This window comes from Coregonus clupeaformis, unplaced genomic scaffold (assembly GCF_020615455.1).
Source record: "Coregonus clupeaformis isolate EN_2021a unplaced genomic scaffold, ASM2061545v1 scaf1450, whole genome shotgun sequence".
Classification (NCBI taxonomy): domain Eukaryota; kingdom Metazoa; phylum Chordata; class Actinopteri; order Salmoniformes; family Salmonidae; genus Coregonus; species Coregonus clupeaformis.
Window position 1 is genome coordinate 31,467 of NW_025534904.1, and position 72,089 is coordinate 103,555.

Sequence of the window (72,089 nt, forward strand, 5' to 3'; positions counted from 1 at the left end):
AGATATAGTAGTTTATATAACATAATAACAGTTTATGATACATTCGTTTCTTAGTTATGCTAGGAAGATAGTTATGCTAGGAACTAGCTAGCTGGTGTGCTAGTAGTAGCCATTGTGCAATAACTTCACATCCCCTGAGACCTGAAGTGGTGTTGCCTCCAGTCTACCACAACCATGGGTTTGGAAGGCTAGTGCAATATACTGTACACTGACTGTACAAAACATTAGGAACACCTTCCTAATATTGAGTTGCACCCCCCTTTTCCCTCAGAACAGCCTCAATTCATCGGGGCATGGACTACAAGGTGTCAAAAGCATTCCACAGTGATGCTGGCCCATGTTGACTCCAATGCTTCCCACTGTTGTGTCAAGTTGGCTGGATGTCCTTTGGATGATGGACCATTCTTGATACAAACGGGAAACTGATAGGCGTGAAAAACCCAGCAGCGTTGCAGTTCTTGATACACTCAAACCGGTGCGCCTTGTACCTACTACCATAATCTGTTCAAAGGCACTTAAATATTTTGTCTTGCCCATTCACCCTCTGAATGGCACACAAACAATCTACAGTGGCTTGCGAAAGTATTCACCCCACTTGGCATTTTCCCTATTTTGTTGCCTTACAACCTGGAATTAAAATTAATTTTTTTGGATGTTTGTATCATTTGATTTACGCAACATGCCTACCACTTTGAAGATACAAAATATTTTTTCTTGTGAAACAAACAAGAAATAAGACAAAAAAACTTTAAACTTGAGCGTGCATAACTATTCACCCCCCCAAAGTCAATACTTTGTAGAGCCACCTTTTGCAGCAATCACAGCTGCAAGAGTCTTGGGGTATGTCTCTATAAGCGTGGCACATCTAGCCACTGGGATTTTTGCCCATTCTTCAAGGCAAAACTACTCCAGCTCCTTGAAGTTGGATGGGTTCAGCTGGTGTACAGCAATCTTTAAGTCATACCACAGATTCTCAATTGGATTGAGGTCTGGGCTTTGACTAGGCCATTCCAAGACATTTAAATGTTTTTTCTTAAACCACTCAAGTGTTGCTTTAGTAGTATGCTTAGGGTCATTGTCCTGCTGGAAGGTGAACCTCCGTCCCAGTCTCAAATCTCCGGAAGACTGAAACAGGTTTCCCTCAAGAATGTCCCTGTATTTAGCGCCATCCATCATTCCTTCAATTCTGACCAGTTTCCCAGTCCCTGCCAATGAAAAACATCCCCACAACATGATGCTGCCACCACCATGCTTCACTGTGGGGATGGTGTTCTCGGGGTGATGAGATGTGTTGGGTTTGCGCCAGACATTGCGTTTTCCTTGATGACCAAAAAACTCAATTTTAGTCTCATCTGACCAGAGTACCTTCTTCCATATGTTTGGGGAGTCTCCCACATGCCTTTTGGTGACCACCAAACGTGTTTGCTTATTTTTTTCTTTAAGCAATGGCTTTTTCCTGGCCACTCTTCCGTAAAGCCCAGCTCTGAGGAGTGTACGGCTTAAAGTTGTCCTATGGACAGATACTCCAATCTCCACTGTGGAGCTTTGCAGCTCCTTTAGGGTTATCTTTGGTCTCTTTGTTGCCTCTCTGATTAATTCCCTCCTTGCCTGGTCCATGAGATTTGGTGGGCGGCCCTCTCTTGGCAGGTTTGTTGTGGTGCCATATTCTTTAAATGTTTTAATAATGGATTTAATGGTGCTCTGTGGGATGTTCAAAGTTTCTGATATTTTTTTATAACCCAACCCTGATCTGTACTTCTCCACAACTTTGTCCCTGACCTGTTTGGAGAGCTCCTTGGTCTTCATGGTGCCGTTTGCTTGGTGGTGCCCCTTGCTTAGTGATGTTGCAGACTCTGGGGCCTTTCAGAATAGGTGTCTATATACTGAGATCATGTGACACTTAGATTGCACACAGGTGGACTTTATTTAACTAATTATGTGACTTCTGAAGGTAATTGGTTGCACCAGATCTTATTTAGGGGCTTCATAGCAAAGGGGGTGAATACATACAGTGGGGGAAAAAAGTATTTAGTCAGCCACCAATTGTGCAAGTTCTCCCACTTAAAAAGATGAGAGAGGCCTGTAATTTTCATCATAGGTACACGTCAACTATGACAGACAAAATGAGGGAAAAAAATCCAGAAAATCACATTGTAGGATTTTTTATGAATTTATTTGCAAATTATGGTGGAAAATAAGTATTTGGTCAATAACAAAAGTTTCTCAATACTTTGTTATATACCCTTTGTTGGCAATGAAACAGGTCAAACGTTTTCTGTAAGTCTTCACAAGGTTTTCACACACTGTTGCTGGTATTTTGGCCCATTCCTCCATGCAGATCTCCTCTAGAGCAGTGATGTTTTGGGGCTGTCGCTGGGCAACACGGACTTTCAACTCCCCTCCAAAGATTTTCTATGGGGTTGAGATCTGGAGACTGGCTAGGCCATTCCAGGACCTTGAAATGCTTCTTACGAAGCCACTCCTTCGTTGCCCGGGCAGTGTGTTTGGGATCATTGTCATGCTGAAAGACCCAGCCACGTTTCATCTTCAATGCCCTTGCTGATGGAAGGAGGTTTTCACTCAAAATCACATGATACATGGCCCCATTCATTCTTTCCTTTACACGGATCAGTCGTCCTGGTCCCTTTGCAGAAAAACAGCCCCAAAGCATGATGTTTCCACCCCCATGCTTCACAGTAGGTATGGTGTTCTTTGGATGCAACTCAGCATTCTTTGTCCTCCAAACACGACAAGTTCTATTTTGGTTTCATCTGACCATATGACATATGACATTCTCCCAATCCTCTTCTGGATCATCCAAATGCACTCTAGCAAACTTCAGACGGGCCTGGACATGTACTGGCTTAAGCAGGGGGGACACGTCTGCACTGCAGGATTTGAGTCCCTGGCGGCGTAGTGTGTTACTGATGGTAGGCTTTGTTACTTTGGTCCCAGCTCTCTGCAGGTCATTCACTAGGTCCCCCCGTGTGGTTCTGGGATTTTTGCTCACCGTTCTTGGGATCATTTTGACCCCACGGGGTGAGATCTTGCGTGGAGCCCCAGATCGAGGGAGATTATAAGTGGTCTTGTATGTCTTCCATTTCCTAATAATTGCTCCCACAGTTGATTTCTTCAAACCAAGCTGCTTACCTATTGCAGATTCAGTCTTCCCAGCCTGGTGCAGGTCTACAATTTTGTTTCTGGTGCCCTTTGACAGCTCTTTGGTCTTGGCCATAGTGGAGTTTGGAGTGTGACTGTTTGAGGTTGTGGACAGGTGTCTTTTATACTGATAACAAGTTCAAACAGATGCCATTAATACAGGTAACGAGTGGAGGACAGAGAAAACTCTTAAAGAAGAAGTTACAGGTCTGTGAGAGCCAGAAATCTTGCTTGTTTGTAGGTGACCAAATACTTATTTTCCACCATAATTTGCAAATAAATTCATTAAAAATCCTACAATGTGATTTTCTGGATTTTTTTTCCTCATTTTGTCTGTCATAGTTGACGTGTATCTATGATGAAAATGACAGGCCTCTCTCATCTTTTTAAGTGGGAGAACTTGCACAATTGGTGGCTGACTAAATACATTTTTTCCCCACTGTATGCACGCACCACTATTCCTTTTTTGATTTTTTTGATTTGTTTTTCATTTCACTTCACCAATTTGGACTATTTTGTGTATGTCCATTACATGAAATCCAAATAAAAATCAATTTACATTACAGGTTGTAATGCAACAAAATAGGAAAAACGGCAAGGGGGATGAATACTTTTGCAAGGCACTGTATGTCTCAATTGTCTCCAAGCTTAAAAATCCTTCTTTAACCTGTCTCCTCCCCTTCGTCTACACTGACGGAAGTGGATTTAACAGGTGACATCAATAAGGGATCATAGCTTTCACCTGGAGACACCTGCTCTGTCTATGTCATGGAAAGTGGTGGTGTTCCTAATGTTTTGTACACTAAGTGTAGATTTGAGAGTACAAAGTGTAATGTGAGTTTGCATACCAGGTCGGCCAAATAGAAACAAACTCCAAAACTGTTTCCTGAATATATATAGTCTTGTTTCATGTAGAACACATCATTTGTATCAACAAAACAGAAAAATGTCTATCAGACAGTTTATTCACAGTGAGAGTACAGTCGTGGTCAAAAGTTTTGAGAATGACACAAATATTAATTTTCACAAAGTCTGCTGCCTCAGTTTTTATGATGGCAATTTGCATATACTCCCGAATGTTATGAAGAGTGATCAGATGAATTGCAATTATTTGCAAAGTCCCTCTTTGCCATGAAAATGAACTTAATCCCCCCAAAAAATGTACACTGCATTTCAGCCCTGCCACAAAAGGACCAGCTGACATCATGTCAGTGATTCTCTCGTTAACACAGGTGAGAGTGTTGACGAGGACAAGGCTGGAGATCACTCTGTCATGCTGATTGAGTTAGAATAACAGACTGGAAGCTTTAAAAGGAGGGTGATGCTTGAAATCATTGTTCTTCCTATGTTAACCATGGTTACCTGCAAGGAAACACGTGCACAAAAAGGGCTTCACAGGCAAGGATATTACTGCTAGTGAGATTGCAAATCTAAATCAACCATTTATCGGATCATCAAGAACTTCAAGGAGAGAGGTTCAATTGTTGTGAAGAAGGCTTCAGGGCGCCCAAGAAAGTCCAGCAAGCGCCAGGACCGTCTCCTAAAGTTGATTCAGCTGCGGGATCGGGGCACCACCAGTGCAGAGCTTGCTCAGGAATGGCAGCAGGCAGTTGTGAGTGCATCTGCACGCATAGTGAGGCGAATACTTTTGGAGGATGGCCTTGTGTCAAGAAGGGCAGCGAGGAAGCCACTTCTCTCCAGGAAAAACATCAGGGACAGACTGATATCCTGCAAAAGGTACAGGGATTGGACTGCTGAGGACTGGGGTAAAGTAATTTTCTCTGATGAATCCCCTTTCTGATTGTTTGGGGCATCTGGAAAAAAGCTTGTCCGGAGAAGACAAGGTGAGCGCTACCATCAGTCCTGTGTCATGCCAACAGTAAAGCATCCTGAGACCATTCATGTGTGGGGTTGCTTCTCAGCCAAGGGAGTGGGCTCACTCACAATTTTGCCTAAGAACACAGCCATTTAAGGCCTTCTGTAGCTCAGTTGGTAGAGCATGGCGCTTGCAATGCCAGGGTTGTGGGTTTCGATTCCCACGGGGGGCCAGTATGAAAAATGTATGCACTCACTAACTGTAAGTCACTCTGGATAAGAGCGTCTGCTAAATGACTAAAATGTAAAAATGTAACACATCCTCCAAGAGCAACTTCTCCCAACTATCCAAGAACAGTTTGGTGACGAACAATGCCTTTTCCAGCATGATGGAGCACCTTGCCATAAGGCAAAAGTGATAACTAAGTGGCTCGGGGAACAAAACATCGACATTTTGGGTCCATGGCCAGGAAACTACCCAGACCTTAATCCCATTGAGAACTTGTGGTCAATCCTCAAGAGGCGGGTGGACAAACAAAAACCCACAAATTCTGACAAACTCCAAGCATTGATTATGCAAGAATGGGCTGCCATCAGTCAGGATGTGGCCCAGAAGATAATTGACAGCATGCAGGGCGGATTGCAGAGGTCTTGAAAAAGAAGGGTCAACACTGCAAATATTTACTCTTTGCATAATAAAAGCCTTTGACACTTATGGAATGCTTGTAATTATACTTCAGTATACCATAGTAACATCTGACAAAAATACCTAAAAACACTGAAGCAGCAAACTTTGTGAAGTCCAATACTTGTGTCATTCTCAAAACTTTTGACCATGACTGTATTTTTGACCCTGCTCAAAGAGGGGATATTAAAGTTATGTGCCTAAGATAGTAAAGCCACATGGCCACAAAATTACAGAGCATGCTGGGTGTTTTCAAACTATAATGCCATAGCCACAGCTTATGTCCCTCAGATAGCCCTACCCTGTGACTCCGATTGTTTTGTTATGATGTCTTTGAATATACAGTTGAAGTCAGAAGTTTACATACACCTTAGCCAAATACATTTAAACTCAGTTTTTCACAATTCCTGACATTTAATCCTAGTAAAAATTCCCTGTCTTAGGTCAGTTAGGATCACCACTTTATTTTAAGAATGTGAAATATCAGAATAATAGTAGAGAGAATGATTTATTTCAGCTTTTATTTATTTCATCACATTCCCAGTGGGTCAGAATTTTACATACACTCAATTAGTATTTGGTAGCATTGCCTTTAAATTGTTTAACTTGGGTTAAACGTTTCGGGTAGCCTTCCACAAGCTTCACACAATAAGTTGGGTGAATTTTGGCCCATTCCTCCTGACAGAGCTGGTGTAACTGAGTCAGGTTTGTAGGCCTCCTTGCTCGCACACGCTTTTTCAGTTCTGCCCACAAATCTTCTATAGGATTGAGGTCAGGGATTTGTGATGGCCACTCCAATACCTTGACTTTGTTGTCCTTAAGCCATTTTGCCACAACTTTGAAAGTATGCTTGGGGTCATTGTCCATTTGGAAGACCCATTTGCGACCAAGCTTTAACTTCCTGACTGATGTCTTGAGATGTTGCTTCAATATATCCACATAATTTTCCTTCCTCATGATGCCATCTATTTTGTGAAGTGCATCAGTCCCTCCTCCAGCAAAGCACCCCCACAGCATGATGCTGCCACCCCCGTGTTTCACGGTTGGGATGGTTTTCTTCGGCTTGCAAGCAGCCCCCTTTTTCCTCCATTATGGCCAAACAGTTCTATTTTTGTTTCATCAAACCAGAGGACATTTCTTCAAAAAGTACGATCTTTGTCCCCATGTGCAGTTGCAAACCGTAGTCTGGCTTTTCTATGGCGGCTTTGGAGCAGTGGCTTCTTCACCTCATCCACCACCAATGTGAAGCACCCACTTCAGTTCATGTTTTGTAACAGAAAATATATAAAAGTGTAGTTAAATTCCTCAGAAAATAAATTTACAAAATAGAGTGAATGCATGGAAAGTGTAATGGGTTAAACATTATGATACTAAATGTAAGCACTTCATAGGGTTGTGGGAGTTGTGGAACTATGAACCTTTATAGACTGAGTCGAGATAACCTGTGATACCACCATTTCTGTTGCACAACACAATAGGTAAAAATGTGACGAGCATATCTTCCTCGACCTTCACAGCAATAATATGTCTTAGCATGCCTGTGTAGTGGGTTGGTTGATCAAATCACATGGAATGAGAGCAGGTTCAGTGAAGCAGTGCGTGCCAAAATAACAGAGACAGGAATGACAAAACACAATCTTAGTTGAGTTGTCATATCACAGGAGGTTGGTTGACCCTTAATTGGGGAGGACAGGCTCATAGTAATGGCTGGAGTGGAATGAGTAGAATAGTGTCAAATACATCAAACACATAGTTTGATGCCATTCCATTCGCTCCGTTCCAGCCCTTATTATCAGCCGTCCTCCCCTCAGCAGCCTCCACTGTGTCATATGAATGTAAATTGCAGCAGCTGAAATTTGAGTCTGCAAGTGAAAGTTCACTCTAAGATGATTGTTTATATATAAAAAGACGGAAAACGCAATTCTAGTTATGCAAAATGTTGAGGGATTTCTTACAGACAATACAAACATTAGGCTTTTATATTTACACACTTCATAAAAAATCTATGATTTGGTCAATATAGAATATGTATCAAGACCCAAAGTTTAATTTCTATTCTCAGAGGCATAGATCATGACAATCACAGTTATTATGTGTGGTTTATCTGAAAATGTACAGTATTTCTGCAGAAAATTAATTTTATTTATACTATTGTAGTGGGGGGGGGGGATACATAAAAAATAACATTACAAAGAATAGATTAACAGGTAAAACAGTCTTTGGTAAGTATCATGCTTTATAATAAGTGTTAGCTTATGTTCCTCCTCATTACTATATCTGGGAATCAGAGCTCAACTGAGAAAGAGAGAAAGTACTTGGCAATGTCAGTCTTATTGCAGAGACCAAATTGGACTGAATATAACCTTGGGAGCTATGGCTAATTATTAATTCATTTTAAAGTGAGAAAACATCAATTATAGTGAACGCAAACATAGAAGTTCTTGTGCTCCTCCCAGTAGTGTAGCTCTTCGGCAAAGCTCCAGGCACAGGCCAGGTCTTTGCAAGTCTTGACCGTGTGGACTGCACATGGACCTGGCAACTGCTCAAACAGGAGCTCAGCTGTACCCACTACGGTGAGTTTCTTCTGACCCTGGATCAGCTGCTGGATGTGGGCCTTGTTCAGAGGCTCGGGCGAGGCACTGTAGGACACCACGACATTCAGCTTCTCATCTGTCGCTGGCACCTGAAAGCGATTTTTCCCTGTGGGGCACTGGATGTCTTTTTTGTTGGAGAACAGGCCCGAAGGGGAGCTGAATATACGGACAGACCAGCACACCCAGTCATACTTTCTTTTCAGCTTCTCCAAAATGGCATCAGCCAGCTGCTGGTTGCTCAGGTCAGAGTGGTCCCTAACCAACCTCCGGGAATCCAGTTCAGCCTGCTTGGGGAAGCTGGTGATGCAGTCCTCAATGACAGCATTCATTTTCACCTGTACCTCCTTCATCTTTTCGCCCCAGTCTTGAAGAAGCTTCTCTTCGTCATCGTAGTCCTTTAGAGCAGTGTAGCCCATCAGAGCGATGAGGCCAATGCAAAAGAGTTTCTTCAACCTGGCACAGAAGTCCTCCATTGCGCGTCGACTTTTCTCCTCATAGTTAAGAGTGATCTCCAACACTGACTCTCCAGAGAAGTTGTCTCCCGTCACGGCACTGTAGAGGGTATGTAGGTTTTTGTCGCCACCTGTTTTGACAAAATGCTCCATAAAAAGCTTCTTCTTGACCTCACGAAACTTGGGTTTGGCATTGAGGATGTCCATGTACTTGCGGAACTGGTTGGAGATGTTCTCCTCCACAGAAAAGTAGGCAGCGTCCGCTCCGCTCTTCTTGATCTCCTCGTTAATCCGCTGCATCTCCTCTGAAACCACCTCCAGTCGTTCACGAACTTTCTGGAACTGCTCCTTCATGAACGCAGCTTCCTTGCTCTCCACATTGTCCAGGGCCAATTTCACGATGGGAGCAGCAATGGCGAAAACAGGGAAGAGGTCACCTGCGATACTGGCCACCACCTCAGCTCCCTGTTCAAACACTTCCATTACAGTCTCTACCACGTTCTTCTTCTCTGCTACGATCTTCTGTAGCTGGCCGGCCATCTTTGCTGGTATTGTTATTATTCAGTGCACAACAAATACCAGTATAACATCTGAAAAAAGAGCACAAGGACATGGTCAAGAGGATGTTTGGATCTGTTTTATTTACATTAGACATGATAAAAGTCTATGGTCTATAGAATGACTCTTGACAAAACGGACACTTAATAATAGCAGGATTTACCAAAGTTAGTCCTGGGGCAGCACTACACAGCTGATTGAAATAATCAAAGCTTGATGATGAGTTGGTTATCTGAATCAGCGGTGTAGTGCTTGGGCAAAAACCAAAACGTGCACCCAGGGGGGGCCCCAGGACCGAGTTTGGGAAACCCTGGTCTATAGAATGACTCTTGACTAAACTGACACTTGATAAAAATGGAAACCTTTCTACTGACACTTAACTAAAGTATTATTGAAGATCCGTTTAAAACATTTATAGACAACCAATCATCCCCCAGTTCAAGCCCTTAGTTAAAATGGAGGAAAAGTTCAACAGCAATACCAAAGTCTTAAAAGTTAGGCCCATATACAGTGGGGAGAACAAGTATTTGATACACTGCCGATTTTGCAGGTTTTCCTACTTACAAAGCATGTAGAGGTCTGTAATTTTTATCATAGGTACACTTCAACTGTGAGAGACGGAATCTAAAACAAAAATCCAGAAAATCACATTGTATGATTTTTAAGTAATTAATTTGCATTTTATTGCATGACATAAGTATTTGATCACCTACCAACCAGTAAGAATTCCGGCTCTCACAGACCTGTTAGTTTTTCTTTAAGAAGCCCTCCTGTTCTCCACTCATTACCTGTATTAACTGCACCTGTTTGAACTCGTTACCTGTATAAAAGACACCTGTCCACACACTCAATCAAACAGACTCCAACCTCTCCACAATGGCCAAGACCAGAGAGCTGTGTAAGGACATCAGGGATAAAATTGTAGACCTGCACAAGGCTGGGATGGGCTACAGGACAATAGGCAAGCAGCTTGGTGAGAAGGCAACAACTGTTGGCGCAATTATTAGAAAATAGAAGAAGTTCAAGATGATGGTCAATCATCCTCGGTCTGGGGCTCCATGCAAGATCTCACCTCGTGGGGCATCAATGATCATGAGGAAGGTGAGGGATCAGCCCAGAACTACACGGCAGGACCTGGTCAATGACCTGAAGAGAGCTGGGACCACAGTCTCAAAGAAAACCATTAGTAACACACTACGCCGTCATGAATTAAAATCCTGCAGCGCACGCAAGGTCCCCCCTGCTCAAGCCAGCGCATGTCCAGGCCCGTCTGAAGTTTGCCAATGACCATCTGGATGATCCAGAGGAGGAATGGGAGAAGGTCATGTGGTCTGATGAGACAAAAATAGAGCTTTTTGGTCTAAACTCCACTCGCCGTGTTTGGAGGAAGAAGAAGGATGAGTACAACCCCAAGAACACCATCCCAACCGTGAAGCATGGAGGTGGAAACATCATTCTTTGGGGATGCTTTTCTGCAAAGGTGACAGGACGACTGCACCGTATTGAGGGGAGGATGGATGGGGCCATGTATCGCGAGATCTTGGCCAACAACCTCCTTCCCTCAGTAAGAGCATTGAAGATGGGTTGTAGCTGGGTCTTCCAGCATGACAACGACCTGAAACACACAGCCAGGGCAACTAAGGAGTGGCTCCGTAAGAAGCATCTCAAGGTCCTGGAGTGGCCTAGCCAGTCTCCAGACCTGAACCCAATAGAAAATATTTGGAGGGAGCTGATAGTCCGTATTGCCCAGCGACAGCCACGAAATCTGGAGAAGGTCTGTATGGAGGAGTGGGCCAAAATCCCTGCTGCAGTGTGTGCAAACCTGGTCAAGACCTACAGGAATAGTATGATCTCTGTAATTGCAAACAAAGGTTTCTGTACCAAATATTAAGTTCTGCTTTTCTGATGTATCAAATACTTATGTCATGCAATAAAATGCAAATTAATTACTTAAAAATCATACAATGTGATTTTCTGGATTTTTGTTTTAGATTCCGTCTCTCACAGTTGAAGTGTACCTATGATAAAAATTACAGACCTCTACATGCTTTGTAAGTAGGAAAACCTGCAAAATCGGCAGTGTATCAAATACTTGTTCTCCCCACTGTAGTTGATTACCTCCCTCCCTATAGTATAAAAGTTTCTGAACTTACGTAGAGCTGTTCCGGTATTATTGGACTGTGGCCTGCTTCCTTGCTCAAACTCTCAACTAGAGTGAATCCCTGCTGGCCTCACAGTGAGAACTGATAAAGAAAGTGAGAGAGGGATGAGTGTAAATTTCAGTAACCATGCAAAGCCTGCTGGGATTACAGCTGGACACACCCAGTGAGCAATGAGGCAACAATGCAAAGAGAATTCACCAGTCAGGGAAGACACGTAGGGGTAGATACTCTATGGAGTTTCAAATGTGTATTTCAAGGCAGTGTTTTAATGGTTTTATGTTATAGAAATGTTTTAAGTATTTACAATTTATTGACTGCATTATACACTCAATTCAAGTGTGTTGTATATCACATCAACAAAGTGCCAAATGAGGTAAAAACTACCAACCAATGAAGATCTGAAATACAGTATGAAGTATGCACAGCAAGCAGGAAGCCAACTAATAACTTCAAACACTATGATGTACTAGAGTAGACTGTGACTGAAGGGGTGGTGCTAAGTGCATTGTAACAGTGTCAATTTGAGGAAATCACATACAGTCTCAACCACTGGATTAACATAATACAAACAGGAATTAAGACAAATTTCAGCCTGTAGGCCATTTTAGATTTAATACTATCATTATAGGTTACAGAGGAAGTTGCAGAACATTTATTATACAGTATTTTATTTATTTATTATAAAGTATAACGTATACACCTCTGCTGCAATAAATCATGGCAAATTGTGTTGACTAATCATCAAGCTCATTGAAATAATTTAAAAGCACCAATTTGACAACTGGCATGAACTTACTTCCAGGTCAAAGTACAATGTTATGAGCTCACAGTTTATTAATAAAAACCTAATCCATTCTCCTTTGGGCCTTCAACTACCACCACCATCCCCACCACGGCTGCTCACTCAGCCAGTCCAGTCAATGCCATGGAGGGTGTGGGAGTGATAAACTGTCTGTAGGAGATTAAACTTGCTGAGCAGGAGTGCATTTTCCACAGAAACGCCAGTAACCATAGCAACAAGACAATGGAAACTATTCTGTCAGCGTCTCAGTCTGCCCTTCTCTGCTGCTGAGCTCTGTCCCAAGGGGGTTTACACTGCAGAAGATCAGGGAAGATGTCACCCTCATTTCCCAACCTGATCTATCACCTACATCTACAGCTGTCAAGGGAGGCACAGTCTTTATGGCCATATGAAAACAGCGACTACTGAGAGAGAATTATCTAGGAAAACCCAAGAACTCTAGAACAATCTGAATACAGCCATCATAAAAGATTTTAACTTTGGATTAAATCATCATCCATGATTCAGAGCTGCCAACTCTCACGCATTGGCCGTGAGACACACGCATTTGACCCTCTTCTCACGCCACACCTCATATCTCACGCATTGAAAAGTACTGATTTTATTTTTCTAATAATTAGTTTTTTATTTATTATTTTTTTCACCTTTATTTAACCAGGTAAGCCAGTTGAGAACAAGTTCTCATTTACAACTGCGACCTGGCCAAGATAAAGCAAAGCAGTGCGATAAAAACAACACAGAGTTACATATGGGGTAAACAAAACATAAAGTCAAAAATACAAACAGAAAGTATATATACAGTGTGTGTGAATGTAGTAAGTTATGGAGGTAAGGCAATAAATAGGCCATAGTGCAAAATAGTTACAATTTCATATTATCACTGGAATGATAGATGTGCAAAAGATGATGTGCAAATAGAGATACTGGGGTGCAAATTAGCAATATAAATAACAATATGGGGATGAGGTAGTTGGGTGGGCTAATTTCAGAATGGCTGTGTACAGGTGCAGTGATCGGTAAGCTGCTCTGACAACTGACGCTTAAAGTTAGTGAGGGAGATAAGAGTCTCCAGCTTCAGAGATTTTTGCAGTTCGTTCCAGTCATTGGCAGCAGAGAACTGGAAGGAATGGTGGCCAAAGGAGGTATTGGCTTTGGGGATGACCAGTGAGATATACCTGCTGGAGCGCAGACTACGGGTGGGTGTTGCTATGGTGACCAGTGAGCTAAGGTAAGACAGGGATTTGCCTAGCAGTGATTTATAGATGACCTGGAGCCAGTGGGTTTGGCGACGAATATGTAGTGAGGGCCAGCCAACAAGAGCATACAGGTCACAATGGTGGGTAGTATATGGGGCTTTGGTGACAAAACGGATGGCACTGTGATAGACTACATCCAATTTGCTGAGTAGAGTGTTGGAGGCTATTTTGTAAATGACATCGCCGAAGTCAAGGATCGGTAGGATAGTCAGTTTTACGAGGGCATGTTTGGCAGCATGAGTGAAGGAGGCTTTGTTGCGAAATAGGAAGCCGATTCTAGATCTAACTTTTGATTGGAGATGCTTAATGTGAGTCTGGAAGGAGAGTTTACAGTCTAACCAGACACCTAGGTATTTGTAGTTGTCCACATACTCTAGGTCAGACCCGCCAAGAGTAGTGATTCTAGTCGGGTGGGCGGGTGCAAGCAGCGTTCAGTTGAAGAGTATGCATTTAGTTTTACTAGTGTTTAAGAGCAGTTGGAGGCTACGGAAGGAGTGTTGTATGGCATTGAAGCTAGTTTGAAGGTTTGTTAACACAGTGTCCAATGAAGGGCCAGATGTATACAAAATGGTGTCGTCCGCATAGAGGTGGATCCGAGCTTCACCAGCAGCAAGAGCAACATCATTGATATACACAGAGAATAGAGTCGGCCCGAGAATTGAACCCTGTGGCACCCCCATAGAGACGGCCAGAGGTCCAGACAACAGGCCCTCCGATTTGACACATTGAACTCTATCTGAGAAGTAGTTGGTGAACCAGGTGAGGCAGTCATTAGAGAAACCAAGGCTATTTAGTCTGCCAATAAGAATGTGGTGGTTGACAGAGTCGAAAGCCTTGGCCAGGTCGATGAAGACGGCTGCGCAGTACTGTCTTTTATCGATCGCGGTTATAATATCGTTTAGGACCTTGAGCGTGGCTGAGGTGCACCCATGACCAGCTCGGAAACCGGATTTCATAGGGGAGAAGGTACGGTGGGATTCGAAATGGTCGGTGATCTGTTTGTTAACTTGGCTTTCAAATACTTTCGAAAGGCAGGGCAGGATGGATATAGGTCTGTAACAGTTTGAATCTAGTGTCACTACCTTTGAAGAGGGGGATGACCGCGACAGCTTTCCAATCTCTGGGGATCTCAGACGTTACGAAAGAGAGGTTGAACAGGCTAGAAATAGGGGTTGCTACAATTTCGGCGGCTAATTTTAGAAAGAAAGGGTCCAGATTGTCTAGCCCAGCTGATTTGTAGGGGTCCAGATTTTTCAGCTCTTTCAGAACATCAGCTGTCTGAATTTGTGTGAAGGAGAAGCAGGGGGGAGGGGCATGGGCAAGTTGCAGCAGAGGGTGCAGAGCTGGTGGCCAGGGTAGTGGTAGCCAGGTGGAAATCATGGCCAGCCGTAGCAAAATGCTTGTTGAAATTCTCGATTATCGTAGATTTATCGGTGGTGACAGTGTTTCCTAGCCTCAGTGCAGTGGGTAGTTGGGAGGAGGTGCTCTTATTTTCCATGGACTTTACAGTGTCCCAAAACTTTTTGGAGTTAGTGCTACAGGATGCAAGTTTCTGTTTGAAAAAGCTAGCCATTGCTTTCCTAACTGATTGTGTATATTGGTTCCTGACTTCCCTGAAAAGTTGCATATCACGGGGGCTGTTCGATGCTAATGCAGTACGCCACAGGATGTTTTTGTGCTGGTCAAGGGCAGTCAAGTCTGAGGAGAACCAGGGGCTATATCTGTTCTTAGTTCTGAATTTTTTGAATGGGGCATGCTTATTTAAGATTGAGAGGAAAGCACTTTTAAAGAACAACCAGGCATCCTCTACTGACGGAATGAGGTCAATACCCATCCAGGATACCCGGGCCAGGTCAATTAGAAAGGCCTGCTCGCTAAAGTGTTTTAGGGAGCGTTTGACAGTGATGAGGGGTGGTCGTTTGACCGCGGACCCATTACGGACGCAGGCAATAAGGCAGTGATCGCTGAGATCCTGGTTGAAGACAGCGGAGGTGTATTTAGAGGGTACATTTGTCAGGATGATATCTATGAGGGTGCCCATGTTTACAGATTTAGGGTTGTACCTGGTAGGTTCATTGATAATTTGTGAGATTGAGGGCATCTAGTTTAGATTGTAGGTTGGCCGGGGTGTTAAGCATATCCCAGTTTAGGTCACCAAGCAGTACGAACTCTGAGGATAGATGGGGGGCAATCAGTTCACATATGGTGTCCAGGGCACAGCTCGGGGCTGAGAGGGGGTCTGTAGCAAGCGGCAACAGTGAGAGACTTATTTCTGGAAAGGTGGATTTTTTGAAGTAGAAGCTCAAACTGTTTGGGCACAGACCTGGATAGTACAATAGAGCTCTGCAGGCTATCTCTACAGTAGATTGCAACCCCACCCCCTTTGGCAGTTCTATTGAGATGGAAAATGTTGTAGTTGGGGATGGACATTTCTGAATTTTTGGTGGCCTTCCTAAGCCAGGATTCAGACACTGCTAGGACATCAGGGTTGGCAGAGTGTGCTAACGCAGTGAATAACAAACTTAGGGAGGAGGCTTCGGATGTTAACGTGCAAGAAACCAATGCTTTTACGGTTACAGAAGTCAACAAATGATAACACCTGGGGAGTAGGAGTGATACTGGGGGCTACAGGGCCTGGGTTAACCTCTACATCACCAGAGGAACAGAGGAGGAGTAGAATAAGGATACGGCTAAAGGCTTTAGGTACTGGTCTTCTAGTGCGTTGGGTACAGAGAAAAAAAGGGGCAGGTTTCTGGGCGTTGTAGAATAGATTCAGGGCATTATGTACAGAAAAGGATATGGAAGGATATGAGTACAGTGGAGGTAAACCTAAGCGTTGGGTAACAATGAAAGAGATAGCATCACTGGAGGCACCGATTGAGTCGGTCTCCGCATGTATGGGGGGTGGGACAAAGGAGCTATCTATGGCAGGTTGAGCTGGGCTGGGGGATCTACAGTGAAATAGTACAATAAGAAATAACCGAAACAGCAATAAGCAAGGCATATTGAAATGGAAGAGAGGCTTAAAGCAATCACAGGTGTTACTCGAGAGCTAAGACAACAGCTGGTAATGGCGACAAAGTTTGGGCTGAGGCTAAACATAAACAGGATGCGGTACCGTATAAAGGAACAGTCCAGCAGGCATCAGCTGTATAGATGAGTTATCATAAGGTCCGGTGAACAGCAATAGGAGAGTTTGGAGGTAGTTCGGGGGCTGCTATAGCACTAGCGAGCAAGAGGCCACGGCTAGCATGTGCTAGCGGGCCAGGGCTAGCAGATGGATCTTCGTGGTCGACGTTGTAACGGGAAACCTGTTGTAATCACATCAGACGATTTCGTCGGCAGACCAGTCGTGTTGGATCGGCGGGGCTCCGTGTCAACACTAGGAGGTCCCGTCCAGTTGACAGAGAGGTAGATAGCCGGGAGAAGGGCCTGGCTCGCGGCTAGCTTGAGGCTGATTAGCCAACAACAACGTCCATTTGATTGCAGCTATCTAGCTACGATGATCCGGTGTTAAAGGTCCAGTGAATCAGTGATTCCGGCAGAATAAACGATATGTTCTGGGTCGATAACGCGCTGTGCAGACAGTGCAGACTGGCCAATAATAGTCCAGGCTAGAGCTGGCTGGTAGGTAGTGCAGGCCACGGACAATGGTGAGAAACCGCTAGCGGTGGCTAATGGCAAGTAGCTAGTTAGCTGGCTACTCCCGTCCGGTAGACAGAGAGGTAGATAGCCGGGATATGGGCCTGGCTCAAGGCTAACTGGTGCTTGCTTCAGGGGCAGTGGTGATTAGCCAAACAGCAACATCCAATTCGGTTGCGGCTAGCTAGTTGCGATCCGGTGTTAATGTCCAGTGATTCAGTTATTCCGGCAGAAAATCCGATGTTCTGGGTGAAAACCGCTAACAGTGGCTAATAGCAAGTAGCTAGTTAGCTGGCTAGCTGGTATCAACTGGAGATTCTAGATAAAAGGTAAGTCAATAATAGAATCCGTTCCACATTGAGTGCGGCGGGTTGCAGGAAAGTATATTTTGTAGAAGGATGAAATGTGTGATAGGGAAATATGTACGACAAATACAAAAAACTGGCTATTTACACAGACACACAACAAAGAACACGACCGCACTGCTATGCCATCTTGGATAGTTAGTGCGTTAACATTTCAACTGTGCTCCAAATCGTTTTGAAATTGGAGCATCTGCGCCACTGAGGTATAAAAAAAACTGGAGAATGCGTCCAAGATGTCTGACCGTTGTTTAAGGTAATCTACTCAAGTTCGCATAAATCGATTCACGGACCGTTTATATCTGGGTTGCATCCGGGTTATACGGACCAACATCACATGCGCACAGGGAGCAGTGCGAGCAGCGACGACGTCATACAAACCCATGGCAGACATTGGATGAATATAAAATGTTAATATCGTCGGCAAAAAATAAAAAATACAAACAACATTCGGCCTCAGCAACAATTATTTGAATAATTCAATGGATGTTTTGTGCACAAAGGTGATGACTGAAGTGTCTTATTAGGAATATTCTAATCTGACTTCACTATGTGGCTGTCTATGGAAATTGTCTTTCTGGGCCGGGCGTCAGCTAAACTGCAGTACCGAATCAAAATTGTAAGAGCAGTAGAATCCGTGCTTCTAGACCTGAACCCTGGCCCCTTGATCTGCGCCTGCAATTTAACATCACAAAAGGAACCTCTATCATTGAGGGGGTTTGATTAATCTCGCCCAGGCAGGCATGTTGGCTGAAAGTTGATTGCAATCGATTTGGAACCGGCTGCCCCGTTTTAAAGCCCATGGTTAAGTCGGCTCAAAACAAAAGTGACATAATTAAGCACGTGTAGTAATTAGTAGGATTCTGTGTTTTCTCATGCAAAAGTGATTGCTTTTGATAAAAACACTATCTGCCTTCCCAATTAAATATAGTCAGAATTTTCTAACAGTTATTTTATGGAAAAGATATGCATGTTTCTGGATGATGCACCATGCTGACTTTTTATTTTTGTACTTTTTACCCCTTTTTCTCCCCAATTCGTAGTTACAGTCTTGTCCCATCGCTGAAACTCCCCTATGGACTTGGTTGAGAGCCATGCCCCATCCGAAACACGACCCTGCCAAGCCGCACTGCTTCTTGACACACTGCTCGACTAACCCGGAAGCCAGCCGCACCAATGTGTCGGAGGAAACACCTTCCAGCTGGCGACCGAGGTCAGCTTGCAGGTGCCCAGCCCGCCACAAGGAGTCGCTAGAGCGCGATGGGACAAGGAAAGCCCGGCCGGCCAAACCCTACCCTAACCCGGACGACGCTGGCCAATTGTGCGCCACCTCATGGGTCTCCCGGTCATGGCCGGCTGTGACACAGCCTGGGATCGACCCGGGTCTGTAGTGATGCCTCAAGCACTGCGATCCTTAGACTGTTGCGCCACTCTGGATGCCTCCCCACACCATGCTGCCTTGTTGACAAAATTACAGAGCGGCACAGATTACTGTTCGATTTGAGAATGGCGCTCCTCCCTCCCTGCTTTCGCCCGATGACGTGACGGGCCTTTGCCCGGTAGCTCAGCATAATCGAATCCGCCCATTGTCTTGCCACAGCACTGTGAACCGCAGCACATTGAAGCATATGATTGGTCTAGTTATGTAAGAGATCAAGGGGATTGGATTCTCGTTTTAATGAAACGCCCCTCAAGATTAGAGCGGTTGAGTAGAGAGAGAGAACGTTCTCCGCTGAGTTTATAAAACTGTAAAAAGAGCAACACAGTAGCGCTGTTTTATGTACAATGTTGTCAACAAAATGGGGTTGCTGTTATTCCCATCCCTATAGAGATAAATAGTAATGGTGTATTTTTGTAGGCACTAACTCCACCATGGTTAGTTGGACAAAGCCTATGGGAAAGACAAATGGCATTTTTGTAGGATTTTGGGATAAATGCAGAAAATAAGGTCTGTGGTAAACAAAGGCTTAGGAGATCTTATACGTTTTGTTCTATGAGATAATGTTCATCAGCTAACGTCACTTTTGATTTTTTTATTAATTAATAAAGGTCATGTTAACTGACTGCAATTATCTCATAGAACAAAATGTATAAGATCTCACAAGCCAGTGTTAACCTCAGACCTTATTTTGGGTGTTTATTCCAAAACTCTACTCTTTCCCCATTAATTTCTTCCCATAGGGATGGCTGAATGAACCAGAGGTAACTGGTTTTAGGACTACAAACTTCTGGGTTTTAGGACTACAAGCTAGTGAGCTCTATTGCAGAATGCTGCCTTTCGACAGCACATACTAAAGTCGATTTAATCCACACTTGCATTAGTCCCCTTGTTTTAGCAGGGAAGTTTGGTAGGGTGACCTGATTTGTAACTATATATATATATATTTTGTCAAACAGATTGTGAACTCAAAAGTGTAAGTTTGATTCTAAAGGGGGGGACGGGGGGGACAATAAATATACAAATGATTTGGTTAGGGATGGTGTAGGGGCAGATTTATGTAATCTTGTCTTCAGCAGATTTTATCTATTTACTTTATTTAGTCTGATCAGTGGAACAATTCTCATTAACAATGGGTAAAATATAAGGTAATTAGTGTGCTTGTCAGCAAGAACACTGTTATTCCCCACCCTTATTTTATTATTCCACTTCTTCCAATTTTGCCAGTGTAATCGCATATTTGAAATCTGATATGTCTATTTGTGCCTTTGAAAATGAATTATATGAGACTATGTATTTTTGCAGCCATTCATGTACAGTTTTGAATAAGTCACACAAACAAGCATTGGATATTAAATTCTCCAGGCCTCATATATAATTGTTCTCATATTAGTACTGTGCACATGCATATTTTGTCTATGTAGAGTAAGATGATGGCAAGGATATTCAACTAGTAGGCATAAACCACCTGAATATTGATATCCATTAGATTTTTCTTGAAGGTTGGTTGATTGAGAAATTAATTGTTATAACAAGAACATTTTCAAACACCCAGCACTTGGGAAACATAGATCAGGAGTGGCCAACCCTCCTGGAGTGCAAGCAGGATTTTCTTCCAGCCCTATTTTAAAGAGATTGTTCACCCAAATGACAAAATACAAATTGTTTGTGTCCTTAACTTGAAAGCAGTCTATGGACAAGTAGACTGCAATCTATGATTTGGTTACCCACTGCCATCAACCATTAATATAAGTATTTATTGTGCTGAGCCTTTGTGTAGTGGTAACACTCCCCAGCACGTGTCACATACAACTTTCCACCTGAGAACAGGGATCAATCCCTGCTTCCCACCTTCCCACGGTTTCTCCCATGTGTCTGTCTCCCCATCTAATTTCATTACGGTCTAAATAAAGTGTCAAACTACCCCAAAAATCTAAAAGTAACAAAGTCGTTGAATTTTGAGTGTTCATTTATTGTTCAAAGCATCCTGAATACACCTGACCTGTGGTTTTCATTTTTTACAATGTTCCACTCATAAGCCTAAGCCATTTCAAAATACATAGAATTGCAGGAAATTAGCTTTAAAACAGTACAATTTTCATGGAGGAGGACCCCCAGACCCCAGGTCTATGGGTTGTGCCAGGGGCAAATCTCATTCCAAGCTTTCTTCAAAAGTTGGCAGCCCTGTCAATGTAATTGATTAGAATTTATAATACAGCATACTAAATATAAGCAGATGATCTGATACTATTATATCAGCAGCTATCATACAAAAAATGGTGCAAATGGCTTTGAAAAAAACACAGCTCTCATTGATACAACATCTGCATTAGTAGCCAATTCAATGATGGAAGTGAAATGGCATGCATTAGGATAGAAGAACATCCATCTCATTTGATTTAGCCATCTCCACTGCCATGCTAAAAAATATGAGACATTTCAGCTCTCCACTAAAACCCTAACTCCTTGGGGTTGTCTCGTGGTCTGAGTGTATGTGAAGTACCTCTACAGCACTAAAGCAGACAAATTATCCAGGGTAAAGTGATGGTGATTGTACATTTTCAGATGTGCAAGAATTAGGCTTAGACACTAGCCAACACACAGGTTGAATCAAAGTTGTTTCGACATCATTTCAATGAAATTACGTTGAACCAACATGGAATATTTACGTCTGTGCCCAGTGGGTACAGACTCAAAAGTGCTATATCTGTAGCGCTACAAAGGAGGCATATCTCAGGCCCAACAATTCACCAAATAACAAGCAGACCAGTCAACCTTAAAATGTACATTAACTGATGTCCACTGAAGTGCAGTTAGGCCTACTGAAGTAATAATGTCAACATCATAACTGATCCATTTGTATATCAATATCGGGCCATCAAGATAACCATTTGATAGTGTCTTCTTTTCATGGTTTGAGTCCTAAATTCAATAAAAAGCATGTCAAGCTGCAAGAATAAATGGCAACATTTGAGTGGCCCAAACAATCAGTAAGCTACAGTATCTATGTCGATTGAGGACTAGTTGAGGGTGGTGGCCAAATCATCCTGTGAAGCTTGCCCACATAAACACTGACCGGCCATGACTGACTGAATTTAACAAATGGTCATAGCTCTTTGCAAGCCGAGAAGTGCAATCATATTACAGTTGTTGTTGTTAAAAGCGGTTCACGTGGCCTCTTAATGGGAAATGTATTGATTTGCTCGTCCAACAAGGGTTCTAATTGCTTTATTTCAGTATCTTGTTTAACTCCCTATAGTCAGCATCCCTCGTGGATTAATATGATAAGACCTTGCAACAATACGTCAATTGATTAAATTCAGCACTTTTGCCACTGCAGTGATACTTGGATCATGACAATATATAATTATGGCCACGAGAAACACTTCCTGGAAAAGGCCTGCACATTATGTCACCTATTCTAGCCTACCAATGCCCATCTACTGTATTGACAGAAGTTTACATTGTGTACTTAGTTACATTGTGTGTTCTGCGCAACTTACAGTAAAACATTGCCTACTATTTAAATGCGCACATGACATTATAAAGTCATGTATTCAATGATGTCGTAGGCTCTCAAAAAGTAATGACCAAGTTTACCAGACGACTCATTAAAGAACTGCGCAACTAATGAAAACAGCTGCGATAATATCCCAAGAACTGGAAAAAATACCAAGATCTGTATAAGCCCATTGAAGAAACATTTAAATGGTCATATGCAATTATTTTTGTCTAAAAACTCACCTTTTCATTCGCTTTAGTTTGAGGAAGAAAAGCAAATTATTCTTTCGATCTGTTTTTCTCTTCCTATTGGTCATATGGTTCTCATATTACAGTTAAAGTGACACACCCATCGAAAGAGAGCTAAACTTGGGTGGTGGTTAGACAAGTTCTTGAACAAATGATAGCATATTTACCTGGTCAACATGGAAACTACTAAATTACACTCCTTTGACAAATAACTGACAAAAGTATTTTACCAAGACTATTATACCATTTGCTGATGAATAATTGTATTTCGATTGCGTGAGCTGGTGATTGTTTAGGGAGCAATGTACATTAACTGTCACATATTATCAGTATCATGTTTATGACTACATGTACCACTGCTTAAACGTTTTAACATACAGTACCCTCTAAAATTATGTTATCATGACAATTAGACACATTTCCTCAGCTGCAGATAGAAATATAACATACAAGTCCTAATTTACTATTTCAGAATGATGACCAGTGATAACAATGTCCTTTTTATTGTGGTTTATTATGAATAAAGAAGACCATAAAAATGAGAAATTATAGCTGTATGAAGGATATAAAATTGTGAATATAGACAGAGATGTAATGTTGTAAGGCTCTTGTAACAGGCTATAGATTTGGACAGTGTGCTGCATCTATCAACTGCATTTTCAAAAGGAGCTTGAGTAAGTCCTCAGTACATTGATGAGGAGAAATAGTTTTTTGCAGTAAGCTTACATAACACATATTATTACACTAGCTGATGCGCTAATTTACAGTATGGTCATCATTAAATACTGGAATGCAGGTAAAATAAGGTATCTTACTTTTCTATTTGGTGAGAGGAAGTACTAAGTTCTCATACGTTGTCACTGTTGTTGAGTAGATACCCACAGCCTGACAGAAAATGTCTCATATATGTCCATTTATACACATATAAAAATCCTAATAGTTTAAACCAGGGGTGTCAAACAAATTTTGCCCAGGGGGCCGCATTTGGTCTACAACGAGGTCGAGGGGCCGTACTGAAAATTGGATATATTTCTTTGCTGTAAAAATTTTGCAAAAGACAGTCCACTATACATCGCTTTTTCCCCAAAAAAATCTGGCCCTCGTGGGCCGTGTGTTTGACACCCCTGGTTTAAATTATCACAAACTACACAAAAATCTACAAGGCCGATAAACAAATAAACATTTTGCAGTCTGTAACAAGAGATTACATTTCCCACAATCAATAGCTAAAGCATCAGCTAGGTTTGAGATATCAATAAAAACATATCTAAACTCAGATATAAACATTCATGAATTGTATTTGTAGTTTTCCCCATTATAACTACTCTATTTTCCATTGCACTGTGTAACAAAAGGCTACTGAGGATGAACGCATAGGTACGCTTTTTTGTGTTTTCCGTAGTAGTAACACTCCTCTTGGAAGTTGTTGGTCTCCACCACTTCCTTATAGTGGCTGACAGCATGCACCAAGCAGTTGGGGAGACTTCTGCTGAGGGCCTGAGCCACATCTATCATGTTCCCTTTCAGTTTCTGCCCCTCAATCTCTTGCTGGATCTGACCCTTGTTGATAGGCTTAGGCTGAACACTGAAAGAGATCACCACTTTGATGTTGTTCTTGGTCAACACATCAAAGTAATTAGCTCCTCCTCTACTTCCATGGTACTTCTTTCCAGCTAGCCAGTTGAAAAAGAAAATGCGCTCCTTGTCATTGAAGACCCTGATAGACCAGCTCACCCAGTCATATTTCTTAATAAGGGTGTCTAATAGGGATTTGGTGAAGTCAAGGTCAACACTTCCAGGTTTCTCCTGAAGCTGGTGTTCCATGTCCAGTTTGGCTTGATCAGCGAAGTTTTCAGTGCAATCGTCCACCGCTGCTTTCATGCGGTTCTCAACATCTTCCATACGCTCCTGCCACTTCTTCACCATCTCATCCCCCACAACCCCTTCCTTGAGGCTGGCGTAACCCATGACAGCAATAATGCCCACCACAAAGAGCTTCTTAAGCCTGGCACAGAATTCTTCTACCGCCCTTCTACTCCTTTGTTCTGTGGAAACCACTGTCTCCAGCATGGGGTCACCTGAGGTATTGTCCCCAGTAACAGCATTATAGAGGGCGTCCAGGTTCAAGTCTGCGTCCGTGTTCTCATAATGGCTGAGGAACTTCTCCATCTTCTTCTCTTTGAACTTGGGCTTGGCGTTGACAAAGTCCTGGAACTTTTCGTACTGGCTGAGCATTTGTGCCTCACGGTCAAAGTTCTGCTTATTCAAGGAGGTCCTCTGCAGCTCCAGGGCGATTTGGTCGATCTCAGCCTGGATGCCTTCCAGTTTCTGGTTGACCATGCTGAACTGCTCAGTCAGGTAGCGGGCGTCCTGCCCTTCCGGGTTGCTGAGGATCTCAGAGGAGGCTACGAACACGGCCTCCAGGACGGGATGGAGCTGGCCCACAGTGGCTGCCAGGACTGCGGAGGCCTGTCCCATGATCTCCACCCCCTTCTCGATCTTGCCCCTGTTCTGCACGAGCCATTCTGCCACACTGGTCATTTTGAGGGCTCTATCACAAACTAACAATGTCCAACTTGGTCTTCAAAGAATCTTTGACTATGTTGATGTCTGAAAGAGAAAGAGGAAAAAAACATAAAACTCTTGTAAAGGTTTGTTGAGGTGAAATAATGTTAAGGCAGCAACGTCAGACTTTGTGTATTTTTTTATTTCTAAGGATTAGCTAGCTATTAGTTTGAAGAAGTTTGTGTTGGAGATGACTCGATCATCATCGTATCCAGTGGTGTAAAGTACTTAAGTAAAAATACTTGAAAGTACTACTTAAGTCGTTTTTTGGGGTATCAAATCAAATCAAATGTTATTTGTCACATGCGCTGAATATAACAGGTGTAGACCTTACAGTGAAATGCAGATAGTCTGGGTAGCCATTTGATTAGATGTTCAGGAGTCTTATGGCTTGGGGGTAGAAGCTGTTTAGAAGGCTCTTGGACCTAGACTTGGCGCTCCGGTACCGCTTGCCGTGCGGTAGCAGAGAGAACAGTCTATGACTAGGGTGGCTGGAGTCTTTGACAATTTTTAGGGCCTTCCTCTGACACCGCCTGGTATAGAGGTCCTGGATGGCAGGAAGCTTGGCCCCAGTGATGTACTGGGCCGTACGCATTACCCTCTGTAGTGCCTTGTGGTCGGAGGCCGAGCAGTTGCCATACCAGGCAGCGATGCAACCAGTCAGGATGCTCTCGGACCCATGCCAAATCTTTTCAGTCTCGTTAGGGGGAATAGGTTTTGTCTTGGTGTGTTTGGACCATGTTAGTTTGTTGGTGATGTGGACACCAAGGAACTTGAAGCTCTCAACCTGCTCCACTACAGCCCCGTCGATTAGAATGGGGACGTGCTAGGTCCTCTTCTTTTTCCTGTAGTCCACAATCATCTCCTTTGTCTTGATCACGTTGAGGGAGAGGTTGTTGTCCTGGCACCACATGGCCAGGTCTCTGACCTCCTCCCTATAGGCTGTCTTGTCGTTGTCGGTGATCAGGCCTACCACTGTTGTGTCATCGGCAAACTTATCTGTACTTTACTTTACTATTTATATTTTTGACAACTTTTACTTTTATTTTACTACATTCCTAAAGAAAATAATGAACTTTTTACTCCATAATTTTCCCTGACACCCAAAAGTATTAGTTACATTTTGAATGCTTAACAGGACAGGAAAATTGTCAAATTCACGCCCTTATCAAGAGAACATCCCTGGTCACCCCTACTGCCTCTGATCTGGTGGACTCACTAAACACACATGCTTCATTTGTAAATGATGTCTGAGTGTTGGAGTGTGCCCCTGGCTATCTGTAAATTTTAAAAACAAGAAAATGGTGCCATCTGGCTTGCTTAATATAAGGAATTAGAAATGATTTATACTTTTATTTTGATACTTAAGTATATTTTAACAATTACATTTACTTTTGATACTTAAGTATATTTAAAACCAAACATTTTTAGACTTTTACTCAAGTAGTATTTTACTGGGTGACTCACTTTTGCTTGAGTCATTTTCTATTAAGGTATCTTTACTTTTACTCAAGTATGACAATTGGGTACTTTTTCCACCACTGATCGTATCTAACACAGAAAACACCAACAGCATCTAACACAGATTACATCAGAGAGTTGGAGTGAAATAGAACAAGCTACTCTCAGCAATGAAACAAATGGAGAACATGTTGGGACATGCAAGAGTCTAGTTTCATGCCACACCCAGAGTCTCAGGTTTATGACAGGTTTATGGCAGGACTCGATCACAGCTTCAGTGGCACTGACTCACTTCAAACCATGCATTAAAATAAACATACTGAATGTTTTTGGCGATTCAGAGCAAACATCAAAAGCTGTGTGTGTACTCTCGCTTTATGACGTGTAGAGTTGCGCAACACTGCAGTGCTGGCTTTTTGGAGTTGAATTCACAAGCCTAACAATAGCCAGGACCCAAAGCAAACACAGATGTCCACAACCTGGGAAAAAGGGGATTTACTTTGTGAACATATGATTTTCAATGTAAAATACACACGAGAGATGAACTCACACATATCTAATTCCCCTGAGACAATATCCACTACAGAAAAAAGGCACACCCAGATCTAAGGGGAAAAAAACACCATTGCACTTGTTCTGTAATTAAAAACACACTTTTCTCCCACACACTAAAATGTCAGTTAATTGAAATGCAATTGGGTCATTGAATTCACAGCAACTCCATGTACAATGTAGCATCAGTCATTTTAATTTGAATGAAAAACACAAAATACAGATTCATATCTACACCCATAGACCATGGGCTTACCAGTAATTGCTGCATGGCAAGATGAATGGTGTCATTTTACATGCTTTCCCAAGGACTACCACTGTACTAATTAGGTTAGTCCTATTAAATAAGCTAACACCACCAGTTATTGCTATCCCATTTTTAAGTTACACAATGTCAAAAAAATTGTGTTAAGAGTACATTACATAATTGGAATTTTGAAGTATTTTGTAGAATTCACTTGTGACTCATCACCACATTGAACTGAAGAATAGTGAATAGTGAAGGAAAATACTTACTGAGAAATTGTCCTAGTTTAGGATATGTCAAGGCTTCACTTGTAAAACAAAAATAGTTGACTGTGAGAATGGTAATCCAAGGGTACAATTAAGAGGAAGAAACCAGCCTATAGAGCTCTTATGGAGACCACATCCTTGAGTCATGAGACACCAACAAGACCACATCCGTTAACAATGCTATCCCAACATCTCAAATTGCACTTGAATTTCACCTGTTTGTCTTGTCAGTGCACAAAAAAAGTGGATATTTCAAAACCAGTTCCTCATTTTTTCATATACAGTAGGTCTCAGAGGTACCCTATACTTCTCAAACCAGATCAGTTTGTCAAAGAATAGAAAATCTGGGTAAACAAAACTTGACACCCTTTCTGGTAATTCAAACTGCCCAGAGAGATAGACAGAATGGAGCAAGATAAAGAAAAGAGGAAGAAACTCACCTCTAAAATATACAGGGGGGTGCAGTCCAGTTATCCAACAGTCCAGCTGTGCCTCTGAACACCAGCCTCCTAGTGTTGGGATGTATATGTATTCTCTCTCTCTCTCCTCTCTCTCTCCCTGTCTCTCTCTCGTCACTCCCCCTTTGGAACTCCTCCATCCCCTCTCTGCATTCCAACGGGAACCCACTCCGAGGGATGAGGGGCAGGCACTGAGACAGATAACATCCTGTAAACACTGCCTATGCAAGGACACTACACTGCCATTCACACAGGGTCTGAAGGATTGTGTGTGTGTGTGTGTGTGTGTCCAATCGTGCAAGAGAGCAGAAATAGGGAAAGCCAAGCAGCCCTTTGCCACAAACAAAAACCTGCTTGTTGTGTCTCCACTGAGGTTGCTATGGCCTCTTTCTATGGCCTCTATGCGTCTTGCCTCTTTTAACAGTGTGCCTGCTTGAAAAGACAATTCATATTTTTAAATGAGGCCACTGAGTTCTGTAAAGTAAGCAAGATTCTTTTTACAGATAAGCAATTGCAGTTCCCTAAACAGAGGCAGTTGTTGTGTATTATCAAAATAGCACACGTAAGGGACATCAGAGCTAAAATGTGTGACATTTTGAACTCTTTTAACCTTGTAAGTGTATTATCATTGAAGGCAAGCTATTGGACATTTGGATTGAGGCGTAGTAATGGAGTAGAAATACACCCTGGAGCTGCAGTGCTCTCAGAGTCACTCCATCACAGTGCTGAGCAGAGCAGTGAAAGGACCTCTGTGTATCTTTATCCACACCATGGGAGACAGAGCTCACCCACTGTCTTTGTGCTTCAGCTCTGACCGTGACACACACTGCCTGATATGACCAATCAGTCCAGTTAACACTGAAGAGAAGAAAGAGAAGGAGATAGAGGAAGAGGAGATAGAGGAAGAGGAGGAGGGGATATCCGTAGTGAAGTCAGGACGGTCAGTCATATTGAGGAGGAGTTGACGAGGCCGCCTGGTACCCCCCAGTGTTTTTTGGGTCTCCCTGTATCGTCCCGCTGTCAGATGTCGCACTATGCTAACTCATTACCATCGGAAAGGGGAGGATATGTTTTGCAGTGTGATGAAGCAAAGCTTACTTCCTGAATCCTACTTCCCAAATATTACATAATTTGAGATGTCCCCTATCCTGTCAAAAAAATACAGTTCACTATCCAGTGTGTGAAAATCCTAAATCATTCATCCATTACCCATTTACCAGCAGGTTTTGTGGTTCATTTTTGAAGAAAATAGAACTGAAAACTACAGATTGGAAACTTCAGAAAGATTCCATCTCTCGTAAAATGTTATGAATGGAAAATAAGGCCTCATTAAAAAAAATATGGCCTTTGTAGGGGATTTAAGCACACAAGGTAGAACAATGGTAAAGTCATTAAGATAATGACATCCAGGTGAACAAGGTGTGCCAGACAGATCAGTGTATTTTTAGCTGATGTTTTGTCTGGTTTTACTCAGCTCATAGCCATATCAACTAAACATTCCTGTTCAACAACTTTAATGTTAATAAACGGGTGGAATAAGCATTGTTTCTCTCATTACTTTATGTGCATAGTGAATCTCCAGACATTATGGCACACTTCAAACTTTGTCTTATCTTTGATGATCCTTGTACGCCGGTTTAGTCGATATAACTAAAAGCTCAACAGAATCTCATGATTGACGGTGAGGCACAGGTCCAAATGCTTTAGCTGCTATCCCTAATAATTCCAGACTTGATTGGGATGTACAGTATATTTCCTCAAATGAAAGGTTATCAAAAACGGTTGTGTCTTATCATGTTGAATGGCTGTTGAAATAGAAGATTACCTCAATGCTATTGACCACAATTTCTGACCTTGGCCTCTAGCTATAGTGTTTCCTCTTTGCCACAAGATGTCACTTTAGTTCACTGGAAAACCCCCCAGTGTCTCATCCAAGACATAATGCAACACTTTGCCAGAGGGTGGGTAAAATTGATGCAGGGCTGTGTTTGGGGAATAAATATACATATTTTTCCATAATGGGGATAGACATAATGTCTTTGGTCTATAATTTGTTACTGTTAAGAGAGGATTAAGCACCCGTCATTTCCGGATTTAAGCAACTCCCATGGGAAAACAAATGTGGGTTGGAATGACAGTTTACTAGAAAAAGGGTTGAGCAACAGAAATAAATTTGCTTCTCAGGCATAGTGGTTGCTATGAGATGTGAGATACAGCTGGAGGCTCCAAGATTGGGTCACAGCCAGATACTGTAGGTGCATCAACGTCATATGTCTGTATCATCAACATATGTGAGTGCTAATATGAGCATAAACTGTGATATCACAATATAATATAAATTCATGGCATGGTATAGTGAGAGCTGCTTAGTTATTAGGTCACTTATGTCATGTACAGGTGTGGTATCTTAATTTGATCACTCTGTTGTCGCTGAGAATATCCTGCGCCGCATTCAAATGAGCCTCGTGAATAACATAAATTCACTGAAAACGTGCAGTTTTCCTTCTCTCTCGCTCGATCAAATGCTAATGCACCAGTCAGAATAAATGTCCTACTACTGTAGATCCTACGACTGCAACAGTCAAATGTACAAACATTTAAAAGGAAATGCAGCCATACACATTAACAACCATCGTTTTTATATAGCTTAATAAGACAAGATTGATATTGGTCTCCACTACATACAAGTGTATCTGAAATGCAGCCGTAGGCCACACCTAAACTATAGCCTACTGTAGCATATCAAAACCAATTTCCCTTTAGAAATCATCACTTTTCTTTGAATAATGAAATCCTCCTGCTGCAGGATTATTTTATTCCTCAGACGGAACTGGTCAAATTAAGATCCTACACCCCAGTGGGCACAAACTGGTTGACTCAACGTTGTTTCAACGTAATTTGTCAAGGTATTGTGACATGGAAATTTCAACCACAGGATTATGTCATCATGGTAACCAATTTCCAACATAGACAAATATGTTGAATTTGTACCTTTGAAACAATGTCAGATCTTCAACGTTTCTGTATATCCACTATCAGAAAAAATAACTATAGGCTGGGCAGCACCTCCTACTGGAGAATTGATCTACGTACAGCTATTCATTTGGTCTCCCATCCAAGATTATAACTAAGCCCTGCTTATATTTGTCACTGACTACTACCAATGTGCTATCGTGAGAATGATTATTGAGAGATCTCTTAATAACTAAATAGATTCCCTGTTGCTATCAAAGTCATTCCAAAGGGTAGGTTTAACAGAGAAAATTAAATGTAACCATACTTTCTAAGTCATATATCATCAATATTTAGGCCTATATAGCATTTGCGATGTCATCAACAGTTATTGTTTCAATTCAACCCAGGGTTCACCTAAAAATAGACAATAGGCTACATACACTAGGAGTATACCAAACATTAGGAACACCTTCCTAATATTGAGAGGTGTATGGACATGATTAGCATGTACAGTATATTTCCTCAAATTAAAGGTTATCAGAAACGGTTGTGTCTTATCATGTTGAATGGCTGTTGAAATAGAAGATTACCTCAATGCTATTGACCACACTTGATCTTTTTAACCTTGGCCTCTATCTATAGTGTTTCCTCTTTGCCACAATATGTCACTTTAGTTCACTGGAAAGCCCCCCAGTGTCTCATCCAAGACATAATGCAACACTTTGCCAGAGGGGGGAGTAAAATTGATGCAGGGATGTGTTTGGGCAATAAATAGACACCTTTTTGTATAATACATGATGTCCTTGGTCTATAATGTGTTTGTCCTGAATATGGTTGGGTGAGGGCAAACTGGAAGAGACTTTCATGTCATGATGAGAGGTGTGTGGATTTCACACTACCCCCTAATTGACACAATAGTCTGGTTTGTGGATTATTGTTGCCACTAACTTCCCTGTTATTTCATTTGCAGGCAATTTAGAAAGATTATACAGTAATTTACTATGACTAAGCAGCCTATAGTAACAAAAAACTGGCCTTTGACAAACACATGAAAATAAAGTTATAGGTAATAACTGTTTGCTGTTTATATAAAAATAAACCATCCTTTATTCCACATGACCACGGTGTATTGTAGAGTTACTTGGAATGAGGGATTGTTATGCAAACAAAAAGTTGTTACTTTTAAGAGAGGATTTAGCACCCGTCATCCCGGATTTGAGCAACTCCCATGGGAAAACAAATGTGGGTTGGAATGACAGTCCACTAGAAAAAGGGTTGAGCAACAGAAATGAAAGTGCTTTTCAGGCATAGTGGTTGCTATGAGACGTGAGATACAGCTGGAGGCTCCAAGGTTGGGTCACAGCCAGATACTGTAGGTGCCTGTGTCATCAACATACAGTGCCTTCAGAAAGTATTCACACCCCTTGACGTTGTCCACATTTTGTTGTGTTACAGCCTGAATTTAAAATGGATTACATTTAGATTTGTTTGTCACTGGCCTACACACAATACCCCATAATGTCAAAGTGAAATGATGTTTTTAGAATTTTTTACAAATTAATATACAATGAAAAGCTGAAATGTCTTGAGCCAATAAATATTCAACCCCTCTGTTATGGCAAGCCTGTATAAGTTCAGGAGTAAAAATGAGCTTAACAAGTCACGTAATAACTTGCATGGACTCACTCTGTGTGCTATAGTGTTTAACATGATTTTTGAAAGACTACCTCATCTCTGTACCCCACAGATACAATTATCTGTAAGTCCCTCAGTCGAGCAGTGAATTCCCAACACAGATTCAACCATAAAGACCAGGGAGGGTTTCCAATGCCTCGCAAAGAAGGGCACCTATTGGTAGATGGTAAAAAAAAGCAGCATTGAATATCCATTTGAGCGTGGTGACGTTATTAATTACACTCTGGATAGTGTATCAATACACCCAGTCATTACAAAGATACAGGCGTCCTTCCTAACTCAGTTGCCAGAGAGGAAGGAAACCACTCAGGGATTTCACCATGACGCCAATGGTGACTTTAAAACAGTTACAGAGTTTAATGGTTGTGTTTGGAGAAAACTGAGGATGGGTCAACAACATTGTAGTTACTCCACAATACTAACCCAACTGACAGAGTGAAAAGAAGAAAGCCTGTACAGAATAAAACATATTCCTATTGGCAACAAGGCACTAAAGTGATACAGCAAAAAATGTGCCAAAGCAATTAACTTTTTGCCCTGAATACAAATCCAATACAACACATCACTGAGTACCACTCCATATTTTCAATCATAGTGGTGGCTGCATCATGTTATGTGTATGCTTGTAATCGTTAAAGACTGGGGAGTTTTTCAGGATACAAAATTAAACAGAATGATGCTAAGCACAGGCAAAATCCTAGAGGAAAACCTGGTTCAGTCCGCTTTCCATCAGACACTGGGAGATGAATTCACCTTTCAGCAGGATAATAACTTAAAACACAAGGCCAAATCTACACTGGAGTTGCTTACCAAGAAGAGTGTGAATGTTCCTGAGTATCCAAGTTATAGTTTTGACTTAAAACTACTTGGAAATCTATGGCAAGACCTGAATCTGGTTGTCTAGCAATGATCAACAACCAATTTGACAGCGCTTGAATAATTTTTTAAAGAATAATGGGCAAATGTTGTACAATCCTGGTGTGGAAAGCTCTTAGAGACTTAACCAGAAAGACTCACAGCTGCAATCGCTGCCAAAGCTGCTTCTACAAAGTATTGAGTCAGGGGTGTGAATACCTATGTAAATGTGATATTTCTTTATTTCATTTCAATACGTATTTTGTGTAGATGGGTGAGATTTCTTAAAATATTTAATCGATTTTGAATTCAGGCTGTAACACAACACATTGTGGAATAAGTCAAGGGGTATGAATACTTTGTGAAGGCACTGATGTGAGTGCTAATATGAGCATAAACTGTGATATCTCAATGTAACAAAAAAAGTATAGGTTGAAGTTGAAATGTACTGCTCTGTGTTCAGCTGCAAGGATAGCTTCTCACTGTCCTCTGTCCTGCAGATGTTTCCAGGTCACAGAACATGTAACATGATGACAGACGACTTTGATTCAGAAGATTCAGTTCCACTTGGTTGATTTAAGGCTTCCCATGGTGAATGAGGGAGGTCCTACAGGAAATGAAATGAAAGTGACAAAAAAATGTGGACCACTATTTTGTGCCGATACTTCACTGTACTACGCCTGAGCAATGGTGTTGAACAAACTGTACTCACAGTGACACAACATTATTAAAATAATCATAGGCTACAATAAATGAAAGTTTTGTGTGTTACAGAATACATTGCTTCTACTCTTTACATTGTTCAGTTTCAATATGTTGTGTGGACACATGGTAAACAATGCTGCTATGGCAATGAACTATTTAATAATGATTGACGTCACTAACAAATACCATTTCTCACTCTCCCTTGCCCTCTTTGTCATGTGTTGTTAATTACAGTAGGTTAATCATCCATAAATGCTGCTCTCTAACTGAACTTTGACCTATCTGAGTCATAACCCACTGGGCACACACTGGTTGAATCAACGTTGTTAACACGCCATTTCAATGGAATTACATTGGACCAATGTCGAATAGACGTTGAATTGACGTCTTTGCCCAGTGGGAAGCCACTGATCTGTTTGCACACAGTCGCTCTGGTGGTGAAAGACGCTAGTCTGTCTCTCCACCACAGAGACAGGCCCAGGCCATCAGTCACTCCCACAGATTGACACAAACTCAGGCTAGATCAGAGGAAACAGATAAAGGTTCAGAGGCTGGGATAGAGAGGCTTATTGATTGTAGACAAATTCACCTCAGAGGTCATCCTTGGCCTTACAAACGAAGCGAACCACCTTCAGATTTCATGCAAAATTAAAATTAAATTACTCTGACTGTGGTGAATCTTGTTTAAGCATGTGTTTTAACCCCCCAATTTCAGGATTGCCTTTTACTGTAAGTTTCAGCAGAGTGGCTTATACATTAAAATGTATCTGATACACGCAGGTAGGAGCAATGTTAGAAAATGTGGACAACAGCTGCATTCCAATAATCTGTTTCATTGTAACCAGATTATACTGTCTATTGTGTCTCAAATCATATTCTGAGGTATACAGTGGGGGAAAAAAGTATTTAGTCAGCCACCAATTGTGCAAGTTCTCCCACTTAAAAAGATGAAAGAGGCCTGTAATTTTCATCATAGGTACACGTCAACTATGACAGACAAAATGAGAAAAAAAATCCAGAAAATCACATTGTAGGATTTTTTATGAATTTATTTGCAAATTATGGTGGAAAATAAGTATTTGGTCAATAACAAAAATTTCTCAATATTTTGTTATATACCCTTTGTTGGCAATGACACAGATCAAACGTTTTCTGTAAGTCTTCACAAGGTTTTCACACACTGTTGCTGGTATTTTGGCCCATTCCTCCATGCAGATCTCCTCTAGAGCAGTGATGTTTTGGGGCTGTCGCTGGGCAACACAGACTTTCAACTCCCTCCAAAGATTTTCTATGGGGTTGAGATCTGGAGACTGGCCAGGCCACTCCAGGACCTTGAAATGCTTCTTACGAAGCCACTCCTTCGTTGCCCGGGCGGTGTGTTTGGGATCATTGTCATGCTGAAAGACCCAGCCACGTTTCATCTTCAATGCCCTTGCTGATGGAAGGAGGTTTTCACTCAAAATATCACGATACATGGCCCCATTCATTCTTTCCTTTACACGGATCAGTCGTCCTGGTCCCTTTGCAGAAAAACAGCCCCAAAGCATGATGTTTCCACCCCCATGCTTCACAGTAGGTATGGTGTTCTTTGGATGCAACTCAGTATTCTTTGTCCTCCAAACACGAGGAGTTGAGTTTTTACCAAAAAAGTTATATTTTGGTTTCATCTGACCATATGACATTCTCCCAATCCTCTTCTGGATCATCCAAATGCACTCTAGCAAACTTCAGATGGGCCTGGACATGTACTGGCTTAAGCAGGGGGACACGTCTGGCACTGCAGGATTTGAGTCCCTGGCGGCGTAGTGTGTTACTGATGGTAGGCTTTGTTACTTTGGTCCCAGCTCTCTGCAGGTCATTCACTAGGTCCCCCCGTGTGGTTCTGGGATTTTTGCTCACCGTTCTTGTGATCATTTTGACCCCGCGGGGTGAGATCTTGCGTGGAGCCCCAGATCGAGGGAGATTATCAGTGGTCTTGTATGTCTTCCATTTCCTAATAATTGCTCCCACAGTTGATTTCTTCAAACCAAGCTGCTTACCTATTGCAGATTCAGTCTTCCCAGCCTGGTGCAGGTCTACAATTTTGTTTCTGGTGTCCTTTGACAGCTCTTTGGTCTTGGCCATAGTGGAATTTGGAGTGTGACTGTTTGAGGTTGTGGACAGGTGTCTTTTAAACTGATAACAAGTTCAAACAGGTGCCATTAATACAGGTAACGAGTGGAGGACAGATGAGCCTCTTAAAGAAGAGGTTACAGGTCTGTGAGAGCCAGAAATCTTGCTTGTTTGTAGGTGACCAAATACTTATTTTCCACCATAATTTGCAAATAAATTCATTAAAAATCCTACAGTGATTTTCTGGAGAAAAAAATTCTCATTTTGTCTGTCATAGTTGACGTGTACCTATGATGAAAATTACAGGCCTCTCTCATCTTTTTAAGTGGGAGAACTTGCACAATTGGTGGCTGACTAAATGCTTTTTCCCCCCACTGTATCTGCTTGATTGAGTTGCACACAACCCAGTGAGGCAGTGTAGCTCTCTTTAGAATCTGGCCTCATCAGTATTTGAGTGGGGTAGGTGGTCAGCTAGACAGTCACGTGATTCCTTCACATGCCTCATTGTTCCAGTGTCATTGGCTATGGCCCTCTGCTGTGGACCCCAGTCTACCACACACAGGCCCACACTATACCAGCCAAACAACTAATACCATTCATACGAAGAGAGGAGTGCCACAGCGCTTAACAAAGAGACCACATAGGGTAACCATGAGTGTCCACCAAAGTCTGTTAAATAGTTAGATACAGTTACACTTGTATCAGTGCTGTGTTCCAGAATGTTAATTTGTCTTACAGACAGACAAATGTACACCATACAAGTTGCACACGTGGAACTTGCAACGGTATCATTCTCAAAGGACAAGGTAAAAAATTTAAACAATTTGAAGAATATGTATTGTATTTTATGAATGCTGAAGTTCTGATGTGACTGGTTGTAGATACAGTATATGTGTATGTATGAGAGTGAGAGAGGTGAGTGTGTGTGTGGGGTGGGGGGGGGGTGAGTGAGAAAAAAAGAGAAAAAGAGAGAACAGAGAGAGAACAGAGAGAACAGAGAGAACAGAGAGAGAACAGAGAGAGAACAGAGAGAGAACAGAGAGAGAACAGAGAGAGAACAGAGGGAGAACAGAGGGAGAACAGAGAGAGAACAAAGGGAGAACAGAGAGAGAACAGAGAGAGAACAGAGAGAGAACAGAGAGAGAACAGAGAGAACAGAGAGAACAGAGGGAGAACAGAGAGAGAACAGAGAGAGAACAGAGAGAGAACAGAGAGAGAACAGAGGGAGAACAGAGAGAGAACAGAGGGAGAACAGAGAGAGAACAAAGGGAGAACAGAGAGAGAACAGAGAGAGAACAGAGAGAGAACAGAGGGAGAACAGAGAGAGAACAAAGGGAGAACAGAGAGAGAACAGAGAGAGAACAGAGAGAACAGAGAGAACAGAGGGAGAACAGAGGGAGAACAGAGAGAGAACAGAGGGAGAACAGAGAGAGAACAGAGGGAGAACAGAGAGAGAACAAATGGAGAACAGAGAGAGAACAGAGAGAGAACAGAGAGAACAAAGAGAACAGAGGGAGAACAGAGAGAGAACAGAGAGAGAACAGAGAGAGAACAGAGAGAGAACAGAGAGAGAACAGAGGGAGAACAGAGAGAGAACAGCGAGAGAACAGAGAGAGCACAGAGAGAGCACATATTTTACAGAGCATAGATCAATATACAGATTACAACTTTAATTCGCTAATGGTTTTGTGGACAAACAAATAAAATGAAGCCTGGGGAACTATTTATAGTCTTGCTACAGGGAACCACCCAGACTGAGTTTGAAGCTGGTTCTCTACTGCACATGTGACAATTTCCCTGAAAGTCTACTGTCTAATTAGGAATCCACACAGCCAGTTATGACGTGGATTGTTTAGATGGGGATTTGATGTAGATTCCAAACTGTTACTTCCTGTGCATTGACGATCATAGATCGCTGGTGTGTGGATTCCTGATTTCCCTTCCTTCATATCCTCTTTCTCACGCATTCGCTCCCACTCTCTATACCCCCCAGGGGGAAGGCATCTTAGTACAAAAGAGGAACTACTATGTGTGTAGTTTGGGGAGGAGGGTAATTGTGGGGGAGGAGAGTAAACATGTTCTGGCTCTTATCTCCTAGAGAGAGAGAGAGGCTGGGATAGGGCCTCTCTCTCACTCAAAGAACGCCGTAGGCAGACCTGGCACTCAAGAGAAGACAGGCTATGTGCACAGTGCCCACAAAATGAGGTGGAAACTGAGCGGCACTCCCTCAGATTATACAGATCCACAAAGAATTCGAAAACAAACCCAATTTTGATAAACTCCCATATCTATTGGGTGAAATACCACAGTGTGCTATCACAGCAGCAATATTTGTGACCTGTTGCCACAAGAAAAGGGCAACCAGTGAAGAACAAACACCATTGTAAATACAACGCATATTTATGTTTATTTATTTTCCCTTTTGTACTTTAACTATTTGCACATCATTACAACACTGTATATAGACATAATATGACACCTGAAATGTCTTTATTCTTTTGGAACTTTTGTGAGTGTAATTTTTATTGTTTATTTCACTTTTGTTTATTATCTATTTCACTTGCTTTGGCAATGTAAACATATTTTCCCATGCCAATAAAGCCACTTAAATTGAAATTGAATTGAGAGAGCATAGAGCAAGAGAGAGAGAAAGAGAGACAGAAACAGAGAGAGAGAGGGCATAGAGAGAGCAAGAGAGAGAGACAGCCATGACACAGACAGAACTGCTGAGATTCTTGGCTGCTGATGTGATGTATGAACCGCTATGAGGAGAGGAATTTGGCTGGGGGAAGTCTAGGCTATACTGCTAACACAAACTTCATGGGGCCTTGAGGGGAGAGCACTGAGGGCATGAGGGGAGAGCGGAAGTGTTGCGCAACATGAGGGAATTGTTTGAGGCAGTGCAGATGGCGAAAACACATGTTTTGTATTCACTTTCCCCATGGTATTTCACCATAAAGATGTGTTCTACAGACATTCCATACACTATTTCATAGTCACATATAGAGTACCACTACTCCTAGAGAAGTGCATAACTGAACACTCACAAGACTACAGCTCCAACCTCTAAATGCAGATCCTCCAGCCAGGATAGAGACCTTTTACAGAGTCGATCCTGAGTGCTGGGCTGGACATGCTGCTGTGTGTCACTGAACAAATGTTTTAATGCTTTTTATCGGATTAGCCCACTTAAAGAGCAGCGGGCTGGTCGATGGTCCACTCGGACTGATGGGTAATAACATTATCCTGGGCTGGGATTGGCAGAGACAGCTGGGCAGAGCCATCCTACCATTGATCCAGACCCTCCAGGGCCAATCTGATGCTGTCCTCCATCAAATCACTCATTTGTTTATGAAATATTGATATGGGCTGCTATCTTTTCCTGGAGACTGGTAGATGTGGTTGGTCAGAGAAGAACATGTCTCTAAACAGACCTTAGGATCTACTACATAGAGTTTTTATTAGAATGCCTAAGCAGGTTAAAATATTAAATCCATCAAACCTGCTGCTGATTGTTCGTTAATGCACGAATTAGAAAGATTAGTCAATTAAGCATCACTTCACATCCATGTTGTAACAACTGGCATAAATAATCTATTCAAGAATAGGCAAATCTCGGGAGGTAATACCATTAAAGTTCTGCTACTGCAGCATGCTTGATATGGGTTCAGAAGCAAGGGTTTGAGTGTGTTGTGAAAACAAGGTACAGTAAAGAACACTGAGTGCCAAGTTGTTTTCACTGTCGGCAAATCAGCTGCCATGCTCTCTTTCATTGTAATGTAGGCCAGCCTGTGTCGTAGAGAGACAAAATGAGAGCACAGCTCAGCAGTTGCAATCTCAGCTAAATCATCTCTTTGGAATTGTGGCCAGCAAGGTTATTCAACAACTGTGAGTATTTGGCTGTAGGGTAAGATGCATTGAGTTAAGCTATTTAACTACGAGAGAGTATTGATTAAAATGTGGTCATACGCTATGGTAGGGGTTAGTCACTTATAATAAAATTAATATACAGTTCATTAAATATTGTAACACTGCCTCAAATTTGCAAAACATTCAGATTTCTATACTATTCGTCACCAAAGCTTCTTGCTATACACAGTGCATAGTATTATGTAATGGCTAGGACAAACTGCATGGCGTAGTCACAAAACCTCATCACCATTTACCATAATTCCCCACACATCCTCTTTGAGGTGGTCAATTCAGAATTTAGAATAACCACTCAGGTTGATTACATAAATGATCACTATTTGTCTGACTTGTTGCACCTCTATCAGCATCACTCTGAGTGTATGCACAGCGCCACGTTCTTGTGCCTCTCCCAGTAGTGGCAGTCCTCAGGGAAGCTCCAGGTGGCCTTGCTCTCCTTGTGGTGACTGACAGCATGCACCACGAACCCTGCCAGCTGCTTCTCCAGGACCTCCACCACGGCCTGGGCACCGCCCTTCTTCCCCGGCCCCTCCATCAGTTGCCGGATGCAATCGCGGGGCACCGGTTGGGGACTGGTGCTGTAGGAAACAACCAGGTTGGTATCGTTCACCTGCAGCACCTCAAACCAGTTCTGACCAGTCATGTGTTGGAAGTGGTCCCCGGCACGCCAGTTCCGATAGCTGCTGCCAGAGTGGTTGACCACTCAGACCGACCAGCTCACCCAGTCGTACTTCCTGGTGAGGAATTCCTGTACTTCCTGAGCCGTGTCCTGAAGATTGCGTTCCTCTTTTTCCTGGAGAAGACGCTGGGCGTCAAGGCAGGCCTGTTCAGAGAAGGCTGCTACGCAAACCTCGATGCATGCCTTCATCTTTGATTCCACTTCCTCGATTTTGCTGCTCCAGTCGTGGATGGTTTCCTGCTCCTCATCGGGGCCCTTGGTGAGGGCACAGTGGCCCAGCAGGGCAATCAGGCCCAGGCAGAAGAGCTCCTTCATCCTCACACAGAAGTCCTCCGGTATGCGCCTGTTTCTCGCCTCATACCTGAGACAGATGGAGAACCAACCACTCAGCTGTTGTAAACTCCCGAGTGGCGCAGTGGTCTAAGGCACTGCATCGCAGTGCTAGCTGTGCCACTAGAGATCCTGGTTCGAATCCAGGCCCAGTGTTGTCCAGGGTAGGGGAGGGAATGGCCGGCAGGGATGTAGCTCAGTTGGTAACGCCAGGGTTGTGGGTTCGATTCCCATGGGGGGGCCAGTATGAAAAAAATAAAAAATAAAAATAATGTATGCACAAACTGTAAGTCCCTCTGGATAAGAGCGTCTGCTAAATTACAAAAAATTTAAAAAATGTGAATAACAATAAATATAATCATCCTATTTACCATAATCACAAGTTAACAGTTCATATTCATGCCACAAGTGCTCTTGAATTAAAATACTCAATAAACACCATCCTCCACAGGTGCATAAAAGGCACATTTAGCATGGTTAAGAACACTTTACCTCTGCACCACCTCCAAGATCGACTCCTGAAAGCTGTTGGTTCCCATCAGAGCATCATACAGGTTCTTCTCCCCTCCGGTCTTGGAGAAGTGCTCCAGAAACATCCTCTTCTTGACCTCCTGAAACTGTGGCTTGGCCTCCCGAATGTCCATGTACCTCCGGAACTGGTTCCTGATGTTATCCTCCATGCTTCTTAATCTCACAGTCAATGTCCTCCAGCTCGGTGGATAGTACGTCCAGCTTGTTCCTCACGGCCAGGAACTGCTCTTTGACATAGAAGACCTCTTTGCTCTTTACGTTGTCCAGGGCTAGTCTTAGGACAGGGGCAGCTGCCTCGCAGAGAGGGAAGAGCTCCCATACTGCGCTGGCCAACACCTCAGCCCCTCACTCAAAACTCTCCATCACAGCCTTAATGGCCTCTTTCTTCTGGGCCTCCACCTTCTCCAGAGGACTTGTCATGCTCTGGAGAGAGAATCAATACGAAAGTTGAACTATGTGTCAATGCTTGGCATAGGTGTGCCAGTCTTCAGAAATCATGCTCACAATCTGGAGGGAAAAGCTGCACATTGCTCTCAAATAAAGTGGTTGAATGCCCTATAATAACAGTTGACATTCAACCCCTTATGGGGGAAAAGTCTGTGAGTTTTCCCTGCAGAGTAACACAGATAAAATGATCAATTCCGATATCGCTATTGGACATTTACAAATAAGATTGATAACCTTGTTAAAGACCAAAACACACTCTTAAAGGGGCAATAAGCAGTTGCTACATACATTTTTTGGACTAAATTAATTATATAGTGCATTCGGAAAGTATTTAGACCTGTTCAATTTTTCCACATTTTGTTACGTTACAGCCTTATTGTAAAATTGATTAAATAAATGTTTTTCCCTCATCAATATACACACAATACCCCATAATGACAAAGCGAAAACAGGTTTTGAGAAATGTTTGCAAACTTGATTGGAGTCCACCTGTAGTAAATTCAATTGATTGGACATGATTTGGAATGGCACACACCTGTCTATATAAGGTCCCACAGTTGACAGTGCATGTCAGAGCAAAAACCAAGCCATGAAGTCGAAGGAATTGTCCGTAGAGCGCCGAGACAGGATTGTGTCGAGGCACAGATCTGGGGAAGGGTACCAAAAAATGTCTGCAGCATTGAAGGTCCCAAAGAACACCGTGGCCTCCATCATTCTTAAATGTAAGAAGTTTGGAACCACCAAGACTCTTCCTAGTGCTGGCCGCCCGGCCAAACTGAGCAATCGGGGGAGAAGGGCCTTGGTCAGGGAGGTGACCAAGTACCCGATGGACACTCTGACAGAGCTCCAGAGTTCCTCTGTGGAGATGGGAGAACCTAACAGAAGGACAACCATCTCTGCAGCGCTCCACCAATCAGGCCTTTATGGTAGAGTAGCCAGATGGAAGCCATTCCTCAGTAAAAGGCACATGACAGCCTGCTTTTCTGGATTATTTTGTTGTTATTCTGTCTCTCACTGTTCAAATAAAGCTACCATTAAAATTATAGACTGCTCATTTCTTTGTCAGTGGGCAAGCGTACAAAATTAGCAGGGGATCAAATATTTGTTTCCCTCACTGTAGGTATATTTTAGCAATTACATTTACTTTTGATACTGAAGTATATTTAAAACCAAATACTTTTAGACTTTTACTCAAGTAATAATTTGTGTTGAAAGTGCCAGGGACCACTTCCAACACATGGCCAGTCAGAACTGGTTCGAGGTGTGGCAGGTGAATGATACCAACCTGGTGGTTTCATTTTTACTTTAGTCATTTTCTTATTAAGATATTTGTACTTTTACTCAAGTATGACAATTGGATAGTTTTTCCACCACTGCCCTTTAATGACTGACAGTCAGTAAAAATAAATACATAAAATATCACAATGAAATCAATATAGTGTACTCACTGGCCAGGAATGCCACTATGCCACTATGTACAGACAAGTTGTAGAGATGCTTGTATACAAGAGTTACATTTTTATGTCTGATATTGTCAAGGTCAAAGGTTAAAATCTGTATAATATCGAATGAGATGCAACATTTGCATGTAAAACAAATGATATTCTAAAGCCAAAAGGTGATGATACATTTATCGTGTCATAAAATGACTGAAATAGACAGAGGTGTGAGCAGCCCTTCACTGGGACTGAAAATAATAATAATAACAATTTATAGCAAATTTTGATACTGACTTTATTTTACTTCTACATTTGTATTACATTTGTATTACTCCAACTGCAATGAATAACTATTGCAGTTGGGTAGGTCGAATAATATAATTCAGTGTTTTCACACATGCCCATGTATGATGGAGACGCACTGTATGGGTACATTTGCGCACGCATTTAGCTAAGTCCCATGAGTAACATTGGGCACACCTTGCGGTCTTTACCCCTGTCTTGTTGTTTGAGAAACCAATTCCTCTCATACAACAGCATAGTGTTAACTTACCTGGTAGTGGCTCGACTTGTCCCGATCAGCCTTGACAGCTGCAGTTAAGATTTTTATTTTCAAGTTTTCTAAAATTTCCTACGGCTCTCTCTTCACTGTGATGTTGAGGAGTGGTCCAAAAACAGAGGAGGAATCACCGCCAAGCATTTAATATCTGCCATTTGGCATGTGGAGAGAGAGCACGAGAGAGAGAGAGATCATGAGAGAGAGAGCATGTGTGTGTGTGAGAGAGAGAGAGAGAGAGAGAGAGAGAGAGAGAGAGAGAGAGAGAGAGAGAGAGAGAGAGAGAGAGAGAGAGAGAGAGAGAGAGAGAGAGAGAGAGAGAGAGAGAGAGAGAGAGAGAGAGAGAGAGAGAGAGAGATTTCTGATTGAGAGGGGGTCAAATACTTATTTCCCTCATTAAAATGCAAATCAATTTATAACATTTTTGACATGCGTTTTTCTGGATTTTTTTGTTGTTATTCTGTCTCTCACTGTTCAAATAAATCTACCATTAAATTTATAGACTGATCATGTCTTTGTCAGTGGGCAAACATACAAAATCAGCAGGGGATCAAATACTTTTTTCCCGCACTGTATGTATTGCCCCTCATCATCATTTCGAGATAAACCAAGTTAAAATGTTGATACTATTGTGAATGCCTCAATATATTTTAATGCATAAAATCAATCTAATACAAGTGTCAAATCATCTTTCAATCTTTACTGATAGTGCTGCATAGTACAATCAGGCAACAAAGAACGACATTACACAAAATATACTATGTTTAGATGAGGGGCATATATTTTAAGAAAGCCCTAAAGAGGTAAATATATTTCCATCTATTCATTTTAACAGTGCAAAATTATAACTACATTATTTAACAACCATACATCTCAGTTGTAACAATATTAGAGACCGGGACTTTTACCACATAATAGCCATTCCATTGAATATAGGGTTGTGAATCACAGATATGGAGAGCTCTCTTGAATCGGTGAGCATAGAAATGGCATCAATAACACTGGAAATCTGAGTAGTGAGGTTAATAGCATAGAAGAGATCAAATCAAACTGCAGTGCTTTAGAGCACAATAACAAATGAAGTAGAGAACATAACTTTGTGAACCCTTTCTTAGGCAAAGACATAGTAAGGGGACACGGAACGTGGACCACAGTGTAAGAGGAGACACTGTTGGTCAGTTATGAGAGGATACTGATCAAAATAAAAACTACTATGGAAAATTAAGATATATAAAATCCCCAAAACATCCCCATAATATCTTTTAGAGTAATTTGTATCTCTTACCTCATTTTTGGTGTAAATTGCATCAAAATCTGAAAAAAATATAATAGATTACATTTTTAAAAAGATATGCGCAGAGCAAAGATAATTCCCAGAAATTGAATTATTTTGTAATAAGAAACACTAATAATTGTTATAATGCTTAATCTCTGAGATGCAATAAAACACATAAGAGATACAGTACATTCATAGATAACTTTGGATATTTGTTTTAAGTAAAATGTTTGTTAAATTAGATTTTACAGTGCAAAATGTATCAATAAATGTTTTATACTATTTTCACTGAAATCGTAAATAATAGTTAATTTAGGTGCAGATATATAAAATAGTTACAAATTACCTACAGTAATAAGTAAAGGAATACCCTTCTAATTAACCCACTATAAAGTCACATTTTTTTGTATTTAAGTAATTGGCCTGCTCTGTTAATATTGCCCACAGTTTAGATACAAATTATTTATTTTTTACTGAAAGTGCTGTTGCATCAGCTGCACTATCTTACTTGCATGGAGTGTGTATATGTTCAAACAGATACCCATTATGGTGAATCTTACGCATAGCTGCGAGGAGTAGGGGTGTTGAGGATGCTGCAGCAGTTCCTGAAAAATCAGAATAAAAAAAAGATATAAATAATATACAGTGGGGAGATTAAGTATTTGATACACTGCCGATTTTGCAGGTTTTCCTACTTACAAAGCATGTAGAGGTCTGTAATTTTTATCATAGGTACACTTCAACTGTGAGAGACGGAATCTAAAACAAAAATCCAGAAAATCACATTATATGATTTTTAAGTAATTAATTTGCATTTTATTGCATGACATAAGTATTTGATCACCTACCAACCAGTAAGAATTCCGGCTCTCACAGACCTGTTAGTTTTTCTTTAAGAAGCCCTCCTGTTCTCCACTCATTACCTGTATTAACTGCACCTGTTTGAACAAGTTACCTGTATAAAAGACACCTGTCCACACACTCAATCAAACAGACTCCAACCTCTCCACAATGGCCAAGACCAGAGAGCTGTGTAAGGACATCAGGGATAAAATTGTAGACCTGCACAAGGCTGGGATGGGCTACAGGACAATAGGCAAGCAGCTTGGTGAGAAGGCAACAACGATTGGCGCAATTATTCGAAAATGGAAGAAGTTCAAGATGACGGTCAATCACCCTCGGTCTGGGGCTCCATGCAAGATCTCACCTCGTGGGGCATCAATGATCATGAGGAAGGTGAGGGATCAGCCCAGAACTACACGGCAGGACCTGGTCTATGACCTGAAGAGAGCTGGGACCACAGTCTCAAAGAAAACCATTAGTAACACACTACGCCGTCATGGATTAAAATCCTGCAGCGCACGCAAGGCCCCCCTGCTCAAGCCAGTGCATGTCCAGGCCCATCTGAAGTTTGCCAATGACCACCTGGATGATCCAGAGGAGGAATGGGAGAAGGTCATGTGGTCTGATGAGACAAAAATAGAGCTTTTTGGTCTAAACTCCACTCGCCGTGTTTGGAGGAAGAAGAAGGATGAGTACAACCCCAAGAACACCATCCCAACCGTGAAGCATGGAGGTGGAAACATTATTCTTTCGGGATGCTTTTCTGCAAAGGGAACAGGACGACTGCACCGTATTGAGGGGAGGATGGATGGGGCCATGTATCGCGAGATCTTGGCCAACAACCTCCTTCCCTCAGTTAGAGCATTGAAGATGGGTGGTGGCTGGGTCTTCCAGCATGACAACGACCCGAAACACACAGCCAGGGCAACTAAGGAGTGGCTCCGTAAGAAGCATCTCAAGGTCCTGGAGTGGCCTAGCCAGTCTCCAGACCTGAACCCAATAGAAAATCTTTGGAGGGAGCTGAAAGTCCGTATTGCCCAGCGACAGCCCTGAAACCTGAAGGATCTGGAGAAGGTCTGTATGGAGGAGTGGGCCAAAATCCCTGCTGCAGTGTGTGCAAACCTGGTCAAGACCTACAGGAAATGTATGATCTCTGTAATTGCAAACAAAGGTTTCTGTACCAAATATTAAGTTCTGCTTTTCTGATGTATTAAATACTTATGTCATGCAATAAAATGTAAATTAATTACTTTAAAATCATACAATGTGATTTTCTGGATTTTTTTTACAGACCTCTACATGCTTTGTAAGTAGGAAAACCTTAAAAATCGGCAGTGTATCAAATACTTGTTCTCCCCACTCAAAAATACAGTTTATATATATATTTTTAAATATATTTTTCTGACAAAAGTAGTGCACTGGGCTTTTAATAGTGCTGTATTAGTGGACCGATATAGCGCGGGTAAAAGTATTTGTTCAGCACCCCCCTTTCAAAAAAAGTATATATACGGTATAGAAAAAAGAAAAAAAAAGACAGCACCCAAACTATAATCTTACATTCATGCAACAGAATGAGCTTGTTCTCTCTGTCTCCCTCTAAATTACCAGTGAATATCTAGGCAAGACAAACATATTTGCTGAATAATGTCAGACATTTAAACCATTCCCTCTTACTCTTTAGAAGACAGGAAGGGCATAGTTAAATCAAATTGAGAGCCATTTCAAATGTTGATTGTCAGACTGCTGTGTATGCAGGTTTGCATATCAACATTCACGTATATTATATGTCTGTTAATTGACTATTGCTGTGGATGAGGCAAAGCTCTACTGTTTTCATTCAATATATACTGAACACAAATATAAACGCAACATGCAACAATTTCAACGATTTTACTGAGTTACAGTTCATATAACGAAATCAGTCTATGGATTTCACATTACTGGGCAGGGGCGCAGCCATGGGTGGGCCTGGGAGGGCAGAGGCCCACCCACTTGGGAGCCAGTCCCACCCACTGGGGAGCCAGGTCCAGCCAATCAGATTGAGTTTTTCCCCTACAAAAGGGCTTTATTACATACAGAAATACTCCTCAGTTTGACCAGCTGTCCAGGTGGCTGGTCTCAAATGATCCCGCAGGTGAAGTAGGTCCTGGGTCCTGGGCTGCCGTGGTTACACGTGGTCTGCAGTTGTGAGGCCAGTTGGATGTACTGCCAAATTCTCTGAAACGATGTTGCAGGTGGCTTATGGTAGAGAAATTAACATTCAATTCTCTGGCAAAAGCTCTGGTGGACATTCCTGCAGTTGGCATGCCAATTGTGCAATCCTTCAAAACTTGAGACATCTGTGGCATTGTGTTGTGTGACAAAACTGCACATTTTAGAGTGCCCATTTATTGTCCCCAGCACAATGCACCTGTGTAACGATCATGCTGTATAATCATCTTCTTGATATGCCACACCTGTCAGGTGGATGGATAATTTTGGCAAAGGAGAAATTCTCACTAACAGGGATGTAAACAAATTTGTGCACAAAATTTGAGAGAAAAAAGCTTTGTGTGCATATATAAAATGTCTGGGATCTTTTATTTCAACTCATGAAACATGGGACCAACACTTTACATGTTTATATTTTTGTTCAGTATACTTACCTCTAACTTATATATACCAACAGTGAATATTCATGTGATCAGTAACCTCTAAAAGTCTATTAAGCTGACATATGGAATTGTTTTGAGATGGTCATACCATGGATTGTTTAGCTATTTGATTTGGAATTTTAGGACCCCTAGTATAAAAAAATATATAACAAATTATTTGATAAAATATTGCATTTGGCCTTTTACTACTATATCCCATACCATATAGCCCATAAATTGTTTTTAAAAAAGACAGTCAAAAAATAAATCATAAGGAATAAGGTTTTGAAGTGTCTGTCCTATATCTAGGAGATATAAGAAAGCTCAGGAAAATATATATTTATTTTTACACATATTTAACCCCTTATTTTTGTTGCCACAAAACTACCTCCTTACTTCCATTCATTTGTATGGGTTACCTTCAGATGAGTTCTGTTACACTTGTGGGAGTTGTAGAGATACAGAGAACGGAGAACACCATCTTTCCATAGAGTTGTCATATTAGTTAGTAGGTCAAACCGTTCGGACGCTACAGACGTTTTTGTGCGAAGAACGATTTTCGGGATGTCTCCTGGTCTGACTAACAGTGCTGTATCTCTGCCATGTTCCACCACAGATGCGGAAGGGCCACATAGGCGGATGCGGAGGATTGAGACGCAGCCCATGCAAAAAAAACATATCTCTAGCTTAAACTAACAGATTTTGATGGGGATTTTGTATTATGTTCAAAAGATTGACAAACAGGTGTGTCAATAGATCCTTAATGAATTATAGAATAATGACTCCACATTGATAGTCAATTAACTGGTTGAATAAACACAGAGAAGTTGTATACACAGCGGTCCTGGAGTAAGGAGAAAAGTGATGGAAGGAAGGATGGGGGATCCTAGGTCATAGAGGGAATGTGGAGAGAGTCCTACGTATGGAGGACAACTATCAGAGGAGCATATATTCTATTTTAGCCAACCATCTGTGTTGTAAATACCAATGTATGAAAAATTACAAATGTATAAAAAATGTACTCCAACTGCAATTCACAGCTATTGAAGTTGGGTAGGTCGAATAATATAATAAATGAGTGTTTTCACTAATGCACATGTCTGATGGTGACACACTGTATGGGTGCTGTATTTACGCACGCATTGCTAAGTCTGATGAGTAACATTGGGCAAACCTTGCAGTCTTTACCGCTGTCTTGTTGTTTGAGAAACCCATTCCTCTCCTTCCTACAACAGCATAGCTTTCTTTACCTAATAGCGGCTGTACTTGTCCTTCACGCCCGATCAGCCCCAACAGCTGCTTCTTTCAAGTTTTCTAAAATGTTCCTTCCAGTGCGATGTTGAGGAGAGGTCCAAAAAGAGAGGAGGATTCACTGCCACACGTTTAATATCTGCAGTTTGGTGTAAAGAGAGAGTGAGAGTGTGAGTGAGTGAGTGAGTGAGTGAGTGAGTGAGTGAGTGAGTGAGTGAGTGAGTGAGTGAGTGAGTGAGTGAGTGAGAGAGAGAGAGAGAGAGAGAGAGAGAGAGAGAGAGAGAGAGAGAGAGAGAGGAGCGCACACTATATGGTGGAATATTTTGGGATTCCCTCTCACCTATCTCAACCATCAATGCTTACATGAAGAGGAGTTTGGCAGTTTCTTATGAGAGATGGAAAGATACATGTGACTGTGAGTGTAATTGTTGTTTCACTGATTCTCAGGTACAGTTCTTTGGCTAAAGACCTTGGAAGAGACTGTTGTGCACTTTGGGCGATCAGCTCTTCAAAAATGATGGGTGTGGAATGTGCACACATTATGTATTCGGAAATGACAGCCTCTACACCAGGTATCATCAACTAGATTCAGCCATGGGCCGATTTTTTCTTGAGCGGCTGGTCGTGGGGCCGGAACATAATTAAGCAATAATGCTCGAGGGGGTGTGGTATATGGCCAATATACCACAAACCCCCGAGGTTAGCCAATCAGCATTCAGGGCTCAAACCACCCAGTTTATAATTAAAAATAATTTGCAGACTGCAAATTGACTTCAAGAAGCCCAAACAGATATATGTTATGTTTGAGTGCCTACATTTGTATACTGTGATGAGGTGGTGTTGAAGGAGTCAGGCGCAGGAGGGTAAATCACAGAATAACAGGCTTTAATCCGCAAAATACAGGTTTACGCAGAACTGCGTCAAACACACTCCAGGGCACAAAACAGGTGCACTGGAAAATACAAGGCACACAGGAAAATACTCCTGTCTAACAAAATACACGAGCTCCACCGAGCTTCACTAACCTTCACAATAAACAATCACCCACAAGGACAAGGGGGCAGAGGGAACACTTATACACAGACTAATTAGGGGATTATAACCAGGTGTGTGTGAAAACGAGACAAGACAATTTTGATGATGATTGGGGCGGCGGTGGTTAGTACTCCGGTGACGACGAACGAACGCCGAAGCCTGCCCGAACAAGGAGGGGAGGCAGCCTCGGCCGAAGTCGTGACTGTACCCCCCCCATGACGCGTAGCTCCAACAGCGCGCCGACCCCGGCCTCGGAGACGGCCAGGAGGACGCGGAGCAGGGCGAGCCGGATGGCGACGGTGGAAATCCCGCAACAGGGAGGGATCAAGGATATCCCTCACCGGGACCCAGCACCGTTCCTCCGGACCGTACCCCTCCCACTCCACGAGATACTGAAGGCCCCCCACCCGACGCCTTGAAACCAGGATGGCACGGACAGAGTACGCTGGGGCCCCCTCAATGTCCAGAGGAGGTGAAGGAACCTCCCGCACCTCAGACTCCTGGAGCGGACCAACTACCACTACCTCCTGAGGAGAGACACATAAAACAAGGGGTTAATACGGTAATCAGGGGGAAGTAACAACCTATACGTAACCTCGTTGATTCTCCTCAGGACTTTGAACGGCCCCACAAACCGCGGGCTCAGCTTCCGGCAGGGCAAGCGGAGGCGCAGATTCCGGGTCGAGAGCCAGATCCAATCCCCTGGTACGAAGACCGGGGCCTCACTGCGGTGACGGTCAGCGTTGGCCTTCTGACGATGCACGGCGCGCTGGAGGTGAACGTGTGCAGCGTCCCACGCCTCGGTCTGGCTCTGGTGCCACAGTGCCAGAACCGGTTGGTAACCTAAAAAACATTGGAATGGTGTTAGGTAAGTAGAGGAGTGGCGGAGAGAGTTCTGGGCATATTCTGCCCATGGCAAGAACACCGACCACTCCCCCGGCCGGTCCTGGCAGTAGGATCGTGGGAACCTACCTACATCCTGATTTACTCGTTCCACCTGCCCATTTGACTCGGGGTGGAACCCAGAGGTCAGGCTGTCCGAGACCCCCAGACGTTCCATGAACGCCTTCCAAACCATGGACGTGAACTGGGGACCTCGGTCGGACACAATATCCTCTGGCACAGCGTAGTGCCGGAAAACGTGAGTAAACAGGGCGTCTGCAGTCTGCAGGGCCGTGGGGAGACCGGGCAGAGGAAGGAGGCGGCAGGACTTGGAGAAGCGGTCCACAACGACCAGGATGGTGGTGTTACCTTGGGAGAGGGGAAGATCAGTCAGAAAATCAATACTAAGATGAGACCATGGTCGTTGTGGAACTGGTAATGCTTGTAGCTTACCCGTTGGGAGGTTCCTAGGTGCCTTACTCTGGGTGCACACCGAGCAGGAGGAGACGTACACCCTCACGTCCTTAGCCAAGGTAGGCCACCATTACTTTCCGCTCAAGCAGCGCACTGTACGGCCGATACCTGGGTGACCAGAGGAGGGTGACGTGTGTGCCCAGAAGATCAGACGATCACGGATAAGAGCAGGCACGTACCGCAGCCCAGCTGGACACTGCGGTGGAGATGGATCTGTGCGTAATGCCTGCTCCATATCTGCGTCCATCGCCCATACTACCAGCACCACAATGCAGGAGGCCGGGAGTATGGGGATGTTGTCTCTGGGCCTCTCCTCTGTGTCATACAGCCGGGACAGTGCATCTGCCTTCACGTTCTTCGTACCCGGAATGTATGACAGTGTAAAATCAAACCGGGTGAAGAATAGGGCCCACCTGGCCTGGCGAGGATTCAGCCTCCTCGCTGCCGGGATGTACTCCAGGTTACGGTGGTCCGTCCAGACGAGGAAAGGGTCCCGATCACCAACGTCGTAGTTCTGCTCCGCCGGGCTGAGCTTCTTAGAGAAGAAGGCACAGGGGCGGAGCTTGGGTGGCGTACCCGAGCATTGAGACAGGACAGCTCCTATCCCAACCTCGGACGCATCCACCTCCACTATGAACGGTAGTGATGAATCGGGTTGAGCCAGTACTGAGGCTGAGGTGAACAGACCCTGCGGTTTGCTGAAGGCCAGGTCAGCCTCAGCAGACCAGCATAGCCGGGACGGCCCACCCTTCAACAGGGAGGTAATGGGAGCTGCAACCTTGCCAAAGCCCTGGATAAACCTCCGATAGTAGTTGGCAAAGCCAAGGAAGCGCTGCACCTCCTTAACCATGGTTGGAGTCGGCCAATTACGCACGGCTGAAATGTGATCTCCCTCCATCTCCACACCTGAGGTGGAAATGCGATATCCAAGGAAGGAGACGGACTGCTGGAAAAACATGCATTTCTCTGCCTTAGCATAAAGGTCATTCTCCAACAGTCGGGCCAGCACGTTGCAAACCAGGGACACATGCTCGGCGCCCGTAGCGGAATACACCAGGATGTCATCGATGTAGACCACAACACCGCGACCAAGCATGTCCCGAAACACCTCGTTCACAAAGGACTGGAAAACTGAGGGATTATTCATCAAACCATAGGTCATAACCAGGTATTCATAATGCCCCGTGGTTGTGCTGAATGCTGTCTTCCACTCATCTCCTTCTCGGATATGCACCAGGTTGTACGCACTCCTGAGATCTAATTTGGTGAAGAAGCGCGCCCCATGTATTGATTCAATCACCGAAGGAATGAGGGGGAGAGGATAACTAAATCTTATCGTCTCCCTGTTTAGTGGTCAATAATCAATGCACAGGCGCAGACCTCCGTCCTTCTTCTTCACAAAGAAGAAACTCGAGGAGGCGGGTGAAGTGGAGGGATGTATATACCCCTGGCGCAGGGACTCGGTGACATAGGTTTCCATAGCCACCATTTCAGCCTGTGACAGGGGGTATATATGACTCCTGGGAGGTACAGCGTCTACCCGGATGTTTATTGCGCAATCCCCCACCCGATGACGTGGTAATTTAGTTGCCTGCATTTTAGAGAACGCTTGCGCCAGATCAAGGTATTCAGGGAGAATGCACACGGTGGAGGTACTGTCTGGACTTTCCACCGTGGTTGCACCAACGGAAACATCTAGACACCTACCCTGACACTCTCGCGACCACCCCGTGAGAACCCTCTGCAACCATGAGAAGGTGGGGTTGTGGAGTGCTAGCCAAGGGATACCTAATACCACAGGGAAAGCAGGAGATTCAATAATCGAAAAAAGAACCTGCTCAAAATGAGTCTCCTGGGTGATCATGGTGACTGGTATCGTGACTTCCGTAACAAACCCGGACCCTATTGGTTGACTATCGAGTGCTCTGATGGGGAGTGGAATGGATAGGGGAACCAATGTTATGCCTTGACGGCGTGCGAATGCCCTGTCCAAAAGCTTCCAGCTGTGCCTGAATCGACTAGTGCCTTACACTGGGGAACTACCATGAGATCGGGAAAGTGGATAGGTACAGTGCGCAGCAGAGGGCGTGGGTGTTCGATACCTGGGGTGCGTGAGTGCCCTGCCTGCCGCCTCCCGGCCCAAAAGAACGTTGACTACGACGTGTGGTGTATTGTCCCTTTGTGCCACCAGAGTGGCACTGTCGCTGTCCTCCTCCGCTCTCTCGGCCGGCGGCTCCATCCAGCTCCATCGGCTCGGGATCCGAGTCGTCCGGGGTGGAAACGGGCAGACCCCTACCAGGACGTCCTCTGGCTGCCAGCAGTTTGTCCAACTTAATGGCCATGTCCACCAGTTTGTTGAAGGACAACATGGTGTCTCGGCAGGCTAGCTCCCGTCGGACATCCTCCCGCAGATGGCACCGGAAATGGTCGATCAGGGCCCGCTCGTTCCACCCGGACCCCGCTGCCAGCGACCGAAACTCCAATGCGAAGTCCTGCGTGGTCCTCGTCCCCTGCCTCAGATGGACCAGTCGCTCACCCGCCTGATCCAAGTCCGCCCGAAAGAGGCAAGCGAACTCCCTGTAGTCCTCCAACGTGGCTCCTCCTTCGTTCCACACCCACTCCAGGGCTTTCCCACATAGGCAGGAAACGAGGACGGACACCTTCTCCCGCTCCGATGGTTCCGGCCTGATGCTGGCGAAGTAAAGCTCCAATTGGAGGAGGAATCCCTGGCACAGCGCCGTCATCCCATCAAACGCCCATGGTCGGGATATCTGGATCCCTCCGGGTGCTGGGGTGTAGGTGGCTGGATCCGGTTGGCCAGCTGGTCTCGAAAGATCGGGTTCTCTCCTCTCCAGGCGTTGAACGACCTGAAGAACCCGATCCATTTCTTCCCCCAAGCTGGCCAGCATCGTGGAATGCTCCTGGACTCGTGCCACGACTCCAGGCATGCGCTCTTCTCCCGCTGACTCCTCTTTCGGGTGGGTGATTCTGTGATGAGGTGGTGTTGAAGGAGTCAGGCGCAGGAGGGTAAATCACAGAATAACAGGCTTTAATCTGCAAAATACAGGTTTACACAGAACTGCGTCAAACACACTCCAGGGCACAAAACAGGTGCACTGAATAATACAAGGCACATGGGAAAATATTCCAGTCTAACAAAATACACGAGCTCCACCGAGCTTCACTAACCTTCACAATAAACAATCACCCACAAGGACAAGGGGGCAGAGGGAACACTTATACACTGACTAATTAGGGGATTAGAACCAAGTGTGTGTGAAAACGAGACAAGACAATTGTGATGATGATTGGGGCGGCAGTGGTTAGTACTCCGGTGACGACGAACGCCGAAGCCTGCCCTAACAAGGAGGGGAGGCAGCCTCAGCCGAAGTCGTGACATATACGATCACGTCTCTCTATTATGCATGGGAATACTTGGGAACAGATTTCTTACATTAAAATACTTAGAGCTAATTTCCTGATGTTTTTACAGTCTTTTATGTCCCACAATATTTTATATATTTTATTATTATTTTTTGCTCAGAAAACTTTGGGGGGGGGCCAAATAAAACCACCCATGGACCAAATTCGGCCCGCGGGCCGCCAGTTGGGGAACCCTGCTCTACACCTTCTTTTTCTACTCCTCTTCTTCACTTGCACTTCCGCAGGGCCTCCTGCATCCTCTCCTACACATGCTCCATCTTCTCGGTCCACTCAACCCTCCAGGATGGGCCGGCTGAACAGCTTGGGCATGCCCACCACGACCTCGTAGAGCGTGTGCAGGTTCTGGTCGCCCAGGTCATTGGAGTAGCTCTCCTCGAATTCGTCCTTCTTGCGCTCGCAGTGCTCGGGCCGCACCACCACCATCTCTATGAACTTGAGGAACTGGTTGCGCAGGTTCTCCTCCACATGGCAGTACTGGTCATCCAGCATCTCCTGTCCATGTCCAGGGCACAGCTGACCTAGCCAAACTTGCGCTTCAGCGTCTGGATGTCCTCATCGTCCACGTGGTGCAGCACCACTCGGATCAGAGAGCCGGCTATACCGAAGATGGGGTTGACCACAGCCACCGCTGAGAAGATGGTGGTCATACACTGCAGCACCTTCACCAGGCCCTGTTTCAGCTTGGCCCGGTCTTCTACGATCTCCATCTCCGACATGATGGCAAGCAGGAGGTCATGACACAGGGGTCAAAACCTGGCAGTGCTTGAAAGGGTTGGGGAGGATGGTAGCTTGTGATACAGAGACAGGAGCTTGAGAGAAAGAGAGAGTAGAGCAATGTATTGACAAGTTGTTAAAAAAAAGAAGTTAATTGTACACAGCAAAATCACAAGTGGAAGTGTTAAGCTCTAATAGTGTTAAATGTAACACTCACTATATTGTCCCATAGTTAATGTTACACTTTTGAAAGTGTTAGCTTTTTAACAATTTCACAGAGTTTCTGTAACTCTGTAAATACACTGAACAAAAATATAAATGCAACATGTAAAGTGTTGGTCCCATGTTTGATGAGCTGAAATAAAAGAACCCCAAAATTTTCCTTACGGACAAAAAGCTAATTTCTCTCAAATTTTGTGCACACATTACTTTACATCCCTGTTAGTGAGCATTTCCCCTTTGACAAGATAATCCATCCACCTGACAGGTGTGGCAAATCAAGAAGCTGATTAAACAGCATGGTCATTACACAGGTCCACCTTGTGCTGGAGACAATAAAAGGCCAGTCTAAAATGTGCAGTTTTGTCACGCAACACAATGTCTCAGATGTCTCAAGTTTTGAGGGAGTGTGCAATTGTCATGCTGACTGCAGGAATGTCCACTAGAGCTGTTGCCAGATAATTTAATGTTAATTTCTCTACCATAAGCCACCCCCAATGTCGTTTTATAAAATGTGGCAGTACGTCCAACTGGCCTCACAACTGCAGACCACGTGTAACCACGCCAGCTCAGGACCTCCACATCCGGCTTCTTCACCAGCGGGATCGTCTGAGACCAGCCACCCAGACAACTGATGAAATTGTGGGTTTGTACAACCGAAGAATTTCTGCATACACTGTCAGAAACCATCTCAGGGAAGCTCATCTGCGTGCTCGTCATCCTCACCAGGGTCATGACCTGACTGCAGCTCGGCATCTTAAACGACTTCAGTGGGAAAATGCTACCTTCCATGGCCACTGGCACGCTGGAGTAGTGCCCTCTTCATGGATTAATCCTGGTTTCAACTGTACCAGGCAGATGGCAGACAGCGTGTATGGCATCGGAGTGCACCATGGTGGCAGTGGGGTTATAGTATGGGCAAGCATAATTGAATCCAAGATGGCGTAGCAGTGTGTTCGTGTATACTGTTGTGTCCTCGTGCAAATAGCCAGTTTTTTAGTTTTTTATCTTTTTTTCGTATATATTTCTATCTCACTTCCCATCCTTTAACCAAATATACTTTCCTGCAACCCACGGATTCTATTATTTCTTTATTTTTATCAAGATCCTATGGCTGAAACTAGTCAGCTAGCCAGCTAACTAGCTACTTGCTATTAGGCACCGTTAGCGGTCTTCACCACTGTCCGTGGCCTGCACTACCTACCAGCCAGCTCTAGCCTGGACAATTATCGGTCTGCACAGCGTACTATCGACCCAGAGCATATCGTATTTTCTGCCGGAATCACTGAATCACTGGACCTTAACACCGGATCATCGCAACTTGCTAGCTGCAACCGAATGGCTGTTGTTGGCTAATTCACCACTGTCCCGATGCACCAGTTAGCCTTGAGCTGGCCTCGAGCCAGGCCCATCTCCTGGCTATCTACCTCTGTCAACCGGACGGGACCTCCTAGTGTCGACACGGAGCCCCGCCGATCCATCACGACTGGTCTGCCGACGTAATCGTCTGATGTGGTTTCAACAGGCTTCCCGTTGCGACGACCACAAAGATCCATCTGCTAGCCCCGGCCCGCTAGCACGCGCAATCAACAGCCGTGCCTCCTGCTCGCCTGTGCTGTAGCAGCCTACAAACTGCTCCCGGACATAGCTATTGCTGTTCACTGGACCTTATGATCACTCAGCTACACAGCTGATGCCTGCTGGACTGTTCTTTTACACGGTACCCTATCCTGTTTATCTGTTTAGCCTCAGCCCAAACTTTCGTCGCCATTACCAGTTGTTGTCTTAGCCCTCTCGAATAACACCTGTGATTGCATTATGCCTTTCTCCCATTTCAATATGCCTAGCCTATTGCTTTTTGGGCTAGTTCTTATTGTACTATTTCACTGTAGAACCTCCAGTCCCGCTCAACCAGCCTCAGAGAGCTCCTTTGTTCCACCCCCCATACACGCGGAGACCGACTCAATCGGTACCTCCAGTGTTGCTACCTCTTTCAATGTTACCCAATGCTTACGTGTACCTCCACTGTACTCATTTCCTTCCATATCCTTGACTGTACATAATGCCCTGAATCTATTCTACAACGCCCGGAAATCTGCCCCTTATATTCTCTGTGCCCAACGCACTAGAAGACCAGTTCTTAAAGCCTTTAGCCGTATCCTTATTCTATTCCTCCTCTGTTCCTCTGGTGATGTAGAGGTTAACCCAGGCCCTGTAGCCCCTAGTATCACTCCTACTCCCCAGGCGCTATCATTTGTTGACTTCTGTAACCGTAAAAGCCTTGAATTCTTGCATGTCAACATCAGAAGCCTCCTCCCCAAGTTTGAGTTATTCACTGCGTTAGCACACTCTGCCAACCCTGATGTTCTAGTAGTGTCTGAATCCTGGCTTAGGAAGGCCACCAAAAATTCAGAAATTTCGTCTAGATAGAACTACCAAAGGGGGCGGAGTTGCAATCTACTGTAGAGATAGCCTGCAGAGCTCTATCATACTATACAGGTCTGTGCTCAAATAGTTTGAGCTTCTACTTCTAAAAATCCACCTTTCCAGAAATAAGTCTCTCACTGTTGCCGCTTGCTACAGACCCCCTCAGCCCCCAGTTGTGCCCTGGACACCATATGTGAATTGCTTGCCCCCCATCTATCCTCAGAGTTTGTACTGCTTGGTGACCTAAACTGGGATATGCTTAACACCCCAGCCGTCCTACAATCTAAACTAGATGCCCTCAATCTCACACAAATTATCAAGGAACCTACCAGGTACAACCCTAAATCCGTAAACATGGGCAACCTCATAGATATCATCCTGACTAATTTACCCTCTAAATACACCTCCGATGTCTATAAGCAGGATCTCAGCGATCACTGCCTCATTGCCTGCATCCGTAATGGGTCCGCGGTCAAACGACCACCCCTCATCACTGTCAAACGCTCCCTAAAACACTTCAGCGAGCAGGCCTTTCTAGTTGACCTGGCCCAGGTATCCTGGATGGATATTGGCCTCATTCCGTCAGTAGAGGATGCCTGGATGTTCTTCAAAAGTGCTTTCCTCTCCATCTTAAATAAGCATGCCCCATTCAAAAAATTAAGAACTAAGAACAGATATAGCCCCTGGTTCACCCCAGACTTGACTGCCCTTGACCAGCACAAAAACATCCTGTGGCGTACTGCATTAGCATCGAACAGCCCCCGCGATATGCAACTTTTCAGGGAAGTCAGGAACCAATATACACAATCAATTAGGAAAGCAAAGGCTAGTGTAGTGTAGGTTATTCGTAGGTGTTACCGTCAATCAAGGAGTCTGCTTAGGCTGTATCGTGTTCAAAGACCTTTATTCAAACCACGAGGTTCCAGCGTAAGTACAGACACAATGTCCGGAGAACCAGACCCAAATAAATCTTGCTGTATTCTAACTCTCCGTCGTTGCTCCCCCCTCATATATAGCCTTCCAAGATGTGGGTGGCTCCTCTACTGTCCAATCCCCGTGTCTACACCACACTTCCGGTGTCATATGTGGAGTCACACTAAAACCTTCCCTCTTGATACCAAAAATCAACATTCTTTCAGTTCCATTTAAAAAAACATTTAACACCATCGTATTGTCAATACACTACATTCCCCCCTTTCGAGACAACCTAAACGTCTCGAAACTAAACAGAATAGGATTATAACTGTCACGGTTAACTAAGCCAGAACCCAGAAGCAGACCAGGACACGGTACGTGAGACAAGGGTGAGTGTTTATTTATAGAGTCCGAGTGAAGCTGAATAATCCAGGGAACAGAGCGGGTGGCGTGGATGGGTTGTTGAGGGTGCAGTGGTTGGTCCGGTACTGGCTCGGCAGCCGCCGACCATCAGGCAGAGGTTGGGTGAAGGTTCCGGGTGAGAGACTGCAGACAGAACAAAACGGAGGTGAGTACACAGCAAATCAACAAGGTGCAAAACAACAAAACTAACGCTAGAACTCAAAGGCTGATACGCTGACAAACATACTGTTCATGGCTAACGATCCGGCAGGAACTGGATGTTGGCCCAGAGCCTAAGAAGGGTGATGATCAGGACCAGGTGTGCAGATTGCTGATGGGATGCAGGTGCGGAAAACCAGAGCGCTCCCGGAGCGTTCCCGAACCCTCGGGAAACTGGAGAATACGAGCAGGAACACTAGTCACCAGACAGGACCCGACTCAGACAGCCGGGATCGTCACAGTACCCCCTCCGACGAACGCCACCGGGCGGACTTCCCGGAGCGCCAGGATGGAGGCGGTAGAAGTCACTGATGAGGTCTGCGTCTAGGACCTGTCGCCGCGGAATCCAACTCCTCTCCTCAGGGCCATACCCCTCCCAGTCCACGAGATACTGGAAACCCCGGCCCCGCCGTCTGGAATCCATGATGCGACGCACCGTGTAGGCAGGACCACCTCCGATCATCCGAGGAGGAGGAGGAGGAGGCGGAGGAGGCAACAGAGGACTGAGGAAGACAGGCTTGAGGCAGGAGACATGAAAGGTGGGATGGACTCTGAGCGTCCTCGGTAGTTTGAGTCGAACTGCCACTGGATTGATCACCTTCTCCACCACAAACGGACCAATGAACTTCGGTAACAACTTCCTAGACTCAGTCCGTAACGGAAGATCCCGTGTGGCCAACCAAACCCTATCTCCGATGGTATAGGTGGGAGCGGGAATCCGGCGACGATTCGCCTGGAGCTGATACCGGTCCGAAACTCTAAGGAGTGCCTTTCTGGCCCGATGCCAGGTCCGGTGGCAACGCCGAATATGGGCCTGAACAGAAGGCACTGAGAGCTCCTTCTCCTGAGAAGGAAACAGGGGAGGTTGGTAGCCATACAGGCACTGGAAGGGAGACATCCCAGTGGCAGATGTAGGAAGAGTATTGTGGGCATACTCAACCCAAGGCAACTGAGAAACCCAGGAGGTGGGGTTGGAAGAGACCAGACAGCGTAGCGTTGATTCCATCTTCTGGTTGGCTCTCTCCGCCTGACCATTGGATTGGGGGTGAAAACCAGATGTGAGACTGACCGTAGCTCCAATGGCCAAACAGAAGGACTTCCAGACAGCAGAGGTAAACTGAGGGCCACGGTCGGAAACGATATCACTGGGCAAACCGTGGACCCTGAAAACCTCCCTAACCAGGATCTCGGACGTCTCCGAGGCAGAGGGAAGCTTGGCAATTGGCACAAAGTGGGCGAACTTGCTGAATCTGTCCACGATAGTCAGAACGACCGTGTTCCCCTCAGAGGCGGGCAACCCCGTGACGAAGTCCAGGGGCCAGATGCGACCATGGTCGCCGGGGAATAGGAAGGGGGTGAAGTAGTCCAGAGCTGGGCCGATTGGTACTCTTATTCTGCGCACACACTGGACAGGCAGCAACAAAACCCCGAGTATCCTCGGCCATGGCAGGCCACCAAAAACGTCTGCGAAGAAACGCCATAGTCCGAGCCACGCCAGGGTGACAAGCCATCTTGCTTGCGTGGGACCATTTGAGGACAGCAGGACGAACCGACTCAGGCACAAACAACCGACCGGGTGGACCGTTACCGGGACCGGGCTGAGTCCGAAGGGCCGCCAGCACCTCCTCCTCAATCTTCCACATAACTGCTCCCACGACGCAGTTCCGGGGGAGGATTGTCTCGGTCTTGGACCCACTCTCCTCCGTCTTGGAGAACATCCGGGACAAGGCGTCCGCCTTGCCGTTCTTAGATCCAGGTCGGAACGTCAGGGCAAACTTGAATCGTCCGAAAAACAACGCCCACCTGGCCTGACGGGAGTTGAGACGTTTAGCCGATTGCACGTAAGCAAGATTCTTGTGGTCCGTCCAGACAATAAACGGTTGCTCCGCCCCTCCAACCAGTGGCGCCACTCCTCCAAGGCAAGTTTCACCGCGAGAAGCTCCCGGTTACCCACATCGTAATTCCTCTCCGCAGGCGAAAGGCGACGAGAGTAGTAGGCGCAGGGATGGAGTTTACTGTCCGTGGAGCATCGCTGCGACAGGATGGCGCCAACTCCCACATCAGACGCGTCCACTTCAACGACCGAACTGACGGGCCGTGTCCGGTTGAGAGAGAATCGGTGCGTTGGTGAATCGCCTCTTCAAATCCAGAAACGCTCGATCCGCCTCCGGATTCCACTTGAAGGTCCTGATGCTGGAAGTCAAGGCAGTTAACGGAGCGGCCACACGGCTGTAATCCCGGATGAATCTGCGGTAGAAATTCGCAAACCCCAAAAATCTCTGGAGCTGCAATCTCGTACCGGGCTGGGCCCATTCCAGAACCGCTCTAACCTTCCCCTGGTCCATCCTAATCTCTCCCCTGGAGATGATGTACCCGAGAAAGGATGTCGTGTGGGCGTGAAACTCGCACTTCTCGGCCTTCACAAACAGGCGATTCTCCAACAATCGCTGCAGCACCTGCCGGACATGCTGGACGTGGTCGGAAGGTTCCTTCGAGAAGATCAGAATGTCATCCAGGTAAACAAACACAAAGAGACCGATCATATCTCTCAGGACGCTGCGTTCACCATACTCTGGAATACCGCTGGAGCATTGGTCAGTCCAAACGGCATCACCTGATACTCGAAGTGACCCATCGGTGTATTGAAACCCGTCAACCACTCGTCCCCCTCTCTGATCCGGACCAGGTGATACGCATTGCGTAGGTCTAGCTTGGTGAACACCGTAGCACCCTGTAAGGAGTCGAAGGCAGAACTCATCAAGGGCAGGGGATACTTGTTCTTGATCGTGATGTCATTCAACCCCCGATAATCAATACACGGTCGAAGAGAGCCATCCTTCTTACCCACAAAGAAGAATCCTGCCCCCAGGGGTGATGACGAGGGCGAACGAGACCAGCAGCTAGGGACTCCTTGATGTAGGTCTCCAACGCCTCACGTTCAGGTCGGGAGATACTGTATAACCTTCCCTTGGGGTAGACAGCTCCAGGGACCAGGTTGATGGCACAATCATAGGGTCGGTGGGGAGGGGAGTGACAGAGCCTTCTGCTTACTGAAAACTTCCCCCAAATCGTGATATGTCTCGGGAACCAGGGACAAATCTGGGGGTTTAGCCTCAATCACCTGACTGGGAACCGAATGGGGGCAGGCAGTCTTGAGACAGTTAGCATGACAATCAAGGCTCCAACTCGTTACCTTGCCCGTCACCCAATCGAACGTGGGATTGTGTTCCTTCAGCCAGGGGTATCCAAGGACCAGAGGAACATGGGAAGACGGCAGAATGAAGAATGAAATCATCTCAGAATGATTCCCCGACAACCGCATCTTAACCGGTTCAGTCCTCATCGTGATACGTGCCAGACTACTGCCGTTCAGAGTGGTCGCTTCAATGGCTTCCGGCAATTGCCACCAACTCGGCATCAAGACAGCTTCCATCGGCACCTGAATCGATAAAAGCGTTAAGCGCTAAGCTCTGATTCCTGTTCACAAGGGTAGCCGGGAAACGGGGTCTGACAGAGGTACTGAGAGGTCGAAACTGGCTCGCTAAAAGTCCTCCCAACTTTAGCGAGGAGACGTAAGTAGAGGCAGCGTTGGTCTGACGCCTCGTGACGTCTTGGTCGTGCGCTTGGAGATCGGGAGAGAGGACCTCTCATAATGTGAGGAGAATGATCGGTTCGGTCCACCACCCGACCCGACTGGGAACTGAGAAGCTGATCGGTTGGACGGAACCCATTGCTTCTCCCTCCTTCGCTCTCGGACTCGATTATCCACCCGAATAGACAAAGCTACCAAGCTGTCCAGGTCACTAGGCTCCGGATAGGAGATCAACTCATCCTTGAGCTGCTCCGACAGACCCTGGTAAAAGGCCGCTTGCAGAGACTCCTCGTTCCACCCACTCTCCACAGCCAACGTCTTGAACTCGATCACGAAGTCGGCCACGCTGCGAGTTCCTTGGCGAGCGAAAACAGGCGCCTAGCTGCGTCCCTCCCTCGGACGGAATGGTCGAAGAGCTTCCTCATCTCGGCCGTGAACCCCTGGTATGAAGCCATGCAGGGATCCTGTCGTTCCCAAACGGCTGAAGCCCACTCCAGCGCTCGACCACGCAGCAACTCAATCACAAAGGCTATCCTAGCCTTGTCTGTGGCATAAGAGTAGGGCTGTAGATCGAACACTAGTCCACACTGCATAAGGAAGGAACGGCATCTTCCCAGCTCTCCCTCATACTTATCCGGCGTCGGAACCTTGGGCTCACGGATGGACACAGCTTCAGAAGCGGCAGGCGAGATGGGTGAAACCGGTAGTGGATCCTCCACCGGACACTTGCGTTGGTTCTGGACCTCCGTCAGACCGGTAGAAAGGTTCCGAACTGACAACGCGATCTCCTGTAGTACCGTGCTATGATAGCCCAACATCTTCTCCTGCTGGGTAATAGCATGGCGAACAGAGTCCAGGTCCGCTGGGTCCATTACTGGCCGGATCGTTCTGTCACGGTTAACTAAGCCAGAACCCAGAAGCAGACCAGGACACGGTACGTGAGACAAGGGTGAGTGTTTATTTATAGAGTCCGAGTGAAGCTGAATAATCCAGGGAACAGAGCGGGTGGCGTGGATGGGTTGTTGAGGGTGCAGTGGTTGGTCCGGTACTGGCTCGGCAGCCGCCGACCATCAGGCAGAGGTTGGGTGAAGGTTCCGGGTGAGAGACTGCAGACAGAACAAAACGGAGGTGAGTACACAGCAAATCAACAAGGTGCAAAACAACAAAACTAACGCTAGAACTCAAGGGCTGATACGCTGACAAACATACTGTTCATGGCTAACGATCCGGCAGGAACTGGATGTTGGGCCAGAGCCTAAGAAGGGTGATGATCAGGACCAGGTGTGCAGATTGCTGATGGGATGCAGGTGCGGAAAACCAGAGCGCTCCCCGGAGCGTTCCCGAACCCTCGGGAAACTGGAGAATACGAGCAGGAACACTAGTCACCAGACAGGACCCGACTCAGACAGCCGGGATCGTCACATTACCTACAATAATTACCTACAATAACCTACAATAACTACCTAAGTAAACTACCTATAATACCTGACTACAATACCTACATACAATCTAAATACATGGTTTAAGCTTTACTCAACAACATATAAGAAGCTAGCTTATCTCCTGCTAGAGAAAACACAACCTCTCCCGACAACCTCGAGGCAAGAGACCTTTCTCTCTTTCTCGTCATCTTTCAACTTCTTATTCAGTTCCTTATTTTTCTCTTTTTCCTCCATCTTTAAAAATGTGACTTTCTGCTTGAGGTTCATGGCCAGAAAGCCCACTCTTCCCAGGATGGTCTCTGCTCTCTCTGATGAAACCGTCCCATTGGAGCTCTTGGAATGGGCACGGTCCGCCTCACTCTTCAAACCCTCCCTCGGGCTCACCTCCTCCTTGACGCTCCTCTCTTCACTCTCAATGTCAATGCCTGTCCAATAATCCTAACAGGAAGACATTGACTCTAGATGTAATATTGTTCCAATGTGGCACATTCAATACACATTTGAGTGATCAACATACATTGATGGCCTCATGGGGCACACAATTTAGAGGACAGTAATTGAGGTAACTTGTTTATTTGTATCCCAAACCGATTTTGTAATAGCCATAGATGTTCTTCCTGGGTCCACAGCAAACGTAATACAAATGTTAACCCTAGTAAGGGGTGATGTTTTATACTATGAGCATAGATTAGCAGGGTTGGGGTCAATTCAATTTCAATTCCAGTCAATTCAGGAAGTACTTAATTCAATGCTTTGAATTGAAATGGAACAGACCCCCAACCCTGTAGAGTAGAAGTGTAAAATAGGACACCTACCTTTGCCTTTTTCAGCGTCCAGGGCCTGGGTTCCTCATCCTCTGACCTGCATATGGAGGCTCTCACTCTAACAGGCGTCTTAGTGGCCATGCAGAGCAGAGGGGTTGCCAGAGTTAAGTTAGCATCTGGGACCAGCTGGTGAGCATGAGGGCAGCGATCCACCTCTTCACTAGTGCCCTTCCCTTTCTGCTCTGGCTGCTTGTGGTCCTTGTCATGGATGCATGCCAGGCTTGGAGGAAGTGCTAGGACAGGGCTTTTATCACTCATCAGTTCCTCTCTCTTGACAGTGGATGCAACTGCACTTGCCTCTGTGTTAACTGAGCACTATGTGGTGTCCTCAACTGTCTCCTCTGGCTGCTTGTGGTCATTGTTGTTGTGAATGCATTGCAGACCTGGAGGACTTTTATCATCCCAGGTGTAAATAGCAACAGTTGCCTCTGTGTCGACTGAGCACTTTGTAGTGCACTCAACTGTCTTCCATAGCGGTTTGTGGTCATTGTTGTGGGTGCAGGTCAGGATTAGAGGCAGTGTTGCAGGTGCAGGAGGACTTTTATCAGCCAAACACTCCTCCGTGTGGACAGTGGACACAGAAACGGCTGCTTCCCTGGCAACTGGACACTTGTTGGTGTCCTCTACTGCCTCCCCTGGCAGAGTGTGGACAGTGGAGACGGAAACGGCCGCTTCCCTGGACACTTGACTCTTGGTGGTGTCCTCTACTGCCTCCTCTGGCTGCTTGTGGCCATTGTCTAGAATGTGTGGCAACTTTGAAGGCAGCATTGGAGCCGGGCTTTTATCACCCAACAGGTTCTCTCCCTGGACAATGGATGTGCCTGCAGTGATCGCTGTGGTAACGGAGGACTCGGTGGCATCCTCTTTTGTCTCCTCTGTCAGTTTGTGGTCAGAGTCTCGGATACATGGCGAGCTTGGAGGCAGTGCTGCAGGGTCAGGAGGGCTTTGATCAGCTGCCATGTCCTCTTTGAGGTGAGTGGACACATCATTGTTTGTTTCACTGATAACTGGACACTTGGTGGTGTCCTCTACTGCCTCCCCTGGCAGTTTGTAGTCAACTTCAAAGACAAGTGGCAGACTTGGAGGCAGCATTGGGACAGGGCATTTAGCTGCTGATCTGTACACTCCAAAATCAACAGTAGCTGTGCCTGCAGTGGTCTCTGTAGCAACTGAGACCTCATAGGTATCCTCTACTGTCTGCTCTGATGGCATGAAGTCATCGTCAAAGACTGTTGGCAGGCATGTAGGCAGCACTGAAGGAAGACTTCTAGCTGCCCATCGATTCTCTCCCTTGACAGTGGCTGTGGTAGCAGTGGTCTCTGTGGCAACTGGGCACTCTGTGGCTGAAACAGCAGGCTTAGAGGTTTCGAGGAAATTGAATGAATTGCCAATGAACCGCTGAGCCAGGGGTGGGAGGGAGTAATGATAGAATCTGTCCTCTTCCTCAACATTAGATATTGCCACTGGAGCAACTGAGACCTCAGTGGTGCCCTCTACTGCCTGATGTGGCTGCATGGAGTCTTCGTCAAAGAAGTGTGGCAGGTATCGATGCAGCATTGAGGAAAGATGTATATCTGTCCATAGGTCCTCTCGTATACCTGTAGATACGTCTGCAGTGGCCTCTGTGGCAACTGGGCATTCAGCAGACTGGCAGGTTTCAGGGACAAAGTATGAAAATACAATGAACCGCTGTGCATCCTGAGCGCGTATGGCAAATGGAGAGGGGGGATGCAACATGGTAGGTATAGGCCTCTGATTGGTGAAAGCCAGTGGTGGGAGGGAGTCAATACAGGGAGCCATGAACTCAGTGAGAGGACAGTTGCTCACATCTCACACATTCTGCGTGAGAAAAGAAACAGACATGATGAAAGTGATCACATTCAGTACATACATACATACTGTATGAGTCAGCACTACTTACTTATACATCACATATATATATATATATATATATATATATAGTGTCCTCTAAGATGCTCTGCACCAGTCTGTCCCAACCCTTGGTCCCCTAGCCAATGGGCCAGCTAAGTGTAAAAATACATGCCCCACACCCAGCATAACATTTGACATTTTAGCCATTTATCAGACGCTTTTATCCAGAACGACTTATAGTTAGTTAGTGCATTCAACTTAAGGTAGCTAGGTGAGACAACCACATAATCCTGATATGAGCGTCTATGATAGAACGGTTGTTTATTTTTTTATGACCAGACAACCATAAGAACTGAGGACATAAATTCACTGAAACAGACAGACACGATACAACACATTTAGACAAGAACAGTTATAAGCATTGCCATGGTGTAGCCTAATACAAAAAGAAATAAGGACAAAACATTGTTAGCTTACATTCCATGGCATATGGAACATTTTGCCCTTACAATAACTTATATTTGCTTTAATTAATATTGTTAAACAGAACTCTTGTCGACTTTGTCAAAGTTGGTCTTGTTACCTCCTCAATCAGTCTTGGCATTTTCCTCGTCTTGAACCAAATCCTCTTCATCTTCTTCTCCTGATCCTTCTGGATCTGCAAAACCAGAGCCAACCTGGCTCCCAGCTCCATCACGTAGTCTGTCTAGATCGCCCTTTCCTCCAACCGACACTCACCCCTCCTCTGTGTCAGCGTTGAACCCTCCATGTCTTCCTCTTAGCTAACAATAACTCTGGAAAATACACAACGTTGTAGTAAGTGGGTGTTGCTAACCAAATAATAATGCATCTCTTTACAATGTGCACACGTTTTCTTCCCAGCTACTTACAATTAATCAAGTGAGAATCCTGATCCAGATATGTTTAGGCAATAGGCCTATCTGAATTACTAGTAAAAAGTTGGCTACTGGAAAAGCGACCAAGTTCAAATGAATCGATTTTGGCTGTTCTTATCATTTCGTGAACAATATCCTTCATGACATCATCATTGTGATGCAAGGCGTTGCCATGGCAGATGAAAAAGCACAACACAGACTTTAAAAAGCAAACTTCAGGGTCTTTCTGTACCTTACTATTGAGCCTTATTCAACCCCTCATGTAGCTCTACTCCATATTGGGCCTGGTTCTCACAAACCACACTAATCACTTCCATCATATCATTGAAAACACTGTGTTTTGGGTAGAAAATGACTCTATATCCATGCAGGACCTAACTTGTACAGTTTCATCTATTTTAAAAACCAAGGAGGTAAAAATGCCAGTCTTCTCTTTGAGTGCCCTTGAGTGCACCTCAATTTAAAGAGGTCTATCAATTCAACCATTTGAAATGGATGTCCATTCAATTAAGAACATATTATTCTTATTAGAAATGAATCAGCTACAAATTAGGTAGGCGTACTTGTTTTTTTACACAACCTACTCTTTTGGTACATATTTATTGAGATAATTGATTACAACATATGTTGGTGATTAACACAGAGAGAGGTTTTTTTCTGTCATCAATAGAATGCATTAGCCATTAGGCTGGCTCACTACAATTGTAACATGACATCTCAGGTGTCAGGATGAAGCATTTTCTCACAAAAAGAGGACTCAAGCAAACTATCTCTCTTCAACAGTTTCACTAGTCATGTTAGGTCTACTTAAAATGTCACATTCATACACAAGTAATTTGAAAATAAGTTATACTACTGAAACACATTCACAATAAGTTATATTACAACCTACCTCTGAAGTAAGCAGTGTGTTCTCTCACTAATGAAATAGGACATTAATAATTTGTCAGTGGTTAGTTGAATCAGTCTCTTTGCACTGTTCAGTTTGTCTGTGCAACAGGTAACCTTCCAGAATCGGAATCTTGTGATGTCACAATGGAGTCCCCATTGCCATGGTTACCCACAGCAGCTTTCATGTGTTATCAAATGCTGGCACAATTTAGTTTATTTATTTTAGATTTTTTGTACCTATGCAGCACAGTCATACCTAATATATACAATGAATCCATATAACCTAATTTTTTATTAAAATAAAATGCTGTAACTCATGTAAAATGGTTGACCATTCAAACGACATGTGTTTTGCCTAATTAAAAGTCTATATGTTTTAGATATCATAAATAGCAGCCAGGCTTACTTAGGTTGTTTGTTCGATCTCAGCCTACCACTAATGCCAATATTTTTATCATCATCATCATCATCATCATCATCAATGAAATACATAGGCTACCTTACTACAGTAAAACAAGTCTTCCATAGTCTATGTCACCTCAGTAACAAAGTTCCAAAAAAGAAATGAGGGTTCAAGAAAACATCTCTCTTCAATGGCCTCAGCTATTAGCCATATGATCAACAAGGTCAACTGCAGCACTAAAATCAAGAAGCAGCTCATCCACAAGTTTATCTTGGTCAAGTGATCTGAGCCATTGATCGATTAAATCAACGAGAGCTGTTGCAGTCGAGTGATCCTTACGGTATCTTTACGGTACGCATGCTCATAGAGGGATAAAATTAGCTGGATGTGTAATTATATAGGCCCAAAAAATGTAATTGAAGAGTAGGTGTCATTGATGTTTAGCATTTAAGTTTAATAAATAATTAAATAAAGAAATCAATATCAGCTGACTATAGAAAAGTATTGTTTAAAATTATGTTTGAACATTTTCTTATCCGTGTCTTTCCAGTTGATATAACCAAACAGACAACCTTTGTTGCTCAAGAGCGTCACACATTCCTCCATTCATTCTCTATCATATTCCCCTCCATCAAATTCCTCTATCATATTCCCTCCATCATATTCTCTCTATTATATTTCTCTCCATCATATTCCACTCCATCATAATACTCGCTATCATATTCCCTCTATCATATTCCTCTTTATTTTTACAGGGAATCCCAATTGAGACCAGTGTCTCTTTTTCAATGGTGCCCTGTGTTATATCAATTAACAATCCAAACAGCTTAAACAGATACAATTACATACAGAGTAGAAAATATATAGAGCAAAATTATTAGACTTGAACACATACATTTCACAATGAACAGGTCTTGTATTTAACCAGTTGAGCTGACAACCATTTTGCACTGTTTCACTAGGGCTTTAGTCATCAA

General features: G+C 44.2%; 2 protein-coding genes and 2 pseudogenes across 4 annotated transcripts; all 4 read right to left on the minus strand.

The window, feature by feature from the left end:
* Positions 1 to 7,423: 7,423 nt before the first annotated feature.
* LOC123487097 (protein rapunzel-like) lies at positions 7,424 to 23,092 on the minus strand. Of its 2 annotated transcripts, XM_045218239.1 has the most exons (3): positions 22,670 to 23,092; positions 11,417 to 11,506; positions 7,424 to 9,295 (listed from the first exon to the last, which is right to left on the minus strand). In XM_045218239.1, the coding sequence occupies exon 3, from the start codon at positions 9,243 to 9,245 to the stop codon at positions 8,070 to 8,072; it is 1,176 nt and encodes a 391-aa protein (XP_045074174.1). In that variant the 5' UTR covers positions 9,246 to 9,295; positions 11,417 to 11,506; positions 22,670 to 23,092; the 3' UTR covers positions 7,424 to 8,069. The 2 variants fall into 2 exon arrangements, with proteins under 2 accessions (XP_045074174.1, XP_045074175.1); XM_045218240.1 differs by lacking the exon at positions 11,417 to 11,506.
* A 78-nt stretch (positions 23,093 to 23,170) lies between these two features.
* LOC123487096 lies at positions 23,171 to 28,305 on the minus strand. Of its 2 annotated transcripts, none has more exons than XM_045218237.1 (2): positions 28,207 to 28,305; positions 23,171 to 25,285 (listed from the first exon to the last, which is right to left on the minus strand). In XM_045218237.1, exon 2 carries the CDS (start codon positions 25,214 to 25,216, stop codon positions 24,032 to 24,034), a length of 1,185 nt encoding a protein of 394 aa, XP_045074172.1. In that variant the 5' UTR covers positions 25,217 to 25,285; positions 28,207 to 28,305; the 3' UTR covers positions 23,171 to 24,031. The 2 variants fall into 2 exon arrangements, with proteins under 2 accessions (XP_045074172.1, XP_045074173.1); XM_045218238.1 differs by lacking the exon at positions 28,207 to 28,305 and adding an exon at positions 27,770 to 27,948.
* Positions 28,306 to 40,678: 12,373 nt separating this feature from the next.
* On the minus strand, positions 40,679 to 42,436 carry LOC123487098 (annotated as a pseudogene).
* A 14,130-nt stretch (positions 42,437 to 56,566) lies between these two features.
* On the minus strand, positions 56,567 to 57,012 carry LOC123487093 (annotated as a pseudogene).
* Between the last annotated feature and the right edge of the window lie 15,077 nt (positions 57,013 to 72,089).

Bases quoted from the DNA above. Each gene is read 5' to 3' on its own strand.
- LOC123487097 (XM_045218240.1), bottom strand. From the start codon at position 9,245: ATGGCCGGCCAGCTACAGAAGATCGTAGCAGAGAAGAAGAACGTGGTA.
- LOC123487096 (XM_045218237.1), bottom strand. From the start codon at position 25,216: ATGACCAGTGTGGCAGAATGGCTCGTGCAGAACAGGGGCAAGATCGAG.